The sequence below is a fragment of the Rana temporaria genome, chromosome 1, assembly GCF_905171775.1.
Source record: "Rana temporaria chromosome 1, aRanTem1.1, whole genome shotgun sequence".
Taxonomy (NCBI): Eukaryota; Metazoa; Chordata; class Amphibia; order Anura; family Ranidae; genus Rana; species Rana temporaria.
Window position 1 is genome coordinate 282,920,706 of NC_053489.1, and position 72,089 is coordinate 282,992,794.

Consider the following 72,089-nt stretch of genomic DNA (forward strand, 5'->3'; position numbering starts at 1 on the left):
GGCTATATTTAGGATTAAGATTGAAGGTAAGGTTAATTTAAGTGAGTAAATTCTCAAAGATAGACCTGCTTTAAGTGGTTGTAAAGGCAGAAGTTTTTTTATTTTCATTCTATGTGTAGCATTACCCCCGGAGGAGCTGCTGGATGAAATTAGAAATTTAGGTTCCAAGGAGCCTTTTCTAACTTTTTTTCCGGACAGAGCAGTGTTGATTCCCATGTTAGGGTCAAACCCTAAAGTGACCTCAGTTTTCCATGAAAATCAAGAGATTGTGCTTCCCACTTTTAGGTCAACAGAAGAACAGGTTGTCCATTGTCTTGATGTGGGCCACACTCTGAAACAGTACCTGGAGGTCACGGCTCCTTTCAGACGATCAGATTTTATTTTTATCCTTCTCCATGGAAAAAACAAAGGAATGAGGGCTTCAGTCAGATCCATTTCTGCTTGGATTGTGCAGACCATTCAAAGGGCTTGTAAAGCAAAGGGCAGCTAGTGACAGCTCATCCAACTCAGAGTATCTTGACCTCTTGAACAGCTTCTCCGCACGTTGCGCCTGAGATAATCTGTAGGGCGGCTTTCTTGGTCTTCTATTAACACTTTTGTTTTTCACTCCTGTGTTGAACCAGCTGCCTTGTCATCTATTAATTTTGGTTTACAAGTTCTTTCGGTTGACAGTGTTAAATACATTTTGGTTTCTTTGCTCAACATTTTGCCCTCCCGGGTGTGTTCGGTGAGTTATTTCCCACACGTTGCTGCCATAGAGTCTGTCAGGAAAATGGAAAATTTCCTATCAAATACTTACCGTAATTTTACTTTCCTGGGAGTTCCCTCCCAAATGTCTGGAGTAAGCTAGTTACGAAACATGGACAGCAGCTTAGAGCAAAGATTTATGGGCATGGTGTCCTATAGGCTAGTTATGGAGGCGGAGCTAACCCACACGTTGCTGCCAAGGAGTCTATCAGGAAAGAAAAATAATGGTAAGTATTTGATAGGAAATTTGGTATTTAGTAAGAGGCATTGTGGTTTTTTTGAAGTTGTAATGTTTTGTTCTAATTTTTTTAAGGGTTTAAGGGTTTACACATTGTCACCAGTGCAGTACAGCGTCATAATATAACTGTGGCAGTGATCAGGGACACTGACTGGTGAAAGTACGAAAAGAAAATGCTATAAGTTTTTTTTATATTTTTTTTTATTTTATTTTTTTTCCAACACACTATAGTAACATTTTACTAGCATCAATCACATACTCTTGCATGAGCATGATTTCTGGGTTATCTGATGTTCAAAGGATAATTCCTCAGGCCTTGCTGCCCTCCAGGATAGAGGTATCCTAGCAATCAAGAGAGGGAATAGAGAAAAGAGAGCGCACCAGCCTTGTGCATTACCCTTTAATAAATGTATTTGTAAAAACAGATTAAAAAACACTCACAAACATGTAAAGATAATTTGTTTTGTAAAAGCCTCCAAAAGGTGGCAGTCAATCTGGCTTACATGTTTCGAAGGAACACTTTCTTCCTCAGAGCCTCTGAGCCTGAGAGAAAGAAGGTATTCCTTCGAAACATGTAAGCCAGGAGTGGTGCTGAAGTCCTGTCGTACCTAGATTGACTGCCACCATTTGGAGGCTTTTACAAAACAAATTATCTTTACATGTTTGTGAGTAGTTTTTAATCTGCATTTACAAATAAATCTACTAAAGGATAATGCACAAGGTGGCTGCACCCTCTTTTCTCTATTCCCTTCCTTGGCAACATTTTACTACTCTGGGGAAGTGATCAGGATTTTTTATTTTTTTTTACACAATATGGATATGTACAATGTTGCACCACCGAACACGTGATAAGACCAATGGTGATCAAATCCAAATAAATAACTTAAATAAATAAACTACAATTAAATAAGTATAATTATGTATGGCTGCTCCCCTTAATGTTCAGTGACCTGAAATGATAAGTGATTAGTGAGGGTAGGGGGCGCTAATAAACTAAAATAGAAATATAACTGGATGTGAATATATCATACATAGATATTGATAATACGTTTATTAACCACTTAAGGACCGGACCAATATGCAGCTAAATGACCCAAGGGGTTTTTACAATTCGGCACTGCGTCGCTTTAACAGACAATTGCGCGGTCGTGCGACGTGGCTCCCAAACAAAATTGGCGTACCTTTTTCCCCACAAATAGAGCTTTCTTTTGGTGGTATTTGATCACCTCTGCTGTTTTTATTTTTTGCGCTATAAACAAAAATAGAGCGACAATTTTGAAAAAAATGCTATATTTTTTACTTTTTGCTATAATAAATATCCCCCAAAAACATATCTAAAAAAAATGTTTTCCTCAGTTTAGGCCGATACATATTCGTTTACCTATTTTTGGTAAAAAAAATCGCAATAAGCGTTTATCGATTGGTTTGCGCAAAATGTATAGCGTTTACAAAATAGGGGATAGTTTTATTGCATTTTTATAATTTTTTTTTTTTTACTACTAATGGCGGCGATCAGCGATTCTTTTCGTGACTGTGACATTATGGCGGACACTTCGGACAATTTTGACACATTTTTGGGACCACTGTCATTTTCACAGCAAAAATGCATTTAAATTGCATTGTTTATTGTGAAAATGACAGTTGCAGTTTGGGAGTTAACCACAGGGGGCGCTGTAGGAGTTAGTGTTCACTTTGTGTGTGTTTACAACTTTAGGGGGGTGTGGCTGTAGGACTGACGTCATCGATCGAGTCTCCCTTATATAAGGGATCACTCGATCGATACGCCGCCACAGTGAAGCACGGGGAAGCCGTGTTTACATACGGCTCTCCCCGTTCTTCAGCTCCGGGGAAGCGATCGCGACGAAGCGGCTATAAACGAATAGCTGCGCCGTCATCCCGGATCGCTCCCCGAGGAAACCCGACCTCCGCAAGTACCGGGGGGGGTCCCGATCGGACCCCCGACCCACGTCTAGGCAGGCACGTACAGGTACGTACATGTGCCTGTCCGTGCCATTCTGCCGACGTATATGTACATGAGGCGGTCGGGAAGTGGTTAAACAATAATGTGCTCAAATAGTGTCAATCCAGATAAAAAATAAGTCCATGCGTAGTTCAGTTGTGTGAAATAATACAAATAAATGTGCCATAGAGAAAGTTTCAATAAAGAATCTTGATAATTAAGTTGCGTGATGAAATAACTGTTCAAAGTGAAGCCTTCACCAAAAAACACAGGTAATCCACCTGACGTGACAAGTAATAAGATGGCTCCTTACCAAAACTATATGACCCTTTAATTAAAAAGAAGTCATTAGCGCTTTGTTTACACAAGGTAAACCAATGCAGACTCAGAGTAATCCAATCGACCACAATTAGCCAGATCCAAACCATATATCAGAAGTCACACCATATCAAGGAAATAAAAGCCGCAAATAGTGTAACACTGATTTGTTGAGCAAAGTAAAACAAAGATAGCCAAATGGCCCCTTACTTTGTCCGGTGCCCAAGAACCCGGCACTGAGGCTGCTGCTCGTTTGTCAGATAGAGGACTGGTCTCTTTCGCCGTGATCCGGCTTGCGTTCCACAGCTGACAACCAGCTCGACCGGAAGGTGCGTATGTCTGCGTGACCACTGTGCGCCTCATCGTACGTTTTGTATGGGAATGACGTCATTAGGAAGCATAAATGGTCTCGCTGGGGACACGTATTTATGGGCGGAAATCTAATTGAGTGGCGGGGAATAGACCAATCACAGCCTCAGTCCCGGTCTCAAGCAAAACAAATACAACTTTAACAAATAGTCAGCAAATAACTAAATAAATAAATTCAGCAGGTTATTTAAAAACAATAGATAATACAATAGATAATACAATTTAATCATATAATATTACACTAAATTCGACTAAAACAATTAAAATATACCATTTGAATGGCATAATATAAAAATATTAAAATATATAGACATCGCTGACATTTCAAACCATACAAGTGTGTGCCATATAATGAATGGGGTGCAAAGCCCACACAGAGGTACATACTAGGGATAAATATTATATATGTATTATCCCAATATTTATTGTATATAAGTGATAAAATATCCCAATAATTGGGCGATAACCAACAAAACATGTAAAATTGACAATCAGATCACAACTAGCAATATTAAAATTTTGGGATCTCCACCAACAGGATTATTCAGTGGTGAGAAAACAATTGAGATCCAGTTCAATATTGAGACCCAGCGGCTGCATCGTTTGTAAACGATACAGCCACTGGGTCTCATTCTGGGACACAGCCTTGGTGAGGTCGGTCCCTCTCCAATGGTTGGTAATTTTGTCTATGCCATAAAAGGTTAACAGGCGGGGATTCCTATCATGACATAGATCAAAGTGTCTAGAGACACTATGGTTTGGGAAACCCTTTAATATATTTGCCACATGCTCATTGATCCTAACTTTAAGTTCTCTCGTTGTACGTCCCACATATTGCAACAAGCAAGGACATTCAAGAACATACTGTAAGTTACATACCTAGAATCACACGTAATTAAAGGCTTAATTTTATATTCTTGTTGTGTAACATTGGACTTAAATTTTAGCTTTTTCTTCCCCTGTCTTTTGGTGGTTTTACAGGATCGACAGCGTGTACAATAGTGAAATCCTGATCCATCAAGGAAAGTTAGAGGCTTTTTTGGGGGATCAGGAACATTAGGGGTATAATGTTCCTAAAGCCAGGAGCCCGTCTATAAATAAACACTGGCCTGGCCGGTAAAATTTTGGCCAAATCAGTGTCTCTCTGAAGAATAGGCCAATTTTTTTTTTTTAAATGTTTTCAACACTTTTATAGTGTCTATGAAACCCTCATGAGAAAGCCAGTTCCCCTTGGCGGGGAGCCCTAGGTTTGGATACCAACAAAGATTGTCTTTCTATTTGGGAAACTGCACTTTTTGTAGATGTCAATTGGGTATTAGTATAGCCCTTTTCTAAAAATCTCTCACTAAGTTTATCCGCCTGAATTTCAAATTCTGAGGACTGGTCACAATTCCTGCGCAAACGCATGAATTGGCACTTAGGAATAGCTCCCAACCACTTGGGGTGGTGGCAGCTAGAGAGGGGTACAAAACCGTTCCTGTCAGTGGACTTAAAAAAAAGTCTTAGTGCTGATCTTATTACCTCTTTTGGTCAGTGTTAGGTCTAGATAGTTAATCGTGATGAGACTAAATTCAGCTGTAAACTTAAGACCATAACAATTTATGTTTAACCTGTTTAGAAAACACTCCAATGAAGCCAGAGGACCCTCCCACAACAATATCACACCGTCTATATACCTTTTGTAGTATAGAAGGGCTTTGTCCTTGTCTTTCCATATTGTTTCTCCTTCCCATTTGTTTAGGACCAGATTCGCTATGCTGGGGGCATAACGAGCCCCCATAGCTACCCCTTTAATCTGATTATAAAACCTGTCCAGGGCCCAAAAATAGTTATTCTCCTTAGCTATACTCAATCTCTCTACCAAAAATTGAATTTGAGTGGCTAGGAGTGTAGATCCCTCCTCCAATGCCATGGTTACTGCTGTTACAGCATCAGACTGTCTGATGTTTGTATATAGTGACTCCACGTCCACTGTGACCAGCCACATATCCTCAGTGACAGTCACTGTGGATAAAGAATTGATTAGCTCTTTACTATCTTTGAGATAGGATTGGCCCTGTACCACTAAAGGTTGGAGAAAGATGTTGATATACTCTCCAACTCTTGAGTAGAGGGATCCTATCCCACTAACGATGGGTCGACCTGGAGGGTTGGTCCTATTCTTGTGTATTTTAGGTAATATGTATAGCACTGGTGTGCGGGGTACTTTAGGTATGAGATACAAGGCTTCTTTTTTAGTGAGTATAGACTTCTCAGTCCCTTTACCTACCCAGATAGTCAATTCTCCCTTAAGTCTTAGAAGTGGATCTCCTAAAAGAAGTTGGTACGTGCTGCTATCTCCCAATAAGCGCTGTACTTCATTATAATAATTTTCTTTAGTGAGTACCACCACCCCTCCTCCCTTATCCGCAGGATGGACTACTATATTTTTATTCTTTTCTAGTTGTTTGATCCCTTCCTTCAATAATTTATTATACTTAGATTGTTTGGTCTCCAAGTTTTTTATCTCCCCCTGTACCATACTTTTGAAGACTTCCACATGGTGGTGTGTGCCTTTTTTGGGGTTAAAGGTAGAATTGTTTTTCAGACCACTGTGTTGGTAACCTGTGGTGTCTGGTACTGGGATATAAGAAGACTGTTGTGAGAAATGTTTTTTTATATTCAATTTCCTTATATATTTATCGACAAATAGATCAAATTTGTCAATGTTTTTGTCTGGGGCAAATTTCATACCCTTCGAGAGAACCTCCAATTCCGCCTCAGAGAAATTAACTCCCGCCAAGTTGAACATTCCCTCGGTTAGTCGTCTTGTGGTCTTTTTCTTTCTGGTTCCCCCTCTTTTGCCTCTTTTTCTGTATTTTTTGTAGAATAGTGGGGTATAGGAGCTGGGATCTTGTAGGGTTATTTTTTCCATCCCCTCCATTCCCCCCCTGGTTGTTGGTTATTCTGTTGTTGTGCTGGGCGTCCTCTAAAATTACCCCTGAAATGACCCTGTGGGGGTCTGTGGGCATATTGGTTATGGCCATGGTTATGATGATAATAGTTCCCATCCCCCTGTCTATCATCCAAGGGAGCAAACCTGTTGTAGGTGGATGCTCCATATGGAGCTGGATAGTACTCCTGAGATGGGGGATAGCCACCTCCATAATTATTATAGGGAGGTGGATTTCTCATTCCCTGTTGGTGTGATCCTTTTTTTTGGGGGTGTTAATTTTTGTAGTATGTTTATTCATTGCTTGGGTTACCACATTATGTGTTTCCACCTCTTTATCTCCTGATGTTGGTTTAGGTATAGTAGGATCCAAATCTGCTTGCCATTTATATACTTTTTGTTCTTCATAGTCTGTAATGTCCCTCTGATATTTTTAAATTTTTTTTTGTTTAATTTCCCCATCATATTTGGACAAATGGGCCTGCAGTATCTGAGACCTATCCAGAAATTCTTGGGTACCAATATGCGGTTTCATTTGTTCTTTTAAATCCGCTATATTGGCTTCTAAAAGCACATTTTTGGACGCCTTCTGATCATTAATTGCATCAGCTTTTGCTCACAGGCGTTAAAAAATTTAAACCATTCATCCAACAATGAGAGGTCTTCAATCCCATCATTAGGATGTACCGTATTTATCGTGGTATAACGCGCTCCCGAATCCTGTGGAAAAAAAGTTTTTTTTTGTATTTACAGTTTTGGTGTCTTGCGCGGCGTCCATCGGCGGCCTCGTCGGGTCCGGCGTCCGTCTGCGGCTTCGGGTGTCCTCTTCATCGGGTCCGGCGTCCTTCTGCGGCTTCGGGTGTCCTCTTCGTCGGGTCCGGCGTCCGTCTGCGGCTTCGGGTGTCCTCTTCGTCGGGTCCGGCATCCTTCTGCGGCGTCCTCGCGTCCTCCCCGCTCGTTTCCCGTGCCGAGTTTGAATACCGCGCCGACATATACAGAGCGCAGTACACTCGTGTATTGTCGGCAATGCTCGGCTACCTGCGCTGACGTCCTGTACGTCCAGGACGTCAGCGCGGGAGGAGTCGAGACTGCCCGACAATACATGAGTGTACTGCGCTCGGTACATGGTGGCGCAGTATTCAAATTCAGCGCGGGAAAGCGGGTATCGGCGTATACCGCGCACCCACGATTTTGCCCTGATTTTCAGGGCAAAAAAGTGCGCGGTATACGCCGATAAATACGGTACATCCCATCTTAATCTCCTGGGTGTGAGATTTTTCCCAATATACGTCTCAAATAACGCAATGTCCCACCAGGAACGGATTTGTTTTTCCATCATATTGGAGTTGTTTAAAACTCCTCTCTAGATCTAGATTGGGACTGGGTTTTTTTTTTTTTTTGGTTATCACCCAATTATTGGGATATTTTATCACTTATATACAATAAATACTGGGATAATACATATATAATATTTATCCCTAGTATGTACCTCTGTGTGGGCTTTGCACCCCATTCATTATATGGCACACACTTGTATGGTTTGAAATGTCAGCGATGTCTATATATTTTAATATTTTTATATTATGCCATTCAAATGGTATATTTTAATCGTTTTAGTCAAATTTAGTGTAATATTATATAATTAAATTGTATTATTTATTGTATTATCTATTGTTTTTAAATAAGCCGGTGAATTGTTGTTATTTGATGACTATTTGTTAAAGTTGTATTTGTTTTGCTTGAGACCGGGACTGAGGCTGTGATTGGTCTATTTCCCGCCACTCAATTAGATTTCCGCCTATAAATACGTGTCCCCAGCGTGACCATTTATGCTTCCTGATGACGTAATTCCCATACGAAACGTACGTCAAGGCGCACAGTGGTCACGCAGACATAAGCACCTTCCGGTCGAGCTGGTTGTCGGCTGTGGAACGCAAGCCGGCTCACACGGCGAAAGAGACCGGTCCTCTATCTGACAAACGCGCAGCAGCCTCAGTTCCGGGTTCTTGGGCACCGGACAAAGTAAGGGGCCATTTGGCTATCTTTGTTTTACTTTGCTCAATAAATCAGTGTTACACTATTTGCGGCTTTTATTTCCTTTATATACTGTGACTTCTGATATATGGTTTGGATCTGGCTGATTGTGGTCGATTGGATTCCTCTGAGTCTGCATTGGTTTACCTTGTGTAAACAAAGCGCTAATGACTTCTTTTTAATTAAAGGGTAATATAGTTTTGGTAAGGAGCCATCTTATTACTTGTCACGTCGGGTGGATTACCTGTGTTTTTTGGTGAAGGCTTCACTTTGAACAGTATTTTCATCACGCAACTTAATTATCAAGATTCTTTATTGAAACTTTCTCTATGGCACATTTATTTGTAGTATTTCACACAACTGAACTATGCATGGACTTATTTTTTATCTGGATTGACACTATTTGAGCACATTATTGTTTAATATACATATTATCAATATCTATGTATGATATATTCACATCCAGTTATATTTCTATTTTAGTTTATTAGTGCCCCCTACCCTCACTAATTACTTTTTACACATTATGTTTGCTTAAAGCAAGCAAGCATTTTACTAAATATAACCGATTCATTCAATTCGTTTTTTTTTGTGATTGGCTGTGATTGGTCAAAGCTAATCACATGGTACAGATGGGCTGTCATTGGCCCTGTCTGTTCCATGTAATCAAATTGACCAATCACAGCTAGCAACACAATTGTACACGATGGATGGCATGAAAGGAAGCCATCCATAATGTACTGTACAACTGACAAGTGACCCGCTGTTATTGGTCATGGTGGTGACATGGTACTGGGAGCGAGCTGGTACACTGATCAGTCATCCCGTTGACACAGCCAGTAACAGATCGCACCACTGCAGTGCATCATATGTTGTCCAGTCAGAATGGGCAAGCCACTGCCCGGCGATCATCCTGCGATCGGCCGGGCTGGAAGGTGTTACACATCTATTGCGATTAAAGGGTTAAATGTGTGCCTAACCAGTGTTATGGTGTACTGTGTGTGGTGGATTTACAAAGAGAAGTCATGGATTTTATTTCTTGCTTTGTGAGGAAAGAAAAAATGCCTTACTTCTCTACTGACAGGACAGAGCTCTGCCTTGTTTACAGAGCTCTGTCCTGTGTGTCTTCCTGACATTTGGAGGGTGCCGGTAGTCATCCATTGGACAGGATTATTCGGCATCTGCTGTATATAATCACAGCACAGTAGGGTCACTGGTGGCGTGTGTGCACCCCCTACCCAGAAGTACCAGATCACATACCCAGTATGTGACCTGGCGCAACAGAGCTGCCTTGCCACTGTACATGCAAGGGATACAGTCGGCAAGCGGCTAAAAGGTTTATGTACTGCATGTACTTTATGTACTTCATTTTAGAATGTCCACTTCAGTAATAGTGACACTTTCATATAAAGAGGAGGGAGAGGGTTCAGTTTAAATATTCATATAATAGCAAGATTTACAAAACAATCACAATTGTGACACAAATTTGGAATTTGAATTTTTTGTTGCTAGAATTTATTTTTCTAGGTTCACTTTAAAAGTGCACATATTCTGAATTTCTTGTTCACAAGACAGATTGGCTGAAAAAATAAGAAAAAGGCAATAAATATTTGACCATGTGACCTACATATTCCTTTTGAAAATGTTCCCAAAATTCTGTCTTTTCCTTGTGTTGCTTCTGAGTGACTCTTCTGTCTTTGTGCATGTGTGTAAAGTTAATTCAACCCTGCAGACATACTTATTGTTTGTTACAGTGTGAATTGCTGTCCAATGAGAGAAACTGAAATGTAGCACTTCACAATGACTACCACATGTGGAGCAGAACTGTGTAATATTTCTATAGGCTCTTCTATTAGTCGAGAAACAGAACAACTCCTGCTGGCAGTTTTATCAAGGATGTGGACAAACTAAAGGAAAGATCAAGATCACCTTTGGTAAAGGCAAGATGAACGTCTAAGGAGATATTCTGTACTTCTTTGTGTTTCCTGATAAAAATATATCTCACGTTAGAGGCTGAAAAGTCTGTTTTTCCTATTACAAAATGAATAATACACTGAATTTTCACCAGAATACAGTAGACGTATACATTATTTTTATTATATAAAAAAATTGTGTATCTTTAGCTGTTTGATAATGTTATTACTTTATACCCAGCTGAATATTTTTTTTTTGCTATTATTTGTATTAACATATATTTATTCCTCTATATTCTATTGTTAAAAGGAAATGTATGGCATGTAATTAGCAATAAAAAGTGTCCTAAATATCAGACTTAAATCTCAAAGGTTGCAAGAAGTGCACAGTTAGTGATATGTTATGTCAGATTTAACATTCATATAAATCTTTCGATTATTGCCTTCTGCTTGTCCTAGGTCTGACAATATTAAGCCTTATACCATTCCAAGCCTATATTTCTTGTATGGTGTGTTGTATATTATGAATATTAAACATATATATACAGTATCTCATAAAAGTGAGTACACCCCTCACATTTTTGTAAATATTTTATTATATCTTTTCATGTGACAACACTGAAGAAATGACACTTTGCTACAATGTAAAGTAGTGCATGTACAGCTTGTATAACAGTATAAATTTGTTGTCCCCTCAAAATAACTCAACACACAGCCATTAATATCGAAACTGCTGGCAACAAAAGTGAGTACACCCCTCTTTGAAAATGTCCAAATTTGGCCCAATTAGCCATTTCCCTCCCAGTGTCTTGTGACTTGTTAGTGTTACAAGGTTTCAGGTGTGAATGGGGAGCAGGTGTGTTAAATTTGGTGTTATCGTTCTCACTTCTCACTCTCTCATACTGGTCACTGGAAGTCCAACATGGCACCTCATGGCAAAGAACTCTCTGAGGATCTGAAAAAAAGTATTGTTGCTCTACATAAACATGCCCTAGGCCATGGGTGCTCAACCTGTGGCTCTCCAGCTGTTGCAAAACTACAATTCCCATAATGCCTCAGCCTTTGGGAGACATGCTTGTACCTGTCAGCGGCTTGCAATGCCTCATGGGAATTGTAGTTCCGCAACAGCTGGAGAGCCACAGGTTGAGCACCCATGCCCTAGGATATAAGGCCCCGTACACACGTCCGAGAAACTCGACGGGCAAAACACATCGAGAAACTCGGTCGTGTGTACGGGGCCTAAGACTATAGCCAAGACCCTGAAACAGAGCTGCAGCACAGTGGTCAAGACCATACAGTGGTTTAACAGGACAGGTCCCACTCAGAACAGGCCTCGACCAAAGAAGTTGAGTGCACATGTTCAGCATATATCCAGAGATTGTCTTTGGGAAATGTTCAGACCATACGCCGCAAACTGTATCAAATTGTTCCACATGGCTGTTGTCCCTGAAGGAAGCCTCTTCTAAAGATGATGCACAAAAAAGCCCAGAAAAAGTTTGCTGAAGACAAGCAGACTAGGGACATAGATTACTGGAACCATGTCCTGTGGTCTGACGAGACCAAGATAAACTTATTTGGTTCAGATGGTGTCAAAGTGTGTGGCAGCAACCAGGTGAGGAGTACAAAGACAAGTGTGTCTTGTCTACAGTCAAGCATGGTGGTGGGAGTGTCATGGTCTGGGCAGGGCTGGTGCAAGGTTTTTTGACACCCTAGGCAAAACCTCATTTTGCATCCCCACATTGGCCCCACCCCTGACTCCACCCCTTTCCCCCTGCCCATGTAAACTCCACCTTTTTAATGAAGAGCCCATCAAATGCAGCCTCACCAGTGCCCATCAATGCAGCCTGCCAGCGCCCATTACATTCAGGCTACCAGTGCCCATCAATGAATGTTTGCTTGCTTTCTTTAATTCGGGAGTCAGGACACAGACACAGTCCTCTGGTCACAGTTGCGCCTCTGACACTACACCATGTTCCAAATTATTATGCAAATTCTATTTCAGTGTCACAATGATTAAATATTTTGTTTTTCTGTGCCCATCAATGAATGTTTGCTTGCTTCCATTCATTCGGGAGTCAGGACACAGACACAGTCCTCTGGTCGCCGTTGCGCCTCTGACACCACACCCTGTTCCAAATTATTATGCAAATTCTATTTCAGTGTCACAACGATTAAATATTTTGTTTTTCAGTTTAATTCATGGATGGAATTGTGTCTCAGGGCTCTTTTAATCACTAAAAACCATCTCGGACACCTGTGATAATTAGATTGCCAGGTGAGCCCAATTAACGGAAAAACTACTAAAGGAGGGTGTTCCACATTATTAGGCAAAGCACCATTTTCAAGCAATATAGGGAAGAAAAAAGATCTCTCTGCTGCAGAAAAGAGTGAAATAGTTCAATGCCTTGGACGAGGTATTAAACCATAGATGTTTCGAAGGGGCGCACGTGAGCAGCGCATGGAGATGGTCGCACCTTAGCCTCGCTCCTCGCTGCCCGGACACATCGAGCAACGACAGAGGGTATCCCTGTTCCTTACCGTCCCCCGCTGACACCCGCAGCTGTCACGCATCCATGCTCACGCGAGCATCCTTCTCGAGAACCGCGGATCGTACACTTCCTGCTGGCCTCCCCGCCGGACGCCATGCTTGAAGCCCCGGCCTCGAGTCCAGACCCCTTCTCTCAGCTTGCGGCTGAGGATCTGGAGTTGTCTCCTGCTGTGATCGTGGGACCGGCGGTGGCTCTGCTCCTGCAGCCATCCCTGCGGGATGCAGATCTCCTCTCCCGCTTTAAGATCATGCTGCAGGCAGAGCTTTCAGCAGCAATCACCAAGCTGGCCACCCACCTCACTAAAGAAATCAGAGAGCTTGGCTCCCGCACCAATGACCTAGAGGATAAGATGGACACCGCAGCTACTGTCTTAGAGAACCATAAACAGGACATATCTGACATTAAAAAAGAACTGGATATGGCCCTATTGTGCCTGGAGGATTTTGAAAACAGAGCTTGCAGGGGTAATCTGCGCCTGCGGGGCATTCCTGAATCGGTCATCGATCTCACTTCCACTGCGACAGGTCTGTTCCAGGAACTTGCCCCAGCTATTCCCATTGACAGGCTGGAGTTTGATCGCATCCATAGGGCACTCGGCCCCAAAAAATCAGAAGGACCACCCCGCAACGTTATTATTAAGTTCACCTATTACCGCAGCAAGGAAGCCCTCCTACGTGCGGCTAGGGACAAACCTAATCTTACGTTCCAAGGGTACCGTTATCAAGTTTTTGCGGATCTTTCCCAGACCACGATTGTGAAGAGGAGACAGATGAAACCCTACACTTCAGCTCTTCAGTCGCATCAAATTCGGTACCGCTGGGGCTTCCCCTTTAAACTTTCTTTCTCTCACAATGGTCGTAGCCATGTTCTGACCTCGCCGGATGAAGCGCAGTCCGTCCTGGACTCACTCCAGTTGCTACCACCTAGCGCTCGAAGCCCAGCTAAATCAACTTCTTCACATCCCTCCAGTAATCTCCCGGGTCGGGCGTGGGAAAAGGTCAAGGGGCGGAAGCGCCCTTCTCCCTCCTCTTCATCTGCGGCTGACTCTCAATGCTCTGCTCCGGGTTGACCTCTGTATCCGTAAGTCCTGTCCATATTTTTTTTTCTTTTGGTCTTTTGGACCTTCCCATATTTTTTTCTTCATTATCTCCCATAATTGATGGCCGGATCGGACTTCTTTTTTTTGCTTCCCCTCCACCTGTACATGATCCTGGCATTTGTTCATCTTTCTTCCCATATGCCTGCTGATGGCTGCACTTTGGGCAATATGCCCCCCCCTCGTTACTACTTCTGCCTGGACTCAACCTGGTGTTGCTGACTTTGAGGCCAACTCCCTCCTCCCACCTGTGTTTTTGACTGTCCCCCACTCCTTAAATCCACACACCTTTTGAAGCATTGAACGTGTTGAAAGATTACCTTGGAGCTTTCCTATTCATCTTTATTACATATGGGATTTAACTGTGATGTTCTTGGATTTCCGAATTTTCCAGTCCATTCCCAGATGTGCGGCACCTGCTCCCTATTCACCCCTCCCCCCTTTTTTTTTTACCATTTACTGTCAAATTTGTTCACTCAGGGTCTCTGCATGGAACTTTTATGCTATATTATTGCCGCAGACTTCTTGGGCTAGATTCAGATAGGTGAGCGGATCTTTAGATCCGCGTAACCTATCTGATTTACGTTACGCCGCCGCAAGTTTTTCAGGCAAGTGCTTTATTCACAAAGCACTTGTCTGTAAAGTTGCGGCGGCGTATCGTAAATCCCCCGGCAGAATTCAAATTCGGCGGGTAGGGGGCGTGTATCATTTAAATGAAGTGCGCCCCCACGCCGACCGAACTGCGCATGCACCGTCCCAAAAAAATCCCAGAGTGCATTGCTCTGAATGACGTCGCAAGGACGTCATTGGTATCGACGGGAACGTAAATTACATCCATCCGTATTCGCGAACGACTTACGCAAACAACGTTAAATTTCAAAACTCGGCGCGGGAACGACGGCCATACTTAACATTAGCTACGCCTCATATAGCAGGGGTAACTATACGCTGGAAAAAGCCGAACGCAAACAACGTAAAAAAAAAGCGCCGGGCGGTATTTCTTTTCTGAATCGGCGTAACTCCTCATTTGCATATTCATTGCGTAATAATACGGAAGCGCCACCTAGCGGCCGGCCTGGAATTGCAGCCTAAGATCCGACGGCGTAAGTCACTTACACCTGTCGGATCTTAGGGATATCTATGCGTAACCTTATTCTATGAATCAGGCGCATAGATACGACGGCCAGACTCAGAGATATGATGGCGTATCAGGAGATACGCCGTCGTATCTTCTTTCTGAATCCGGGCCCTTGAGCGGAGACTCTGCACCTTGAGTTCTTACTGTGCCCCTTCCCTTTCCTTCCCCCCCTTTTTTTATGTATTTATTTATTTTTCCTCTCCTTTCCCCTCCCTTCTATTCCCCCCCCCCCCCGGGGTATAGCCTACTTGTAACTGTGCACTCCAAGGTGGCTGGCCAGATTTGTTAATGGATGTTTCCAGATAGTTTTGCACTTACTGGGCTAGATTCACGTAGATTTCGGCCAGCGTAGCGTATCTCAGATACACTACGCCACCGTAAGTTTGAGCCGCAGGTCCTGTATTCACAAAGAACTTGCACTGTAACTTACGGTGGCGCAGTGTAACTGGGCCGGCGTAAGCCCGCCTAATTCAAAATAGGCTGGTTCGGGGCGTGTTTTATGTAAAATACTAGTGACCCCACGTATTTGATGTTTTTAACGAATGGCGCATGCGCTGTCCGTGGACGTATCCCAGTGCGCATGCTCCAAATGACGTCGGCAAATCGTCATGCTTTCGACGTGAAACGTAAATTACGGCCAGCCCCATTCACGGACGATGTAAAATTAAAAAAATTTGACGCGGTTCCGACGTCCATACTTAACATTGGCTGCGCCGTGTTTTTTGTGGTTTATCTTTTCGCCTGAAAACTCCTAACGTAAACGGCGTATCTTTACTGCGACGGCCGGGCGTACGTTCGTGAATAGGCGTATCTAGCTGATTTACATATTCTAGGCGTAAATCAGCGTACACGCCCCTAGCGGCCAGCGTAAATATGCTGTTAAGATACGACGGCGAAGGAGACTTACGCCAGTCGTATCTTAGCAATATTTAAACGTATCTCAGTTTGAGAATATGCTTAAATATACGACGGCAGGGATTCGGACTTACGACGGCGTATCTACTGATACACCCGTCGTAAGTCTTTGTGAATTTACCCCAATGTCTATATTGTGTTTACTTACCGTATTTAATTTTCAGGTTGATAATCTATGTCTGACCTTCTTTTTTTCAGCCTGCTCGGGCTCCCCGGAGGCCCGCTTCCTGGTGGTGTTTGGGCCGGGTGGCTGGCTTCCGGGGATCTCCTGGCGGACTTTAAGTCTGGTCCCCTCGTATTTGTGCTTTTTTTTTGATGATATAATATAATTTTATGCTGAAATTTGGGTTGGCGATTTCTCACTGTACCCTATTTTCAGGTTGACCAATAGCGCCCGTTTGGAGGGCTCTCTCCCCTCTCCTCCCCTTCCCCCCTTTTTTATTTTTTATTTTCCCCCTCTTAGATACCCCCCTCTTCTTGCTATATTTTGAGTTTTTATGACCTATAATGGCCATGTGTCCGGCGGTTGAGCCCCCCCGCCTTTCACGTTTAACTGAAGATTGGTCCACGCTTTGCGTGGCACACTTGGTACGTTTTCATTGTTTTTGTTTTGTTTGTTTTTTATTTTGTTTTTTGTCCTTTCCTTGCTCTGTTTTCTGTCTCTCTTCTTGTATTGTTTCATTTCTTTATCTCCTCTTATTCCCTCAGGCTGGAAATTCACAAGAGTCATTGACCAGGGTCTCTTCTGAACTTGGTAGTCGCTGTTGGACTCCATCACGTGAGCTAATTGTCATCTCCTCGCTATGGCCCAATCTCCCTTGAAGTTTTATTCCCATAATGTTCATGGTTTTAATTCACCAGTAAAGCGATCCAAGGTATTTCACTATCTAAAATCCAGCAGTGTTGATGTAGTGTGCTTACAAGAGACCAGGTTTTCCTCTTCTTCTGCTCCGAAATTTGTTTCTTCTCATTTCCCTACCTTTTATCTGGCTTCTGCCCCAGAAAAGCATAGGGGGGTCCTAATTGCCTTTAGACGCAACCTCTTGTTCTCATGTTCCTAGGAAATAGCTGACCCAACCGGGAGGTATTTACTACTTCAAGACACTTTAAATGGTCAGAATGTAACTCTAGTTGGGTACTATGCCCCCAATCGTTTCCAGCATACGTTTTTTCTCACCTTCTTAAAGTTGTTTCTCAACATTGCTCCGGGACCCTTATTCTTATGGGTGACTCAAATGTGGCTTTGAATTCCTCGATGGATAGGAAATACGCAGCTGGATCCTCCCCCTCCCATGACCCAGTTGTGGAGGAGCAGATGAGATCCCTTGTACAATCCTACGGCCTGGTGGATGCATGGCGGGAGCTTCATCATCGCGATCGTGACTTCACGTATTACTCAAGCCCACATGATAGCTTCAGTAGGATTGACCATGTTTTCATCCCTTTACGTTTGATTTCCAATATCCAAAAGATTACGATCCCCCCTTCTGCATGGTCGTAGCATGACCCTATTGTTTTTCTGTTTGCTCTCTCAGGTCTAACCCGTCCTACCTTTCAGTGGCGATTGAATGACTCGCTCCTTTCATCTCAAGATGCCTTCCTTGAGATTCACACTCATCTTCAGACCTTTTTTAAGGAAAATGTAGGCTCCGTGTCCTCGCCTATTTCTCTCTGGGAGGCCCATACGGTTACCATGAGAGGCCATTGTATACAGCTAGCAACCTTTCGTAAGTGTAATAGAGAAAAGCGGATTCGAGAACTTACGGGCCTCCTGGCCTCCGCTGATGCAGTGTGGAAATCTCACCCCTCCCCGGCTAATAAGAAGGCTAGGGACACTTTGGCTACTGAATTAGATTTGTTGGCCTCCGACCAAGCCGAGAAGGCTCTGCGGTGGACTAAACATACATTTTCTTCCTGTGCGAATAAACCGGGTGCAATGCTCGGTAAAAAACTCAATGCAACTTCTCGTGGCCATAAACCTATTCGCCTTCGTTCCGCCAACGGGGACCTTACCTCGGATCCGAACAAAGTATCTGCGGCTTTGGCCGATTTTTTAGCCTCACTTTATAGCCGACCTCCCCCTTTCCTTGTGATCTTGCAGATGATTTCTTTTGCGATCTTCATCTTCTTCCTCTTTCTTCAGCGGCCTGTGCGTCTCTTAACGCTGACTTTACCGGACTATACTATCGCAAGTTTTCTTCACTCTTGCTTCCCCACCTGGCGGCCTATTTTAATTGTATGAAACAAGGTGCGCTGCCCTCCCCTGATTCATTGTGTGCCCACATTTCTATGATTCCTAAGACCACCGAGGAGGCCCATGAACCCCAGGCATTTCGCCCGATTTCGTTACTAAATGAAGATGTGAAACTGCTGGGGAAAATCCTGTGCTCTCGTATCAACAAATATTTGCGCTCCTTGGTTCATAGGGACCAGGTTGGCTTCATGCCTGGCCATCAGGCAGGGGACAATGTCAGAAAAGTTGTCCACCTGATTACCCTGTTACAGCAGCGCAAAATCCCAGGCTTACTCCTTTCACTTGATATTTATAAAGCTTTTGATTCCCTCTCGTGGGATTATCTGCGTTATGTACTGCAACGATGGGGTTTTGGAGACTCGATCTTGTCTTGGTTGACGGCCCTTAATTCGTCCCCTTCTGCCTTGGTTCGCTATGCTGGTTGCCTCCCGCCCTCCTTTCCCATTTTCAGGGGAACGAGGCAGGGATGCACTTTATCCCCAGTCCTTTTTGTTCTTGCTCTCGAGCCGCTAGCTATTGCCCTTAGAGCAGATCCTAACATCACGGGCATCCCCTATGCAGGTGATAACTATAAACTAATATGTTCGCGGACGATGCCCTCCTGACCCTCACCAATCCAATCGTCACTCTGCCGAAACTCCAGGCACTTCTAGCCCACTTTGCTACTACAGTATTCCAGGCCTTCAAATCAATCCACATAAAACGACTGCTTTGAATATTACCCTTCCGAGTCCCCAAGTCTTGCATCTCCAATCTTTTTTTCCCTACCGTTGGGCTGACTCCTTGCTAGACTACTTGGGTATCAAGTTGACTTCCTCCTATACTTCCCTATTTTCTGCTAACTACTACCCACTTATGCGCACTGTAACGGCTCTTATGGCATCTTTGCGGTTCCCCACTCTATCTTGGGTCGGTCGTATTCAGGCGGTCAAGATGACAATCGTCCCAAAGATTCTTTTTTTTTTTTCGGACTCTTCCTGTTCAAGTCCCTGCTTTTTATCTGCGGTTGCTCCAGAACAGACTGCTCTCTTTTATCTGGGCATATAAGCGCACTAGGGTTTCTCGCTCTACCCTCTATGCTCATAGATTGCGGGGCGGGCTGGGCGTTTCGGATGTTGCAAAGTATTATTGGGCGGCTCAAATTTCCCAGCTTACAATGCTCCATGCAACATCCAATGTTCCCTTTGGGTTCTGCTTGAGGTGCCTAATTGTGCACCGGTTCCTATCTCAGCTTTGTTATGGCTGCCCCCTAAGCTGTGACCTCCTTCTGTTAGCCCCCTTATGCTTCACAGTCTGAAATTATGGGACTCGATTCGGGACTCGGGCAAACTTATGTCTCCATTCCTGCCTCTACTCCCCCTCCTGAATAATCCCATGTTCCCGCCTGGCTCAGAACAACCCCACGTTTTTTCTTGGTGGCCTGCTCATGGGTTCTCATTAGTTTATCACTTTCTTCGCACTCGAGCCTTTCCCTTGTGGTCTTCGATCCATGAGACCCATGATGCTCCGTCTACCTAATTCTTTCTCTATATTCAGCTGCGACATTGGATAACCTCCCTGCGGCGCCTTGGCTCCTTCCCATATCAAATCACTGCCTTTGAACGCATTTGTCAGCATTGCCCAGGTACTTGCGGCACCATCTCTATGATCTATTCTTTACTTGCTTCCGGTAGCTCTTCTACTACCCTTACTTATGTGCTTAAATGGGAGCGTGATCTATCCCCTATAGATCTTGCAGACTGGAGTAAGGCCTGGTCCAGCATAACAAAATGTTCCTTCAACACTGGCACATTGGAGGCAGCTTATAAGGTCCTTCTACGCTGGTACTGGGTCCCAGCTCGCATTGCCAAGTCGAACCCTTCGTGTACTGACAGGTGCTTTCGAGGTTGTGGTCAACGAGGAGATGACCTGCACACATGGTGGTCCTGCCCCCGCTTAGTTCGATTCTGGTCAAGGGTCTTTGGCCTATTATCCTCCCTATTTCATGTCCCCTTCCGTAAGGATGCCAAATATGCATTACTCCATTGCCCAATCCCGGGCCTCTTCTGTCATCAGCAGAAATTAGCCACATACCTATTTATCGCGGCCAAGCGGACAATAGTGAGGGCCTGGAAAAAACCTTCCTTACTTCCAGCCTGGGGGTTCTTCTTTTCTCTTTCTTTGTTTCTGAGCTTTTGCTCACTGTTCTGCTCTATTCTTCCCTTCTTTCTTCCTTTGTTGTGTAGGTTTATTTATTTATTTTTTAAATATATTTTTTATTTATTTATTTATTTATTTATTTATTTTCTCCCCCGTTTTGCGGATAACTCCGCCCCTCCCCCTTTTACCTGCCTTCTGGCTCAGGCATAACGCACTGCCCCCCGGCCCCGGCTGGGGAGACGGTGGTAATTTGTAATTAGTTCCTTTAATAGTATATTTTCTACTATGTGCTTTTATGTATACTTATGTTTTATGTCCATATCCCCTGCGCGGGAATTTGTTGTTTGTTTTTCCTCTTTTTTATATATATATTTTAATAAAAAATATTGTACCAGAAAACAGTAGATGTTTCACGAAAACGTAAGCGTGATCATCACACTATTAAGAGATTTGTGGCTGATTCAGAGCACAGATAGGTTTCGTGCAGATAAAGGCACATTGAGGAAGATTTCTGCCAGATCCATGCATCGGATTAAGAGAGCAGCTGCTAAAACACCATTACATAGCAGCAAACAGATATTTGAAGCTGCTGGTGCCTCTGGAGTCCCACGGACATCAAGGTGTAGATTCCCAAGAGTCTTGCAACTGTGCATAAACCTTCCATTCAGCCACCACTAACCAATGCTCACAAGCAGAAATGGCTGCATTGGTCAGAAAAATACATGAAGACAAATTTTTAAACAGTCCTGTTCACTGATGAGTGCCGTGCAACCCTGGATGGTCCAGATGGATGGAGTAGTGGATGGTTGGTGGATGGCCATCCTGTTCCAACAAGGCTGCAACATCAGCAAAGCAGTGGTGGAGTCATGTTTTGGGCCAGAATCATGGGAAGAGAGCTGGTCGGCCCCTTTAGGGTCCCCAAAGGTGTAAAGATGACCTCTGCAAAGTATGTGGAGTTCCTGGCTGATCACTTTCTTCCCTGGTACAGAAGGAAGAACTATGCTTTACGTAATAAAATCATCTTCATGCATGACAATGCACCATCCCATGCTGCAAAGAATGCCTCTGCATCAATGGCTACTATGGGGATAAAAGGAGAGAAAATCATGGTGTGGCCTCCATCCTCCTCTGACCTCAATCCTATTGAGAACCTTTGGAGCATCCTCAAGCAAAAGATCTATGAGGGTGGGAGGCAGTTTACATCCAAACAGCAGCTCTGACATCTTGCAAACAAATTCAATCAGAAACTGTCCAAAAACTCACAAGTTCAATAGATGCAAGACTTGTGAAGCTGCTATCAAATAAGGGGTCCTATGTTAAAATACGTGACCTGTTAAAATGTTTAAAAAGTTTGATTGAAATAGCTTTTGATTTCAGTAAATATGCTGCAAGCATAACAAATGACAATGTTTAGTTCTTTACAATCTATAAAGTGTTTGAAACTTCGTACACACGACTGAGGAACTCGTCGTAAATGAAACATCGTTTTCCTCGATGAGTTCCTTGTCAGGCTTGTCAAGAATCTTGACAAGCTTTCTTTGCATACACACTGTCAAGACAAAATCTTGCCGTTCTTAAACACGGTGACGTACAACATGTACGACGGCACTATAAAGGGGAGGTTCGATTGCACTGGCACAACCCTTCGAACATTGCCTGTTTGAGGTTTCGGTGTGTTTGCGGCAAATTCGAAAAGCCGCGGAACACCATGTTAAAGTCTATGGGAAAAATCTAAAGTGCTATTTTTAAAGGCTAATATGCAAGTTATTGTCCTAAAAAGTGTTTGGGCACCTGGGCCCTGCCCCAGGCGACATGTATCAATGCAATAAAAAGTTTTAAAAACTGCAGTTTTTCTGGAGCAGTGATTTTAATAATGCTTAAAGTGAAACAATAAAAGTGAAATATTCCTTTAAATTTCGCACCTAGGGGGTGTATAGTATGCCTGTGAAGTAGCGCATGTTTCCCGTGCTTAGAACTGTTTCTGCAGAAAGTGTAATTTCTGAAGAAAAAAAAGTCATTTAAAATCACTCGCTGCTATAATGAATTGTCGGCTCCCGGCAATTCAGAGAAAAGTCATTCATAAAAAAAAAAGCGTGGGGTTCCCCCCAAATTCAATTACCAGGCCCTTCAGGTCTGGTATTGATATTAAGGGGAACCCGCCGTCAAATAAAAAAAAATGATGTGGGGGTTCCCCCCAAATATGTATTCCACACCCTTCAGGTCTGGTGTGGATTTTAAGGGGAACTCCACCCCAAATAAAAAAAAAATGGTGTAGAGTTCCCCAAAAAAATCCAAACCAGACCCCTTATCTGAGCATGCGACCTGGCCGGCCGCAGAAAAAGAGGGGTGGACGAGAGAGCGCCCCCCCTCCTGAACCGTACCATGCCACATGCCCTCAACATTGGAAGGATGTTTTGGGGGTCAGTGACCCCTCAAGGCACCATGTCCCCATGTTGATGGGGACAAGGGCCTCATCCCAACAACCCTTGAATGGTGGTTGTGGGGGTCTGCGGGCGGGGGGCTTATCAGAATCTGGAAGACCCCTTTAACAAAGGGGACCCCCAGATCCCGACCCCCCCATGTGAATTTTAAAAATAAAACACACACACCCTGGAGAAAGTCCTTTATTAAAAATAAAAATAAAATCCAGCGGTGGTAATCCACTCTCAGTCTCCGCTCCAACACTGTCGGTATCCTGCGACGGGTGATCTCCTCTCCGCCGGGGTCCAGCGATGAGAAGATCTCTTCATCCAGGTCCAGGATCCAGCGCACGCATCGCCGCCTGTCTCCAACGAAGACAGCCCGGCAAATGACACGGCTTGAGCCAGTGACAGCTCTTATATAGGTGAGGCGGGGCCACCCGTCACGTGACCCCGTCCCGCTCTGACGCACTGGGGAAGCCCCGCCCCAATACATAAGAGCTATCAACAGTTTGTGCAGCACTTTACAACATCAGGGCAGACCATACAATTCAATACAGGAGGGATCTGAGTTTTTGCCATGATTTTGTACAGGTCAAAAGGTCATCAATGTTAAAAGCAGAAAAACACCCAAATCTGCCTAAAAAAAAGTTCCAGATATTGTATGAGCTTCAAGCGTTTTGGACCGAAGATGTGAAACATCTCCATAGAGAATAATAGATTTTTTCCCCTCCAGCGTTTTGTAGCTTCAGGCTTCAAGCTACAAAATGTCCAGGTGTGAATGGGGCCTTAGAGCTTAAAATCTAGAAGGGAGGGTCAAGTGGAAAAAAAGGTGTAGGGGATGATCAGATGGAGAAAATTAAAATACAGGTGTGGGTAGGATAGGGTTCTCTGAAAATAATTTTTTTCAGGGATCGTCTAAAAGCTAATAGAGTAGCAGATAATCAGAGAGATTGGGGAGAGATTGGGGTAGATAGTGGCATAGGATTGGAAAGGTTCTGGAGAAGTCATGGAGGCGAGCATTGGAGGAGGGAGCTAGAGAGCAGGAGGTCTTGAGAAGAATGAAGAGAACGATTAGGTTGGTATTTTGGAGATGTTGCGGATGTTGCTATTAAACATGTTCAATCAAAAAAAAGAATGTGAGAATATAGCAACACCCCTACACTTGGAGGAGTGAAAGGTGTAAAAGGCCTGAGGGAAGGCTCTATTAAAAAACTGGGGTGAGAGGTGTGGGAGAAATGTGTTTCCTGTAGTAACAGGACCTTGGCATTCAATTGCTTATAGTAAGAAAAGGACTTCTTTCTCTTAGAAGACACAATTAATCATTGGAGATTAACATGAGGGGGGGACACTGCTGACAGTAGGGTCAAACAGGTGGTGGACCCCAAATATGTGTCTAGTTCTCTGCTGAAGGGCGCTGCCATACGTCTTTTAGAGGAGAGCAAGCTAACCCCTGAAGCATAAACATCACATCTGATAATGGAACAAAGATTTCAAAAACTCTATAGCAATCAAACATGACAAGTGTGATCAATAGTAACATTGCATTACAACCTGAGAAATAAAAAAATCCAAAAAAACAGCAAAAATGTGAGATATGAATGAAAAAACAATGAAAAACAAATAATAGGATCAGGAGCTCTTTGGCATCCCGAAAACCGCCAAAAAAGACTGAGACAGTCATGTCTCGAACCCAGCAACAGTACTGAATTTGAGCCCAAAATAAAAAAGGGGCACAGTGAGTGGAGTCCAACCAAAATAAGGTGGAGAAGAAGTGACATTGCATGCAACAGCACCAAGGGACAGGATCCCAGGTAGTGGGGTGCAGAGTGATAGTAAGTGCAGCGTCATCCAAGCCATGGAGCTAGTCCAGCCCAGAGATGCAGTGAAAATTAACAAGAAATTAATTCCGGGGAGAGGCGGCATCATTCTTCGGTTGCGTCAGGTTGGTCGTGTGTGCCATATCTGGGATGGTCGGGGTGTCAGAGGCGGGCGACGGACAGCTTCGCCTCCATAAGACCAAGTTTCACCAGGATCTCCTGGCCCTCCAAGATAGTGGTAGCCGAGTATGTTGTGCCATTGTGGGGAACCACCAATTTAAAGGGAAAGCCCCAGCGATACCAGATCTGGGTGGCCTGCAGAGGGGCAGTGATCTCTTTCATGCCCCTGCATCTGTCCAGAGTGGCAGGGGAGATATCAGGTAAATCTGGACTGTGTAGTCAACCAGGGAGATTCTAGGCGTATTTCTAGCTGCTCTGAGGTTATCCTCCTTGACCAGAAAGTCTTTCATGCACAGAACAATATCCCTCGGTGGTTTGTCTGCATGGGGTTTAGGTCTAAGTGCTCTGTGGATACGGTCGCAAGTAAAGGCAGCTGATTCACAGTCCGGAAGAAGTGATTTAAACAGCTTAATGGCAGTGGGGATTAAATCTGTGACTGATTCCGGAATCCCATACAGCCTAAGATTGTTGCGTCAGTTTCTGTTGTCGAGGTCCTCGACCTGTGCCTGGATTTGTGAAAAGGCTGTATGTAAAGATTCATGCTCCCTGATTAAGTCATTGTAAGCCAGAGCTAGTTCGTCATGTTTATTTTCTAGCCTGTCAGTTTTGGTGCCCAGGGCCGCTATCTCCTGTGATAAGGCATGGGAGGTTTTAAGGAGCTCTGACTGGAATTTGGAGGCTATGCGATTTTTATACATAGTCTCTAGGCTGGCATCTAGGTCTGCCTTAGAAAGGGAAGCCATGTACTCACTGCCTTGATCTGAGGGAGAGCCCGGCATTGCGGGATCTGGAGCAACCGGCGGAGCTGGAGAATGTGCCTGGGCTTCAGCGCCATTTTGAGCCATACTGTACTGCTCCGGGGGTTGGGGAAAATAATGTGTCAGAGATTTCTGAGAGAGGACACCGGATTTATTTTTCCTGGATGACGGCATGCACAGCGATCGTAGGATTTGAGGGGTGATACAGATAAGGAGATTAAAGCTGTTAATAGCCCTCTGTGAGCCATTAGTGTCCCGCAGTGTGAGGAGCTACCACTTCCGGCGTCCATCTCGCACGGCGTCGCGCATGCGCCCTTAAGGATATGATATTTTTAAAAGCTCTCTTTTTTGCTTTAGCAAAAACAGGTTCATTATTATAATTTTACTTAATTTCACCAGAATACAACATATGGCAAAAAAAAGCATTCCCAGCAGTCTTGTAGAGTTCCACTGTGTGGTATCATACAGCATGTCAATGAATACTTTAGAAAATGAGGTCAGGTTCAGGACTATACAGTGGCTTCTGGCATACAGGGCCTTCTCATTACATAGATTGGTGACTGCTATACAAGGGCCTCCAACACAAAAAGTCTTCTGATTTGCCTGATATTGGTCGATTAGGTTAGCAGAAGACATAAAATATATGTGACATGGAATTATTGGTGCCTGCACAACCGTAACACCTCCCGTTCAGTAGAAATTATTCTCTGAAATTGACAGAGAAATCGAGACTTGAGGGCATGTCAATCTATTGGGTTCCCTGCAGCCTTTACTGGTTCCTCCTGTTGACTTTCATGTCACTACTGTATCCTGAAATTGGTGGAGGTCAGCAAGAGGAACAAGTTAGGCCCCATGCACACTGGGCGCTTAACTCCAATGCACGTCACTCTGATGTTTAACTGTGGGCAAAAATCCCATGTGCACCACCCAGTCATGCTGCCTGCAAATTGTCAAACTCTATGAGAGTCTGACAACTGTCAGGGGAGGGGGTCCACCTATCAGTATGTACATTTAGGGCAGTATGTTCCTAGATAAGAATGTTATGCATGCAGACAGTCTATGTTCCAGACATGTGTACCTAGGTGCATATTGCCCTAAATAAAAGTACGACTGATTGCACCATACAACCCCACTCTTTTAGAGTTTGACAGGCTGTCTGCAGTGGGGCTGGACTGGCAAACCTGTTAACTACATCTACATCTAATCTTTGAAACCCCATGCATCAGGCTAAACACCCATTGTGCAATGGGGCCTTATAGCTGCAGGGTATCCAGGCGATGAATGCATCAGAGGTGTTGGTTTCCCTGAAGATTTCAAAGGAAAATTTCTAGAGAATGGTGAAACGCTCTGACGGAAAGATATGTTTTCCTCATCATATTGTACAAGTATACTTGTTTTTAAAAGTTGAATCTCATTACACGTCATTTAAGATAAAATCTGTGTTGAAATCTGATTTATACATATGTGCACCAGGACACCAGGACAAATGTCAGCATTGCACAAGGACATGGGAACTTACTAGCTAAAAGTTAAAAGTGTTAATGCCTGACATAATAAAAAATAATAATAGGTATAAAACAGTTAAAGGATCACTAAAGGATTATATTTTTTTTAGCTAAATAGCTTCCTTTACCTTACTGCAGTCCTGGTTTCATGTCCTCATTGTTCGTTTTTGCTTTGAAGTAGTTGTAATTCTGCTGTGATCTCCACACTTCCTGCTTGTCTGGCTCCTTATGAAAAAACTCATGGGAGCTTCTCACTGTGGTCTAAGCTGTGTGTCTAAAACTCCTCAGAACCAATCAGATTCATTTTAAAAACAAAACACTGCCCTGGATCTGTTTGTTTTTGTTCTGTGGGCCTCTCTACTTCACATAAACATGAAACCAGTTTAAAACCGAAAGTGAAACTAGAGGCACATTATATGATAGAATTTAATCTATTTTTAATCATTTTTAACCAGTTCCCGACCCCCGCATGTACATGTACGTCCACAATATGGCACGTACAGGCACATGGGCGTACACGTACGTCCTCGCCTATTAGCGGGTGGGGGGTCCGATCGGGACCCCCCCCCGCTACATGCGGAGGTCGGGTCCGCTCGGGGAGCGATCCGGGACCACGGCGTGGCTATTTGTTTATAGCCGCTCCGTCGCGATCGCTCCCCGGAGCTGAAGAACGGGGTGAGCCGTGTGTAAACACGGCTTCCCCGTCCTTCACTATGGCGGCGCATCGATCGCGTCATTCCCTTTATAGGGAAGACACGATCGATGACGTCATTCCTACAGCCACACCCCCAAACAGTTGTAAACACATACTAGGTGCACCCTAACTCCTACAGCTCCACCTGTGGTTAACTCCCAAACTGCAACTGTCATTTTCACAATAAAGAATGCAATTTAAATGCATTTTTTGCTGTGAAAATGACAATGGTCCCAAAAATGTGTCAAAATTGTCCGAAGTGTCCGCCATAATGTCGCAGTCACGAAAAAAATTGCTGATCGCCGCCATTAGTAGTAAAAAAAAAAAAATAATAAAAATGCAATAAAACTATCCCCTATTTTGTAAACACTATAAATTTTGCGCAAACCAATCGATAAACGCTTATTGCGATTTTTTTTACTAAAAATAGGTAGAAGAATACGTATCAGCCTAAACTGAGGAAAAAAAATGTTTTTATATATGTTTTTGGGGGATATTTATTACAGCAAAAAGTAAAAAATATTGCTTTTTTTTCAAAATTGTCGCTCTATTTTTGTTTATAGCGCAAAAACTAAAAACCGCAGATGTGATCAAATACCACCAAAAGAAAGCTCTATTTGTGGGGAAAAAAGGACGCCAATTTTGTTTGGGAGCCACGTCGCACGACCGCGCAATTGTCTGTTAAAGCGACGCAGTCCCGAACTGTAAAAACACCTTGGGTCTTTAGGCTGCATATTGGTCCGGGGCTTAAGTGGTTAAAAGGAATCAGTTAACTTGTATGTCTCTATACCCTGTAAACAGTAATTTCAGCTAAAAAAATAATAATCCTTAAGTGACCCTTTAAAGCTGAATTTTGCCATTGTTACAGCGTACTATAAAAACAAATTAAGTATTTGAGCCACTTTCTCAAAAAAAGGTTTGTTATGCTTCTTGTATGTCTCCCCCTACAGCAACTACTTAGCAACCAAACTCTCATGGAGAAAGTAAAACCATAGTAAAATTTATTTATAGCTCTGTAGTATTACTGCCGAAATATGTATCTTAGCCTTAGGGTATAAATGTGAACTCCTAGAAAATCTATAGTAAATAATTTGCTGAATTTTAAATGAATTCACCTGCAATATTTTGTGGTAGTCCATGTGGTTGTCTATAACCTCTTTACTTTATTAAAGAGTTTAATACATGTCTTTTTTAGTGTGACGTGAGAGTTTAAAGATAATGAATTTCCCTTTTAGCAAAGTAATATTCTTAATATGTTTGTTTCAGCATTATCTTATTTTCTAATTATCACATCATTCTTTATAACACCTCTCCTCATAGTAAGTAGTCAATTTTCTCTAGACTTCTAATAGTTGCAAAACTATCTCATTAATATTGAAATCTTTAGAAGGTGTTGTTTTACATTAAAAAGGCATTTTGTTATGCTTTAACAGCAACCATAATGCAGTCAGAATGTAATTTTTTTCTATGCACTAGCATAACTACTGAAATTCTCAGGGCTTGGGCAGGAACATTGGATTTTCTGAATGGAGTGTTTGATTGTGGAAATGTTATTATTTGCAACCTAACAATAAGTTTCCCTTTTATTGATACTAGGGCATTTTATAAAATGGAAGGTGACACTAATTGGTTGCTAGAACTTTTACAAGAACTGCCCTCCCATTGTACAATTATTTATGGTGCATATACCATATTTCTGCATGAGGTAAAACTTGTAAGATTAAAAATATATTTTTTTAGCTAATTTTTATCTACCATATGGTAAATCCATCACAATCAGTAGTGTAAAAATAGCCATAGCAGCTCACAATGCTGCTGTGGGGCCTAACATGGAAGGGGATGTTGTGGATGGGCTGTTAAGGCACTTTAAACATTAAAAACAATTTGGCATATGTACTGTATATAATAAAGAACTATCACTATAATTTTAGCTTAGGGATGAATTGTATTGTATAATTACATTGGTCTACCTTGGGCCAATAAACAAAAAGTAAGCATATTTCATACCTGACCAATCTCTGTGTAAGATAAAAATCCCTGCAGTAGTCACCACTACTGCAGTGATAACAGTAGTCTTTGTGGCACAGTGCCAGTCAATCGCTTGGGGTCATTTGTCTAGCAGTGCCTACATTCATAGAAAGCCTTGTTTTTTTCTTCTCAATGAATACAAGGCATCTTCTGATTGGATAAGGTGAAGATTGTGACATTGCGTTCCCATCTTTCCACCTTTCCCAATCAAAGAATGCCTTGTATTCATTAAAATAAATCAAGGGTTTTTCTGAATGGTGGCAGTTCTGAATGAGTTGCCTACAGTTGTATGTAAGCAATGTTTTATTGTCTAGTTACTCTTCCTCATAGCAGAGTAGGAACCAGAATAAAACTGTTTTTGTTTATTAATAAAAATAATTATATCAGTGATTTGTAAACTGCATAATTGTTGTTCTCCTATTGCAAGAAGTAAAATGTAAATGTATAAAATGTAATTCAGATTATTTTGCAGTTCTATTATTACATGGAATGGCTGTAACAATGAAATCTGTCCTGCTATTAAATGGAGGCCAAGCTACATTTTTGAGCATTTCACTCTACAGTGCAAAAACAACTTACCAGAAAGTCAATTTCCTTTCCTTTACATTTTGTATAATGAATCACCAAGTTACCCCCCTTCCTCACTGAATTTTAGCCCCCCCCCACACACACACTCTTCTCTAGCCAACTGTCCAATTAGACTAATGTGTAGCGCCCATGTACTTTATAGTACTGGTGCTAGTCAAATTTAAGTATAGATCAGAGTATAGTTAGACTCTGATCATGATTGTTAGGTGTGAGAATAGGGCCTCTGTCTCAGCTTGGCTGTGCTGTGGGTCATTCTGCTGTATCGGGGTGTTCTTCCAACCCCGGTACTGCAGGTGGCAGCAGTGGAGTCGAGGTTTGGTTGCTTTTCCCAGCAGCCAATCACAAGGGTTTATCCTCGCTGTGCATGCTGGGGAGAGGTATTTATGGGATAGACACCATTGGTTCTGGGTTCTTCTTCGTCCAGTGTGGCACCCACCTTTAGGGTGGCCACATCACAGCGCCCCGGCGCTATGGCCTACCTGGCCGGGGCGTGCGTGCCATGCAGTGTTCCTGGTTCTGGGACCATGTTGGCCCGGAGCATCTGAACCAGCGATAGGGACCCAGTGAGCAAATGGGTTCCCCCTTTTGAAGATCCCAGGCTGTGTGCTGTTCGGTGGGGAGTCGGTCTGAGGAGCGCCATTGAGAGGCTGGTGGTCCAATAGGGCTTGGACGAAACCACCGGGGATCACAGGTAGCCGGACACTGTGGGACTGATCACCTGTCAGTTGGTACCTGCGTGACAAGTTGAAGGAGATCCAGACGTAACTCAACCAAGGAGGCATATCTCCAAGAATTCTACCCAGAGGGGACCAGTGGCAGAGGTATCTTCTGAGGCTCTTGAGAGGGGGTCTGTGGCAGAGACGTTCTCCTAAGTTAAAGTTCACCAAGGAGGGTCTGTGGCAGAGACTTATTCCTATAATTGTCCGAGTGATACTCCAGCTGCCAGGTCAGTGAGAGAGGCCTGTCCGGGTACACTGAACCAACTCCGCAGAGAAGTGTTACGTTTGGGAGCAGGACTGTTTCCTATCATTGCGCTGAATCTGCTATCCTTCCTCCTTTCAACTTTATTTTCCTCACCACAAGTTTTATTGTTTTTACCCGGGTAATAAAGAGCACAGCAAAATAGCACCTGTCGTGGACATTCCTTCACTCGCCCCTAGAGAATTCGGAGGAGCCACGAGGTAACACGCCGCCCAAAAATCCAGCAGCTCCAATGGGGGCAATGCTACACTAAGAAACAAAATCTGAGGCCTAGTACACACGAGAGGATTTATCCACGGATACGGTCCACCGGACCGTATCCGCGGATAAATCCTCTCGAGGATTTCCACGGATTTGGATCCGATGGAGTGTACTCACCATCGGATCCAAATCCGCGCCGAAATCCCCTCGCGATGACGTGTCGCGCCGTCGCCGCGATGATGACGCGGCGACGTGCGCGACACTGTCATAAAAGGAATTCCATGCATGCGTCGAATCATTGCGATGCATGCGGGGGATCCCTTCGGACGGATCGATCCGGTGAGTCTGTACAGACCACCGGATCGATCCGCAGGAGCCAATTCAAGTGGATAGATTTGTAGACATGTCTACAAATTTTTATCTGCTGAAATTGGGAAATTTACGCGGATAAATATCCGCAGGAATGTACACACCATAGAATCTATGCGCTGAAACCGATCCGCTGAGATTTTTCAGCGGATGGATTCTATCGTGTGTACGGGGCCTGAGATTTCTTAACTGAATCTGTGCTCTCATGATGAGCCAAGACCTGACCTTGTCTGGCTTCCTTCTTTTGGACTGCAGTTTGTAAATGGTCCTTTTTCAAGTGCCCATGTTGTTCACTGTGGATTTGGACACTGGGTTGTCTATTGAAAGGGTCTTCACAGGGGCCAGAAAAGTTAAATGGCGGTGTCATAAAATCAGGACATGAGGTGCTGCTTCAAGGCCAATTAGCACATCAGTGGTCTGCACTACCAAAACAAACAGTCATTGTGAAGGTTAGCAGGGATGGATGGTTCAGTAAAAAAGTGTTAGCAGTATTTTTTTGTGAGCTGGTGGGTTGGAAGAGATTGGAGTTATTTTTTGTATTTGGCCTAAGATGGGCCTTAAAAGATTAGACAAAATTGTTACATTATGTCACCATATTTTAGGAAACACAGTGCATATAGCAATGTCTTTTGTCAGAAATAGTATTAAATGCCAAATGTAGCTTTGTGCTCTCTATTACAGCGAATAGTTCACCTAAGTTTCCCATGCTGTGCACTTTCCCCTCTGTGTGTCAGAAGACGCCCATATTTTCTGTACAGAAATCTCACAGATGTACATGCTGGGTACAAGCTGCAAGAGGGACAAGAGAAGAAAGCAACCATAGTGGAACTTTAAAATTAACGGATTGCTAAAAATGACAAATGTGAAATATACCACTGACTCCCTGCAATCTCTCTATCTAATCCTTTTGCTTGGAATTCTCCTTTAGGTTTAGTGATAAGGTATACTTCAAGGTAAAAAAAAAAAAAGAGAAAATCCTGTAGATTTGCTATGATTGTCTTTGATGTCATACTCTATCACATGTGTTACAAACAACATGTCTCAGCTGTTCATGATATTTCTGGAAATTTCATTTTTACACTTTTTTCCCTTGTAAGAAATGTCAAAAGTATTGTTATGAAGCTGGCTTACCTTTTTGTCCCCTACTTTTAACTTAACAATATAGAATTAACTATATAATCCATATATAGAAATTAATATATTTAAGGTTCTCCAAACCTTTCTAAAATGAACTCATTTTGCTGCAGTCACAAAAGGAGCTTGCCTTTCTGGTACAGTGCTGAATTATTAGCTTCCTTAAATGGATTTTTCAAGGCAAATTGTAGAAGGGTTTAAATATAATGGGAAGGTTATTTTCTTGAACAGTACAAACAGTGATTTCTGCCTTGAAAAAAAAAAATGTCGAAATATATATATATATATATATATATATATATATATATATATATATATATATATATATATATATATATATATATATATATATGTGTGTGTGTGTGTGTATATAGTATATATACTATTTGTGTGTGAATATATATATATATATATATATATATATATATTGTAATGTTTGGGGGACCAGCTTGATCGCAGGACACAGGCTTCTTAAATCAAAACTATGGTTTATTAAACTTAAATGGCTTAGCAGCAGCAAAAACAAAAGAAATAACAGTCTCACCGACTTGTACAGCTCAGAACTGCTATCGCAGTTAAACAGTCCTTCCAGGTAAGTCCTTCAGTAGCAGGTTTTTAGGCAGGACACTGCCAAGTCCTTTCACAGCTTTTCATAGCTTTTCATAGCTTCCACAGCTTTCCTTGTCCACCATTCACCATGCATTGGACTCTCCTACACTCCTTCACTCTCACCTGCACTTCCTGTCTGCTTTAAACTACTTCCTTACACAGGTGCGTTAACCCTTTCCATTCCCTTAAAGGCACCACAGTCCAAACAGAGGGGAAATATAATGTCCTTCCAGGACCCAGCCATGGCGTCCTGTACATATCCCCCCCCTGTGCCCCAACGCCAAGGAGGTGGAGGCAACAGTGGAGCTCAAACAATGGACTCGGGAGAGGGCATCTGCATTTTGATGCAGTCTCCCTGGCCTATGCTCCACTACAAACTTAAATTCTTGGAGCGCCAGGAACCAACGTGTAATCCTGGCATTAGTCCCTTTACCCTGCCTCATCCATGTTAAAGGGGCATGATCAGAAATGAGCCTAAACTTCCTCCCCAAGAGGTAATACCTGAGGGAATCCAGAGCCCACTTAATGGCCAGACACTCTCTTTCAATAATAGCGTAGTTTTTCTCCGCTGGTGTCAACTTTCTACTGAGGAAGACTACTGGGTGTTCCTCACCACAAACAACCTGTGACAACACAGCTCCCAATCCTACATCGGAAGCATCAGTTTAGACAACAAACTCTTCTGAAAAATTGGGTGCTATCAAGACAGGGTGTTGGCACAGTGCTGACTTGAGCACCAAAAAAGCCTTCTCAGCGTCTGCATTCCACTCCACCATGACCGATTTCCGACCCTTAGTCAGATCGGTCAATGGAGCCGCCAATGTGGCAAAGTTGGGTACGAACCTCCTGTAGTATCCCACCATGCCCAGGAATGCACGAACCTGCTTTTTTGTGAGGGGGCGGGGCCAACTCTTTATAGCCTCTACCTTGCTGACCTGAGGTTTCACCACCACTCTACCCACAATATAGCCCAGGTATTTCACCTCCTCCATTCCCAAAGCACATTTTTCAGGGTTTATTGTAAACCCCTCTTTCCAGAGAGAGTCCAGTACTGCCTGGACTTTGGGCAAGTGTGACTCCCAGTCTCTGCTAAAAATGACTATGTCGTCCAAGTACACTGAGGCATACTCCCGATGAGGTCGTAAAATCCTATCCATTGCTCGCTGGAACGTGGCTGGAGCAGTTTGCAGTCCAAAAGGCATTCTTTTGTACTGAAAACTCCCCTCTGGAGTAGAAAAAGCAGTTTTCTTTTTAGCAGCCTTAGTTAATGGGATTTGCCAATACCCCTTGGTAAGGTCTAATGTTGTGATATACCTAGCTGGACCTAGTCTCTCAATAAGTTCATCTACCCGGGGCATGGGGTAGGCATCAAACCGTGAAACTTCATTAAGCTTCCGGAAATCATTGCAGAATCGCAGAGTCCCGTTGGGCTTTGGTACCAACACAATCGGGCTCGACCACTCACTCTGCGATTCCTCAATGATCTCCAGGTCCAGCATCTTCTTTACTTCCTCTGAAACGGCCTTCCTTTGAGCCTCTGGGATGCGGTAGGGCCTGACAAAAACTTTGACTCCAGGTTCCGTGATAATATCATGCTCTATGATACTAGTTAACCCCGGCAAGTCTGAAAACGTCTCTTTATTTCTCTGCAAGAACTCCTTTGCCTGCTGACTTTGGTATTTAGATAGGGTATTTGCTACTTGGACACTCTCCACCCCAACCTGTGGCTCAAGCCTTGCACTAGCCAGGGAGGTCACCGGTTCCCTGTCTGTCCAGGGCTTTAACAAGTTGACATGATATATCTGATACGGTTTCCTCTTGCCTGGCTGGTGGACTCTATAATTGACCTCTCCCACTTTTTCCACAACTTCAAAGGGTCCTTGCCACCTGGCTAAGAACTTACTTTCCACAGTGGGAATTAGCACCGCTACTCGATCCCCCACTTGGAAGTGCCTTATTTTAGCAGCCCTGTTATAGACCCGTCGTTGAGCCTCCTGGGCTTTTTGCAAATGCTCTTTGACTAGCGGCATCACGGTTTGGATCCTTTCCTGCATTTGGGAGACATATTCCAGGACACTCTTATGCTGAACAGGTTCACTTTCCCACTCCTCTTTAACCACGTCAAGAAGTCCGCGAGGTCTCCGCCCATATACCAACTCAAAGGGCGAAAAACCCGTGGAGGCCTGGGGCACTTCCCGGATAGCAAACAGGAGAGCTGGTAACAGGCAGTCCCAATCTTTCCCATCCCTTTGTACCACTTTCTTGAGCATAGATTTAAGGGTCTTATTAAAGCGTTCCACCAACCCGTCCGTTTGGGGATGGTAGACCGATGTGCGTAGCTGTTTAATCCGGAACAGCTTACACACATCGGCCATAACCCTTGACATAAACGGGGTACCCTGGTCTGTGAGTATTTCCTTGGGGAAACCAGTCCGTGTAAACATCTGGAATAATTCCCGGGCAATGGCCTTTGAGGAGGTATTCCGCAGGGGTAGCGCCTCAGGATATCGGGTGGCATAGTCAAGAATCACCAATATGTAGGAGTGACCTCGAGCTGACTTTACCAAGGGACCCACTATATCCATGGCTATCCTCTCGAATGGGACCTCAATTATGGGCAGAGGGACCAAAGGGCTCCGAAAAAGAGTCACCGGAGCGGTCAACTGACAGGTCGGACAAGAGGCACAGTATCTCTTTACCTCTGCTTTCAGACCTGGCCAGTAAAACCGGTCGGTGATCCGTGCCTCCGTTTTTTCAACTCCCAGGTGTCCCCCTAACACATCGTTATGGGCCAGGTCCAGAACCTTTTGTCTATATTGTGGTGGTACCAACAATTGTTCTACCACATTTTCTCTCTACTTGGTAACCTGATACAGCAATTCATTATATATTGCAAAGTGTGGCCACCTCTCATTCGCACCTGGCTCTTGGGGAACCCCATTTACTACTACCACTTGTTCCCGTGCATGGGCCAAAGTGGGGTCCTGCATCTGAGCAGTCCCAAATGCCCCATGGGGAACACCCAAATCCGGCAGCGCAGGGGTAGAGGCCACTTCCTCATCCTCTTCCCCCAGCATTACCTGAAGTGGGAAAGGCTCCTCCCCCTTAGTGTTTTGGTAGGTCTGTGGACCACATATCTTGACATCCTCAATAGTATCAACACTACTTTCATCACCATTAACCCAATCATTAGCATTTTCCCCATCTGGGTCCACATTAACGTTTGGCAGTTCAGGGTTATCCCTCTCAGCAGCAGGAACAGGGGGGCTAGTTTCTCCCCAGTCTCTGAACTGTTCTCCTTGTTCCCACAGTTTTGTAAACAATGGACAGTCTCGTCCTATTATAACATGCACCAAGTTCTTTATCACCCCCACCTCTTGAGTAACAGTGCCACATGCTGAGGAGATAGACAACGTGATGAGCGGGTACTCTCTAGTGTCCCCGTGAATGCATACCACCCGTAAAATTTTTCTTACCGGACCGATCTTCCCAATCACTCTAGGATGAACCAGGGTTACCATGCTTCCAGAGTCCAACAAAGCCCGGGCAGGGAGGTGGTTCACTTGGACTTCACACTCAAACTTTTCCTCATCCAGGTCGAGGTGTGTGGTGCACACTTTGTGGGCACAAAAAGACCCCCTCCGAAGAACCCCGCATTCCATGGGCTCCTCTTGCAGTGGGCAGTGTGCCCGGGTATGACCCCAGGAATGACATCGCCAACATTGTACATCCCCTCCTCTCCGAACAGGAACAGAACGCTGCGAAGGTACCGGGAGTGTCTCTTGGCCTTCCGGGGTGTTTGTCCCAGGGCTCCTTGGAACATCCTTTCGAAGGGCAGCAGTTGGTCAAACAGGCCGTGGCAGACTAGGCCCTATGCGCTTGGTAGGTCCGAGCAGGTCCTCCACCACTGTATATCGTTCCACCATCTCAACAAGGAGGTTTGCTGTTTTGGGGTCTCCATGGCTGACCCACCGTTGGAGGTCATCTGGCAGGGACCTCAGGTATCGGTCCAGCACGACCCGCTCCACAATTTGGGGGCCAGACAACACCTCAGGCTGCAGCCATTTTTTTACTAGTTGCACCAGGTCATGCATTTGAGACCGGGGTGGCCGATCTGGACGATATTTCCATTGGTGTACACGTTGGGCCCGAACGGCCGTAGTCACCCCCAGACGAGCCAGAATTTCTGCCTTTAGCTTTTGATAGTCTTTAGCATCATCTGGTGGCAGGTCAAAGTAGGCTTTTTGAGGATCTCCAGTGAGAAAAGGAGCAATGAGGCCGGCCCATTGGTCCTGAGACCATCCTTCTCTCTCCGCTGTCCTCTCAAACGTAGCAAGAAATGCCTCTACATCATCGCTCAGGGACAACTTCTGTAGAAAATGGCTTGCCCTCACAGTCACCTGGTTGCCAGGGGCAACAGCCGCTGGCTCCTGAACCTGAGACAGCTGTTGCACCGCTTCCTTTAAGGCAGTCACCTGAGCCTGCATAACCCCTTGCTGGGCTGCTTGCTGGGCTGCTAACTGGGCCACCAACAGGCGAGTATTTTCTTGCTGCAGAGCCAGCGCCTCTTTATGGTAAGTTTGCGCTTGTATGTTAGCCAGGGTCAGCTGTTTAATTAGCTCCTCCATTGCTTCAACTTTCAATGTTTGTGCAGCTTTAACCCAGGACATAAATTCAATGTACTGTCCCTTTAAATGTTAGTTCAATATAAAGTCCAATGCAACAGAAAAAAAAAACGTTTTTTTTTTTTTTTTTTCCTCTTCTTATGCCTGTTATTCAGTCCTGCCCGCATTCGAGCACCAGTGTAATGTTTGGGGGACCAGCTTGATCGCAGGACACAGGCTTCTTAAATCAAAACTATGGTTTATTAAACTTAAATGGCTTAGCAGCAGCAAAAACAAAAGAAATAACAGTCTCACCGACTTGTACAGCTCAGAACTGCTATCGCAGTTAAACAGTCCTTCCAGGTAAGTCCTTCAGTAGCAGGTTTTTAGGCAGGACACTGCCAAGTCCTTTCACAGCTTTTCATAGCTTTTCATAGCTTCCACAGCTTTCCTTGTCCACCATTCACCATGCATTGGACTCTCCTACACTCCTTCACTCTCACCTGCACTTCCTGTCTGCTTTAAACTACTTCCTTACACAGGTGCGTTAACCCTTTCCATTCCCTTAAAGGCACCACAGTCCAAACAGAGGGGAAATATAACGTCCTTCCAGGACCCAGCCATGGCGTCCTGTACAATATATATATATATATATATATATATATTTAAACACTGTACAGAAGTTCAACCTCTGTCCTTTGCAAAGATGGTGACTTTTACAGTAGCTATAATAGAATGTTTACAGTTGCTTAGTAACTCTTTTGCTATCATACATTTTTGTTAAGTTATGTTAAGCAGGTAATGGAACTCACTATTGTAATCCTTCTGTTTACAATAGCACTTTTAATTTTATTTATGTATAAAATAACTGCTCCCCCCCCCCTCAAAAAAACAAAAACAAAAAAAAAACTGTTTTAGTACCAGTGGATTGAAGATCCAATACTCTTTGTAATCTAGATAGATCGCTGCCTGTGAAAGTGTACTTACTGTGTTTGTTTGCATAGAAATCATCCTGTAAGTTTGAGTGACGTCAGGCGTGATTGCGCACTAGGTATTTTCATTAACGACACACTATGTGTGCCGCTTCTCCCTCCCCTGCATGCTGTGTCAAAAGCTTCCTCTGAGAATGGCACAGAGGGAAGCCTTGCGATGCTGTACTCTACTTCCTGATTCTCCCTCCTGTGCCAGAATAAGACATCACACAGGGGAGTGAACCATAGCAGCACAGAGAGTTCCATACATCAAAATAGAGGCTTGGTTTAGACGCGATCGTGCGCGCGGGCAATATTTGGGCAGGGAAGGAAGGGCGGAAATGATGTCCTTACAAGAGCCAGCAATCACTAGTAAAGATGGCATGGCTGATACCCGGAAGAAGAGAATTTTTACAAAAGCAAATAAAGGTATTTCAAAACCTCGTTTTAGTCACCTTTCAATGTGTAAGGCTTACAAATTCATTATATATAAAGGTGCAAACGTGAGCGGCCTAAGAATGCACTTCCGGCGCCAAGGAAACCAGATGATTCAACCCGAGTGTGTTGGAGGTGGTAATAAACAGATGTGTATAGTAAAAGCAAAATATGCTGTGAAAACGGTTATGCCAGAAGTGGTCAAATGGCACAGCCTTTGTGAGCAGCTATTTTTAAAAAGGGGGGGTAAAGCCCTTTCAAGTATATGACAAGTGAAATCAATAAGCGTGAACCGGTGTTCAAATTGATAAAAACAGCGCTAATACGTGGATAATCATCCAAATAAATAAATAAGTGGTGAAACCTGAATGATACTGATGGTGTGGAAGGTGATCTATAGCTGGTATAAGTGCACCTGGCACCAGATAATGCACCAAAAACTGTGGATAACTCCCAAAGATAATGGGATGTGTGCTTACCACAAAGGAACAAACCTTCAGATCAGACTGGTACTGTATGGGTTAATACTCAAGCAGGGTCATATGTGGAGACAAAAACAATAACATATTCATGGTACAGTAACGCCTGCACAACAGCCCTTTAGCCAAGCTGGATGACAAGCCCCTAATGTATGCCCGTACAGTGGTTATGAATGAGTAAAACCAAATAAAAACGAGTTCACCGCCTCTCACTGGTGTCCTCCCGTCCACAGGGGCCGCACTAGTGCTGCGGATGCGATGGTGTGCTGTGTCCTGGGTACGATTGGATGATGGTGGAGCGCAGTGGAACGCACAAAGACTTCCTGTGTAGCGCTGTGTAGCCACGCCCTGACGCGTTTCGTCACTTCCGACTTCAACTGAGGGCGTGGCTACGTGGCGCCGTCAATATCCCTTTATACCCATGTAGCGAACGGCTATTGGATGAATCATCTCTGCCTGTTGGATCTGATTGGTGCTACTTAATCCGGATGTCAGGCAGGACATCAGCCGGGCTAATGTTGGGTTTAAAAAGAGTATATATCGGGGGAGTCTGAAATTATAAACTTTAATGTGATCAAACATATTTGACCTAATGGAATAAAAAGAGATCTGTGACCTCATTATTATAAAAACGTACTATTTGCTGTTTTGTCTTAATAGAGCAACGTGGCAGAGTAGTACTGAGTGGGTTTATTCTATATTTTTATAGAAAAACGAGCAGAAGTATAAAGTGTCTGCAAAGACTAAGAAGGAGCAGATATTTAATGATGTAATAAGCTTATTTTGTTGTTACGACATAGAAGTAAAACTTGCTGTTTTATTATTATGGAGTGTTAGAGAGACGCACATGAGATTGGAGATATCCAATTACTGTGGGTGGGCGTGTCTAACTACCCAAATTTACATCGCGGGAATAGCACTGACAAGCTGTGTAGGGCTAAATAGAGATTTTAAAAGTGTAGTTTTATGTGAGGAGTATCATATGTATCTCACATAGGTCGCATACACTATAAGTGTGTTTTATTGACCATAGAGTGTTATCTGTTGTTTCCGATAGATAATAGTTATAAGTACTCGCACACGGAGGACATAGGTCATCGGGTCAGTGTTATAATAACGCTGGATAACACCCATAACTGTGCATCAATGGTTAGAAACATGTTTTAGGTCTACATACTGAATCAGCGTTCAAAGATTAATCGTGTCTATAGAGAAAAAAAGGAATGTTTCTTTTTTTCCTTTTTTTCTTCTTTTTCCCATATCTTCAAACCCCAGAAATTGAGAAGTGGCGGCTTCAAGTGTATATCACAGAAGACATTTTCCATGACCCGGATTAGTCATATCTGGCGTGTATGGGTCATATACATGTGTTTAGGCATAAGGAGATATGCGCACATATATATTTCTATAAATGAGTATTTGAAGAGAGTTGATATAAATATAAAAATAAAAATAAAATTAGGATAAATAGATATATCTATAGGTATAGACGCATAAAAAATTCCTAAAAATACATATATAAAAAAATCAATTAATTAATTAAAAAATATATATGTATAATATTATGTAAATATGTATAAAAGACACATCTACATAAAATAGAGAACAATGGTTTAAAATATATAAGAGAGGGGAAGTTAGGCATATCAAATAAAATTCACTCGGATGGATGTAAAAATTACATATAAAATATGTAAAAAATACCCTTGCATAAAAAAGATTGATAAAAGGATTAAAAATCACTGTATCTTTTTTATATATAAATAACTAATAATCATATATAAATATGTGCAAGAGGGAGCGGATAAGTGAGGAGGGGGTCTTCGGTGGTCATTCATAGACCATGTAGCATATAGGAGAGACTGTCATACTGTGGAGATGGGAGGAGCCAATATTAATGATCACTAATAAAGCAGTTTATGTCCAGTTCTATGTTTAACCCTTTTGGAGCCAGACAAACCACCGCACAAACAAATTATAACACAACATTAACCACCCTTGGTAACATCCTAGAGAAACAAATCAGGACATGGTGGGATATTTGCACATTGGAGCAGTATTTGAAAGAAAAAATTATTATAAGAAGTCTGAGATGGGAAGTGACACCACAAGATGGATTAGATGATAGAGACTCTATGGTCGAATGGCTAGAGTTCTTTAATGGAGTGGGCCACAAACTACAGGACCTCATCCTAAAAAGGAAAAAGAGGAAAATGGTGAAATTAGAAACAAAGATAAATGAACTAAATACACTGTTAGATCCCATCAAGGACTCCCAACAAGTTATTGATTTTAATAACAGAATAAAGAAACGCTTAGAGAAGGTTGACAAAGAAACACAAAAAACAAAGACTAAGAAATTTCATAGAGATATGGGGGACTTCAGAACAAATACCATTTACTTATGGCAACAAACTAATACTATAGACACAGGTGAAAATGAAATAATGGAGACACAGCAGCAAGAACAGGCTACTGGTGAACCACAACCCTCCACTAGTACAGCTCCACAAGCTGCTAATGGAAGAATTTTGGGTTTTTCACAAGAACCCAACCGTTCCTCCACACCTGCTAGAAGAGGTTCTAACAACAATACAAGAGGGAAGAATAGGAATATGGCCCCCTCCAACCATAACTATAATCAAAGGCCAGCCCACACGGATACATATTATCCAGTCCCTGTCTATAACAGGTATGAACCCTTAAGGGACGAAGAATATGAGATGAGGTACCAAACACCCCGTCCTTTTTTAGGGAGAGGCCGGGGGTGGCAGAAAAGGGGGAGAGGGGCATCATCCAACAGGGGGAGAGGCACGATACAGCCACAACAATATCCACAATACAGAGAGGCCAACCAAGCACCTCCACACAGGGAACCACAATGGAGAGACCACCCTCAACCGGAACAAGAGAGGAGCACTTATCCGGGACCCTGGAGAGGAGAACCAGAGGTTGCAGAGCAGGGAGACGGACAAAAGAGCACCAAAAAAAGAAGAGTGAGGGAATACGATTAGGGGGCATTTTTAACTTAACGGAAACGATTTTAACGGATAAAGAGACGAACATTCTTAATTTAGGACTAAAATGTGGACTAAATCGTCCAATCAATAAATTTGATGTTTTTATCGATATACACAAATATACCAGAAGATTAAGCATGAAAAAATATTTTTTAAATAAATACCCCAACACTATAGCCAACATCCCTATTCCGCCCAAAGACAGTGGATTACGTAATAAATCCCTTTTCAATCCCCTTGTAGGCTCAAACCAGCCCCTGGACGTATTTAAGGGTCTTCTGTTACGTGACCTAGAACAGATTAAACCCAAAAAAAAACGTAAACCCAAGACATATAAGGGATGGGATTGAATTACTTGAAAAAAGAAAGGAAATAGTGATCAGACCGGCGGATAAAGGGGGTGGCATAGTGATTTTAAACAAAGAATTTTATCACACACAAATGTGTGACATGCTATCAGATACCAATACCTATATGAAACTTAAAAAGGACCCCACACCACAATATGAAAGCAATCTACAAAAACTTGTACAAATGGGATACCGGTCTTGTGCGATATCAAATAGGGAGAGGAAATACCTGGTACCAAGCAATTGTAGGATCCCAACCATCTACACACTTCCCAAAATCCATAAGGATGTGCAAAATCCACCAGCAAGACCTATTGTGAATGGAATCGGATCAGTCACATCCAGGTTGGGCCAATTTCTGGACCATTTTCTACAAAAAAGCGTTACTGTTACCAAAGCTTTTTTGAGGGACACCAAAGACCTGTTGATCCAGCTACAAGAAATTGACCTAACAGGCAGGGATGAAGTATACCTAGTGACGGCAGACGTGTCATCTTTATATACAATAATCCAGCATGACGATGCTCTGTTAGCTCTGAACTGGGCCCTGTCGAAAAGAGAAGACCTGTCCCATAACCTTAAAGTATTCCTGCGGAATTGCCTAGACTACTGTCTGGGACATAACTATTTTTGGTACAATGATTGCTTTTATACACAAAAGAATGGGGTTGCAATGGGCGCTAAATTTGCACCGAGTATTGCGAACCTTTTTATGTCCGAGTGGGAAGATAAAACCATTTTTAACAAACAGCGGGAGGAGCTTCTCTTTTACCGTCGCTATATTGATGATTTGTTTTTTATCTGGACAGGTTCCATTTTAACATTAGAAGAGTTTTTAAAGGATCTGAATTTAAATAACTACAACATAAACTTGACCAGTGAATATAACATACAAAGTATACATTTTTTGGACCTTAATATCTTTAGAGATGGGAATAAATTAGGTACCAAAGTATACTTTAAGCCGACAGACTCTAACAGCTACTTGCCCATCCAAAGTGGTCATCATCCAATGTGGTTGAGGAACATTCCAAAGGGACAACTAATGCGCACAAGGACGTAATTGTAGCAATGACACAGACTTTAACTCACAGGCTCTTATACTTAAAGGGAAGTTTTTGGAAAAAGGATACATGAACAGAGACCTTGATAAAGTCATTGAAGAAATAGCACTCCTACCCCGGGAATCCTACCTCACCACAAGACAACCACAAAACAAGAAGAATGTACATGAATGGAGTTTCATTTCGGGATTCCATAGTCAATATAAAGAGGTTGAACTTATCTTTAAAAATCACTGGCACATTCTGTTCCTTGATAAAACATTAAATCCAGTACTACCAATTAAACCTGGTTTCATATACAGGAAAGCTGTAAGTTTTGGAGATAAAATAGTAAAAAAGATCTTGGATCCTCCAAAAAAACCCCCAACTTTTTGGGATAAAGATGGCTTTTTTCCTTGCAAAAAATGCCTCCCTTGCAAAGAAGCTGACAGACTAAGGAACTATATTGACACGTTTACCTCTACGTCTAACAACATCCAGTTCCCAATAAAATCATTTATTACATGTAATACTACCTATGTGGTTTACATGCTCGAATGTCCCTGTCACTTGATGTACATTGGAAGGACCAAAAGAAAGCTAAAAATCCGATTAGCTGAACACATTGCCAATATCAAATTAGGATATAAAGATCACAATGTGTCACTCCACTTTATGTTACACCACAACCGGAACCCTGCCGGTTTGAAATTTTGGGGCATAGACCACCTTGAACCACCCTGGAGGGGCTGTAACCAAGTCAGGGAGCTATCCAAACGCGAGACGGAATGGATATATTCAGCAGGAACTCTGGCTCCAAAAGGGTTAAACATAGAACTGGACATAAACTGCTTTATTAGTGATCATTAATATTGGCTCCTCCCATCTCCACAGTATGACAGTCTCTCCTATATGCTACATGGTCTATGAATGACCACCGAAGACCCCCTCCTCACTTATCCGCTCCCTCTTGCACATATTTATATATGATTATTAGTTATTTATATATAAAAAAGATACAGTGATTTTTAATCCTTTTATCAATCTTTTTTATGCAAGGGTATTTTTTACATATTTTATATGTAATTTTTACATCCATCCGAGTGAATTTTATTTGATATGCCTAACTTCCCCTCTCTTATATATTTTAAACCATTGTTCTCTATTTTATGTAGATGTGTCTTTTATACATATTTACATAATATTATACATATATATTTTTTAATTAATTAATTGATTTTTTTATATATGTATTTTTAGGAATTTTTTATGCGTCTATACCTATAGATATATCTATTTATCCTAATTTTATTTTTATTTTTATATTTATATCAACTCTCTTCAAATACTCATTTATAGAAATATATATGTGCGCATATCTCCTTATGCCTAAACACATGTATATGACCCATACACGCCAGATATGACTAATCCGGGTCATGGAAAATGTCTTCTGTGATATACACTTGAAGCCGCCACTTCTCAATTTCTGGGGTTTGAAGATATGGGAAAAAGAAGAAAAAAAGGAAAAAAAGAAACATTCCTTTTTTTCTCTATAGACACGATTAATCTTTGAACGCTGATTCAGTATGTAGACCTAAAACATGTTTCTAACCATTGATGCACAGTTATGGGTGTTATCCAGCGTTATTATAACACTGACCCGATGACCTATGTCCTCCGTGTGCGAGTACTTATAACTATTATCTATCGGAAACAACAGATAACACTCTATGGTCAATAAAACACACTTATAGTGTATGCGACCTATGTGAGATACATATGATACTCCTCACATAAAACTACACTTTTAAAATCTCTATTTAGCCCTACACAGCTTGTCAGTGCTATTCCCGCGATGTAAATTTGGGTAGTTAGACACGCCCACCCACAGTAATTGGATATCTCCAATCTCATGTGCGTCTCTCTAACACTCCATAATAATAAAACAGCAAGTTTTACTTCTATGTCGTAACAACAAAATAAGCTTATTACATCATTAAATATCTGCTCCTTCTTAGTCTTTGCAGACACTTTATACTTCTGCTCGTTTTTCTATAAAAATATAGAATAAACCCACTCAGTACTACTCTGCCACGTTGCTCTATTAAGACAAAACAGCAAATAGTACGTTTTTATAATAATGAGGTCACAGATCTCTTTTTATTCCATTAGGTCAAATATGTTTGATCACATTAAAGTTTATAATTTCAGACTCCCCCGATATATACTCTTTTTAAACCCAACATTAGCCCGGCTGATGTCCTGCCTGACATCCGGATTAAGTAGCACCAATCAGATCCAACAGGCAGAGATGATTCATCCAATAGCCGTTCGCTACATGGGTATAAAGGGATATTGACGGCGCCACGTAGCCACGCCCTCAGTTGAAGTCGGAAGTGACGAAACGCGTCAGGGCGTGGCTACACAGCGCTACACAGGAAGTCTTTGTGCGTTCCACTGCGCTCCACCATCATCCAATCGTACCCAGGACACAGCACACCATCGCATCCGCAGCACTAGTGCGGCCCCTGTGGACGGGAGGACACCAGTGAGAGGCGGTGAACTCGTTTTTATTTGGTTTTACTCATTCATAACCACTGTACGGGCATACATTAGGGGCTTGTCATCCAGCTTGGCTAAAGGGCTGTTGTGCAGGCGTTACTGTACCATGAATATGTTATTGTTTTTGTCTCCACATATGACCCTGCTTGAGTATTAACCCATACAGTACCAGTCTGATCTGAAGGTTTGTTCCTTTGTGGTAAGCACACATCCCATTATCTTTGGGAGTTATCCACAGTTTTTGGTGCATTATCTGGTGCCAGGTGCACTTATACCAGCTATAGATCACCTTCCACACCATCAGTATCATTCAGGTTTCACCACTTATTTATTTATTTGGATGATTATCCACGTATTAGCGCTGTTTTTATCAATTTGAACACCGGTTCACGCTTATTGATTTCACTTGTCACTTACAAATTCATTGTTGGATCATAATATTTAAAAAAATATAAAAAAAAAAGTCTGTGGTTTACTTCGTCTTTAACCACTTGCCGACTGCCGCATGACGATATACGCAAACAGAATGGGACAAGCAGGCATATGGGCGTATATATATGTCCCTGCCTCCCAGCGGGTGGGGGGCCGATCGAGGACACTGTGCGGCGGTCGGAATCTTTCCAGGAGCGATCCATGATGAGGGGGAGACCACCGATTCATGGCCACCCCCTCACGATCGCTCCTGGCGAATGAGAAGCTTCCTCTGCCTGTGAAACTGTAAACACAGGCAGAGGAAGCGATGTCACTCTCCTCGTGTCGGTCTTTTGACTTGGCGCCCGAGGAGAGAAGACATCAATAGTAAGTGCACCAACAGTACACTGACTCCAGTACACGTAGGCGCACTTTTCACCCCCCAGTCACCCCCCAGATCACCCCCTGATCACCCCCTAGATCACCCCCTGCACCCCCAGTCACAGTGTCACCGATTGCAGTGTTCATTTATTTACTGATGACTGCATTTGGTGTCATTTGTGGCTGTAAAAAGTCTCAGGGCAGTTAGTGGTAGGCCCCTTTAGGTGTAGGCTACCCCCTAATCCCCCGTAATAAAGGTTTAACCCCTTGATCGCCCCCCAGGTAACCCTTTCACCCCCTGTCGCCAGTGTCACTAAGCAATCTTTTTTCTGATCGCCGTATTAGTGTTGCGGGTGTCGCTAGTTTACCTATTAGTTATTTAGTACAGAAATTTGGAATAAACTGTTACTACCGAACACTTAAAAAGCGGGCAATGTATATGTCTAGGAAACAGTCACAGTTTTATAGTCCATATAGTGGTACAAAATGACCAATCCTAAATCCTGTTAGGGGATAACAAGGAAACAAAAAAGGGAAGTGCCATCTAAGTGAAATATGTCAGATACTATGGGGCTGATTTACTATCCTCTGTGCGCTGCGCTGGTTCATGCCTTAATTAGTACTCCGGGTGAAGCCTTAATTAGGCGCATGAACCAGCGTAGCAGCAGGCGCATTGCAAGTAATATGTAAAGCCGCGCCGAACTCCCTATAGAAGTCTATGGGAGAAATCAAAAGTGTTCATTTTAAAGGATAATATGCAAGTTTTGTCCTAAAAAGTGTTTGGGGACCTCAGTCCTGTCCCAGGAAACATTTATTAATGCTTTTTTTATTTTTTAAAACGGACGTTTTTTCGGGAGCAGTGAAATTAATAATGCTTAAAGTGAAACAATAAAAGTGAATTATTCCTTTAAATTTTGTACCTAGGGGGGGTTTAAAGTCAGCATGTGAAATAGCGCATTTTTCCCGCACTTAGAACTGTCCCTGCACAAAGTGACATTCTGAAGGAAAAAAGTCATTTAAAATTCACACGCGGCAATAATGAATTGTCGGCTCTGACAATTCAGAGATGATTCATTCATAAAACAAAATCAAAAAATGTGTAGGGGTTCCCCCAAATTAAATTACCAGGCCCTTCAGGTCTGGAATGGATATTAAGGGGAACCCCGCCATAAAAAAAAAAAATGGCGTGGGTTCCCTGCAAATATCCATACCAGGCCCTTCAGGTCTGGTGTGGATTTTAAGGGGAACTCCACCCCAAATAAAAAAAAAATGGCGTGGAGTCCCCCTAAAAATCCACACCAGACCCTTATCCGAGCACGTTAACCTGGCCGGCCGCAGAAAAGAGGGGGGGACAGAGTGCGCCCCCCCTCTCCAGATCCGCACCAGGCCACATGCCCTCAACATGGGGAGGATGTCCCCATGTTGATGGGGACAAGGGCCTCATCCCCACAACCCTTGCTCGGTGGTTGAGGGGGTCTGCGGGCGGGGGGCTTATCAGAATCTGGAAGACCCCTTTAACAAAGGGGACCCCCAGATCCTGGCCCCCCCTAAATGAAATGGTAATGGGGTACACTGTACCTCTACCATTTCACCCCAAAAAAATTTCAAAAGTGTTAAAAATGACAGTAGCCGGTTTTTGACAAATCTTTTAATAAAATCTTCTTTTCTTCTTTCATTCGGGTTTCTTCCTCTGCTTCTTTATTGGGTCTTCTCGTCCACATCGTCCGTCCTTCAGCCTTCTCGTCCACATCTTGCCCTGTGTCTTCTCCTGTCTTCTCCGTCCGTCCTTCACCCATCTTTTTCTTCCCCGGACGCAGCGCTTGACATTTAATTAGCCGCTCCTGGGACCGCTCCTGGGACCCGCCCCCCTCTGACGCCACAAGTAAACTCCTTAGAAAGTCATGTGCGTCAGAGGGGGGTGGGGTCACAGAGCGTCACACGGCGGGGGAATTCAATTTCAAGCGCGCCATCCGGGGGAAGAAGAAGCCGCCGCACTATGCGGACGAGCTTCCAATTGAAGTTCCCGCCGTGTGACGCTCATGTGACCCCGCCCCCCTCTGACGCACATATACCACACGCAGACTTTCATATGAGTTCACCTGTGGCGTCAGAGGGGGGCGGGTCCCAGGAGCGGGAACACGACGGGGTCTTCAATTTCAGGCGCAGCGCCCAGAAGATCAAGAAGATGCGGGACGAGAAGGTCGACGGACAGAGAAGAAGATGGGAGAAGACGTTGGGCAAGATGTGGACGAGAAGACCCAAGAAAGAAGCAGAGGAAGAAACCCGAATGAAAGAAGAAGAAGGAACCGCGGGAAGACGATTTTTTTAAAAGATTTGTCAAAAACCGACTACTGTCATTTTTCACACTTTTGTCACTTTTTTTTGGGTGAAATGGTAGAGGTACAATGTACCCCATTACCATTTCACATATAACAAGGGTCCCCTTTGTTAAAGGGGTCTTCCAGATTCTGATAAGCCCCCCGCCCGCAGACCCCCACAACCACCGGGCAAGGGTTGTGGGGATGAGGCCCTTGTCCCCATCAACATGGGGACATCCTCCCCATGTTGAGGGCATGTGGCCTGGTGCGGTTCAGGAGAGGGTGGGGAGCCGCACTCTGTCCCCCCCTCTTTTCTGCGGCCGGCCAGGTTAACATGCTCGGATAAGGGTCTGGTGTGGATTTTTAGGGGGACTCCACGCCATTTTTTTATTATTTTGGGGTGGAGTTCCCCTTAAAATCCACACCAGACCTGAAGGGCCTGGTATGGATATTTGGGGGGACCCCACGCCATTTCTTTTGTTTTTACGGCGGGGTTCCCCTTAATATCCATTCCAGACCTGAAGGGCCTGGTAATTTAATTTGGGGGGACCCCCATACAGTTTTTTATTTTTTTAGTTTTAATGAGCAATGACTGTATTCTTTATAGCCATAAGTACTTTAAAATTACTTTTTTTTTCACTTCAGAAATGACATCTTGTACAGGGACAGTTCTAAGCACGGGAAACATGCGTGTACCCCCCTCCCCCCCTGTATGAAATTTAAAGGAATATTTCACTTTTATTATTTCACTTTAACCACTTCCATACCGCGCCTATTCTGGCACTTCTCTCCTCCATGTAAAAATTATATTTATTTCCTGGGAAATTACTGAGGACCCCCCAAACATTATATATAATTTTTTAGCAGACACCCTAGGGCAGTGTTTCCCAACTCCAGTCCTCAAGGCACACCAACAGGTCATGTTTTCAGGCTTTCCATTATTTTGCACAGGTGATTTGATCAGTTTCACTGCCTTAATAATTACCACAGCCGTTTCATCTGAGGGAAATCCTGAAAACATGACCTGTTGGTGTGCCTTGGGGACTGGAGTTGGGAAACACTGCCCTAGGGAATAAAGTGGCGGTAATTTTTTATTTGATTTCCAACGGTATTTGCGCAATAATTTTTCTAACGCCTTTTTTTTTTTGGCCCAAAAAATTAAAAATTAACAAAACAGTAAAGTTAGCCCAATTTTTATGGATAATGTGAAAGATGATGTTACACTGAGTAAATAGATACCAACTTGTCACGCTTTAATATTGCACACACTCATGGAATGGCGCCAAACTTCGGGACATAAAAATATCCATAGGCGATGCTTGATTTTTTTTTACAGGTGACCAGTTCAGAGTTACAGAGGAGGTCTTGGGCTAGAATTATTGCTCTCGCTCTAATGCACGCGTCAATACCTCACATGCGTGGTTTGAATGGTTTTTACATATGTGGGCGGGACTTACATGCATATTCGCTTCTGAGTGTGAGCTACTAGGGACAGGGACGTTTATTTTTATTTTTTTTACCTAATATTTTTCTTTTTGCAATTTTCTGTCCCTTTTTTATTTTGGATCACTTTTAGTCCTATTACAAGGAATGTAAACATCCCTTGTAATAGGACTAGTGTGTGACAGGTCCTCTTTATGGGGAGAGGCGGGGTCAATAAGGCTGGAAAGCATGGTATTGAAAAAAAAAAAAAAAAAGATCTCATGCTTTCAGCTGCAATCATGTTCGTTCAGCACAGTGGTGTAGTGTATAGCACTTTGACCTAGCAGCAAAAGGGTCGCTGGTTCGAATCCCGCCCGTGACACCATCTGCCTGGAGTTTGCTCTCCCTGTGCCTGCGTGGGTTTCCTCCCACAATATAAAAACATGCTGTAAATCGGATCCGGTATAAATAAGCCCTAATATGCAGTAGTATATTTAGGATTTGTGCTGCCCTAGGCCTGACTACATTTCTGAACCTCCTAATAGAAAAATGACCCACCCCTTCCTGTCAAGGCCACACCCTGTTTTTGTATGACCCGCCCAGGAATTTTCAGAGGACCCACACACTAGTTCTGGGGGGGAGGGGGTTACTGGATTCCCTTAATTTGCATAGTTTTTCTCTCACTTCCTGTTTGGCTATGGGGCAGGAAGTGAAGGCAAATCTCCCCAATTGGACACAGATAATACAAAATAAACTGACAGGGCCTATAACCCTCCCTCACTCTATCCAAATGTAAAGAAAATAAAAAGTGTTGATTATAGTTCTAGTTTAAGCACAAATTTCAGAGAGTTTTATTGAGAGGCCTAAGAAAATATAACCATGCCAATAGGCCAGGATACAGCGTTGCTAATATGTATGAATGTGTGTGTTAGGGCCCCCCCACAAACACCACCCAATGTTAACTAAAAAATTATTAATTTGCAAATAAGTATTATCTGCTCATTTTTTGGGGATGTCTGCACCCCCTGATAGTAACATTTGTGAGGTGTCTTCACCCTTTCTAATTCAAATTCATTCACTTCCTGTCACATAGCCAAACAGGAAGTGAGGGTAAATCCTTACTAATATCTTTTCTCGGGGACACAGAGATCAATCTAAATAGTTTCCCATTATCTAAATTGCACTCTAGCATTTTGCTGTGTACACCCCAAATTATTAGGGATCTTGGACTTTGGAGGTCCATTTACTAAAGGCAAATCCACTTTGCACTACAAGTGGACAAGCAAGGAAGAAAACAAAAAAACTTTGCTTCTACAGGATTGGATGTTAAAACCATCAGTGCTTCCTCTCTGATTTTCAGCGACTACGCTTGTACTGCAGAGTGGCTTTGCCTTTACTAAACCCCAAACTAAATAATCATTTGGGGCAGGGATCCTCAAACTACAGCCCTCCAGCTGTTGTATAACTACACATCTCATGAGGCCTTGTAATGCACTGACATTCAAAGACATGATGGGAATTGTAGTTCCTGAACAACTGGAGGGCCGTAGTTTGAAGACCCATGATTTGGGGTGTACACAGCAGTGCTGGAGTGCAATTTGCTTAATGGTTAATAGTTAGATTGACCTGTGTCCCCAAGAAAAGACACTGGTAGGGTTTTAACCTCACTTCCTGTTCAGCTGTGTGACAGGAAGTGAAGCCAGTTTTAAGAAAAGGGACACAAAGCTCAACCCCAAAAAAAACACAAGCAGGGGTTCTAACACTCACTTGGCTTCCCTCAAACACCCACAATTTGAATAGGATTGCCTTGCGCTAGATTTAAGCACAGTGCTGTAAATCAGCACTTCAAGCCTGTCCACCAATACCCCCCCCCCCAACAGGCCATGTTTGCAGGTTTTCCTTCATCTTGCACATGTGCTTTAAAAGACAGTCTGGACAGCAATTCTTGATAAGAGAAATCCACAAAACATGTCCTGTTGGGGGTACTTGAGGGCTGAGGACCACTGCAGTAAAAAGAAAATACTTACCACGTTGTCTTTAATTTCCTGGTGAATAAACATGGCAGACATTTCATGATTACACACCAGGAAAGAAGCTTAGACAAAAATCACACCTAATTTGTTAGGCCCAAACCTATTTCAGCTGCAGCTGTCAAAATCTGTAGCATGAAAAAGTAACAAAAAACAAACTTCAAAATTTGAAAGTAATTTTTATTGGTCAACAAAACAAGGAAAGCAAAAAAGACAAACAAACAAACACACACACAAACAAAAATACATTTCAAAAATCAAAATAAACATAGGTTAACCGTCCCAACATCTTCAGATTTTTTTTTCAAAATAAGGCAGCAGAGACAAATACATCAAAGTGAACATCATTTAAAAATAAACAAAAAACATTGGCAAAATAAAAATAAACATGCTCCAAACCACATTTCTGTTTAGCAACAACATTCCTGCCAGCTTGCCCCTCTGAGGGCAGCTGAGGACTGATCGATCCACGCTTTTTATAACTTGTGTGCTAATTAATTAATTTCAGTCTCTAGTTTGGGTGAGCTTGTAAGTGCTTACACCTGGTAAGGATGTCCTTAAATTACTAACCCACCCATATGAGCATCCAAGTGATTTTCATCCTTTAAAAAGAAAGGAAACATTTTCTAAGTATCTGAGCATGCTCAGTTCATCTCACATGCAGGAAAAAAGCTGCAATGGCTGCTGAAAGCATGAGAGCTTTTTTTTCCCCTGAACTCATGCTTTCCAGCCTGAAGGGGAGGTCTTAGTGAATTATTACGTAACAAAAATAAATAATAATAATAATTAAAATGCCCCTGTCCTCCCAGTCAGAAGCGAACATGCACATTTTTTTCTTCAGGTTACCAGTTTAGAGTTACAGAGGAGGTCTAGTGCTAAAAGTATTGCTCTCGCTCTAATGCACGCGTCAATACCTCACATGTGTGGTTTGAACGATGTTTACATATGTGGGCGGGACTTGCGTAAGTCCCGCCCACATATGTAAACACCGTTCAAACCACACATGTGAGGTATTGACGCGTGCGTTAGAGCGAGAGTAATACTTTTAGCACTAGACTTTCTCTGTAGCTATAAACTGGTAACCTGAAGAAAAAAAAAAGGTCGTCTATGGGGATTTTAAAGTACTGAAGTTTGGCGCCATTCCATGAGTGTTTGCAATAGTAAAGCGTGACATGTAAGGTATCTATTTACTCGGTGTAACATCATCTTTCACATTATCACCAAAAATTGGGCTAACTTTAGTGTTTTGTTATTTTTTAACCACTTAAGCCCCGGACCATATTGCTGGTCAATGACCGGGCCAGTTTTTGTGATTCGGCACGGCGTCGCTTTAACTGACAATTGCGCGGTCGTGCGACGTGGCTCCCAAACAAAATTGGCAACCTTTTTTTTCACACAAAGAGAGCTTTATCTTGGTGGTATTTGATCACCTCTGCGTTTTTTTATTTTTTAGAGCTATAACCAAAAATAGAGCGACAATTTTAAAAAATAAAGTATAATTTTGACTTTTTGCTATAATAAATATCCCCAAAAATATATATTATAAAAAAAAATCCCTCAGTTTAGGTCGATATGTATTCTACATGTTTTTAGTTCCAAACAATCGCAAATAGCGTTTATTGATTGGTTTGGGCAAAAGTTATAGCGTCTACAAAATAGGGGTTATTTTTATGGCATTTTTGTTAATTTTTTTTTTTACTAGTTATTGCGGCGATCAGCGATTTTTATCGGTACTGCGACATTATGGCGGACACATCGGACACTTTTTTGGAACCATTGGCATTTTTCTAGCGATCAGTGCTATAAAAAATGCATTGCTTACTATAAAAATGCCACTGGCAGGGAAGGGGTTAACACTAGGTGCGAGGGAGGGGTTAAATATGTTCCCTGGGTGTGTTCTAACTGAAGGAGGGTGGGACTGACATGGGTAAATGACAGATTGCTGTTCATGAAGGGGAACTCCAGACCAAAAATTTTAATAACGTGGGTTCCCCTCCAGGTGCATACCAGGCTCTTAGGCTTGGTCTGGAACATAAGGGGTTAAACCCGTGCTGAAAACCAGTGCGGGGTTCCCCCCCAGATCCAGACCAAGCCCTTATCCCAAGCACGCAGTCTGGCCGGACAGGAATGGGGGTGGGGACGAGCGAGCGCCCCCCCCTCCTGAGCCATACCAGACCGCATGCCCTCGACATGGGGGAGTGTTTGCTTTGGGGGAGGGGGCACTGCCCCCCCACCCCAAAGCACCCTGTCCCCATGTCGACAGGGACAAGAGCCTCTTCCCAAAAACCCTGGCCGTTGATTGTCGGGGTATGCGGGCGGGGGGCTTATCAGAATCTGAGAGCCCCCTTTAATAGGGTGGCCCCCAGATTCCGGCCCCCCACCCTATGTGAATGAGTATGGGGTACATTGTACCCCTACCCATTCACCTGGGGGAAAAAATTTAAAACAAATAAGACACCACACACATTTATAAATTAATTTATTAGTCAGCTGGGGGTCTTCTGCCGGGGCCCCCCACCACCACCCCATTGGGCCCCGGCCTTCTGCCGGGGGGAGCACCTACCCCCCCGGTCTTCTGCGCCATCTTCCGCCGGGACCCCCTTCACCCTGAAGCTCCTTGCTTATGGGGGAGGGTCCCGGGCTTCGTCGGTTTCTGCCCCCCCGGTCTTCTGCGCCGTCTTCCGCCGGGACCCCCTTCACCATGAAGCTCCTTGCTTATGGGGGAGGGTCCCAGGCTTCGTCGCTTTCTGCCCGAGGGGGGGTGCCTCTCGATGGCCTTTTCTGCCTGGTTCCTCCGCGGGGGCCAGGGGTTGTCTCCACTGTCTTCCGCCGGAAGGCGCCACCCTCCGGGCTTCTGCAGTGCCTTCCGCTTCTGCCTGGCTCCTCCGGGAGCTCAGGGCTTGTCTAGGCTGTCTTCCTCCTTCTCTTCCATTCGATGTTGACACGACGAGGTCTCGCGCTGGAATGCCGTCTGAGCAGTGGGCATTGACTTATATAGGGCAATGCCACCATGTGACCTCAACCCATGTGACATCACATTCCCATCATGCCCAGGGAATGTGATGTCACATGGGTTGAGGTCACATGGTGGCATTGCCCTATATAAGTCAATGCCCACCACTCACACGGCATGTCAGCGCGGGATCTCGTCGTGTCAACATCGAATGGAAGAGAAGGGAGAAGACAGCCTAGACAAGCCCTGGGCTCCCGGAGGAGCCAGGCAGAAGAGGGAATAGAGAAGAAAGAAGCGGAAAGAAAGCCCTGGGCTCCGCGGGGGAGCCAGGCAGAAGAGGGAACAGAGAAGACAGCGGAAAGAAAGCCCTGTCCCCCGGAGGAGACAGGCAGAAGAGGGAATGCCAAGACAGCAGAGAAAAGACCGGGGAGTTGGCGCACCCCCGGCAGAAGACGAACAAGACCGGAGCCCTGGCGGAAGGCACCGGAAAGACCAGGGGATAGGCGCCATCCCCCGGCAGAAGTCGCCGAAGTCCGGATGCCCCCCTAATGAAAAAGAGCTCAAATGGGTTGGGGGCCCCGGCGGAAGGCACCGGATAAGACCGGGGTGGGATGGCGCCCTCCCCGGCAGAAATCGCTGAAGCCCAGGGTCCCGGCGGAAAATCGGGAGAGAAGAAACCCCCCTTCTGAAAGAGCTAAAGAAGAAAGGGGGGGGCCCCGGAGCTGACTAATAAATTATTTTATTCTGTGTGGTGTGTTTTTTTACTTTACACTTTTCCCCCAGGTGAATGGGTAGAGGTACGATGTACCCCATACTCATTCACATAGGGTGGGGGGCCGGCATCTGGGGCCCCCCTTATTAAAGGGGGCTCGCAGATTCCAATTAGCTCCCGCCCGCATACCCCGACAACCAATGGCAAGGGTTGTCGGGAAGAGGCTCTTGTCCCTATTGACATGGGGACAAGAGTGCTTTGGGGTGGGGGGCAGTGCCCCCCTCCCCCACAGCACACACTCCCCCATGTTGAGGGCATGCGGTCTGGTACGGCTCAGGAGGGGGGGGCGCTCGCTCGTCCCCACCCCCATTCCTGTCTGGGCCAGACTGCGTGCTTGGGATGAGGGCTTGGTTTGGATCTGGGGGGGAACCCCGCGCCGATTTTTGGCGCGGGTTTAACCCCTCACGTTCCAGACCAAGCCTAAGAGCCTAATGTACCCCTGGAGGGGGACCCGCTCCGGTTTCTTGTTTGAAATTTGGAGCGGAGTTCCCCTTCATGGTCAGCGCAGGCTGAAAACCGTTCGGAGATTCCTGTGTGCCGCGTCACGCAGCGCAATTACGGGTACGCCGCTTGGTATTTACCAAGATTTTCTCGGCGTACTGACAAGGCGCACGGGAAGCTCCGAAATTTCTCTGTACGCATTCCCAGTATGCAAATGAACCTCTCGAGGTTCAGGCGCACTGTGCAAGCGTACGGGGATCGGTTTCCAAAAATCACTTTCACTTTCAATTCGGCCCGCCAAACACATTCAAACACATGTCACTTCACTTCCCCTGCATCACCCCACCTCCCCCCCTAATAAACTCCGGCCCGAATCCCCGATATTTACATTTCAATGTGCCGTGCGCCAGGTCTATAGTAGTGCACAATGCGCCCTCTCCTGGGCGCACTGAGCACTTTAGTAACTAAGGAAATACACTGCACTAGCAGCGTATTTCTTTAGTAAATGTCAAAACGGCTGCTACTCATGGAGTAAAGGCTTGGTAAATCAGCCCCATTATGTTTAATCTCAAAAGAAATGCACTTACAATACACAATTACAAAACAGGCTCATCAGGTCCTCATAATACACGGTGCGGTACGGTCCCAGGTCCATCTAGATCCATGGATCTGCAGACAGGGAGAGAAATCCATCCTGATTTTTTTTTTTTATTATTATTTATCTTTATTAGTTTTCCAAATAAACATATCATATTTTACTTAATACATAACTTATCAAAAAGATAATTGTTAATACAGTATATCATATAAAATATAAAATATCTCCCAACCCCTAAAATCCATCCTGATAAGTCTGTTTTGTAATTGTGTATTGTAAGTGCATTTCTTTTGAGATTAAACATAGTGGGGTAGATTCACATAGAAGATACGACGGCGTATCTCCAGATACGCCGTCGTATCTCTGAGTGTGCGGGGTCGTATCTATGCGCCTGATTCATAGAATCAGTTACGCATAGATTTCCCTAAGATCCGACCGGCGTAAGTGTCTTACACCTTCGTATCTTAGGCTGCATATTTACGCTGGCCGCTAGGTGGCGCTTCCATATATTTATGCGAGGAATATGCAAATGAGCTAGATACGCTGATTCAGAAACGTAAGTCCGGCCGGCGCATTTTTTTACGTCGTTTAGGCTTTTTTCGGCGTATAGTTACCCCTGCTCTATGAGGCGTATCCTATGTTAAGTATTGCCGTCGTTCCCGCGTCGAGTTTTGAAAATTTTACGTTGTTTGCGTAAGTCGTTCGCGAATAGGGCTGGACGTAATTTACGTTCACGTCGAAAGCAATGACGATTTGCGGTGGAATTTCGAGCATGCGCAATGGGATTTTTTCACGAACGGCGCATGCGCTGTTCGTAAAAAACGTCGGATACGCGGGGTCACAGTTAATACACATCAAACACGCCCACATCATCCACATTTGAATTAGGCAGGCTTACGCCGACACAGATATGTTACGCCGCCGTAACTAAGGGCGCAAGTTGTTTCTGAATACAGAACTTGCGCCCTAAATTACGGCGGCGTAACGTATATCTGAGATACGTTACGCCGGGCGGATAGATAGACCATTCTATCTGAATCTAGCCCAGTATCTGACATATTGCACTTAGGTGGCGCTTCCCTTTTTTGTTTGCTTATTAGTTATTTAGGTTCACTGGCGGGTTTTTATAGTGTTAGGTACCCCCATATATTACCTTATAAAGGTTTTAACCCCCCTGATTGCCCCCTAGTTAACCCTTTCACCAGTGAACCCCGTATAAGTGTTACAGGTGACGCTGGTTAGTTAGTTTGCTTTTTATAGCGTCAGGCCACCCGCTGTTTATTTCCCAATAAAGGTTTAACCCCTTGATCGCCGGCGGGTAATATCAGTTAGGTTTTAGTGTCAGATAGGGTCTACATCACCCCAGGCAGCGTCAGATTAGTGCCAATAGCGCTAACACCCACACACGCAGCATACACCTCCCTTAGCGTTTGGTGAACATTTTGCAGATCTTGCTTTTTGTCACAAAGTTTGGAAAATTAAAAAAAAAAAACATTTTTTTATTTTTTTAATTTTCAAAAACAAATGAGAGCTGCAAAATACTCGCCATCCTCTCAGCAAATAGCTTGGGGTGTCTACTTTCCAAAACGGGGTCATTTTGGCGGGTTTGTGCTATCTTGGCATTTTATGGCCTTCGAAACTGTGATAGGTAGTGAGGAGTGAAGTCAAAAATTTACGCCCTTAGAAATCCTAAAGACGATGATTGGTTTTCGGGGCCCCGTACGTGGCTAGGTTCCCAAAAAATCTCACACATGTGGTATCCCCCTACTCAGGAGAAGCAGCAGAATGTATTTTGGGGTGTAATTCTACATATGCCCATGGCATGTTTAAGCAATATATCATTTAGTGACAACTTTGTGCAAAAAAAGTTTGTAATTTTCCCGCAACTTGTGGCAAAATATAAAATATTCCATGGACTCAACATTCATCTCAGCAAATAGCTTGGGTGTCTACTTTCCAAAATGGGGTCATTTGGGGGGGTTTTGTGCCATCCTGGCAGTTTATGGCCTTCAAAACTGTGATAGGTAGTGACAGGTAGTGAGGAGTGAAATCAAAAATTTGCGTCCTTAGAAATCTTGAAGGCGGTGCTTGGTTTTCAGGGTCCCGTACGTGGCTAGGCTTCCAAAAAGTCCTACACATGTGGTATCCCTGTACTCAGGAGAAGCATCAGAATGTATTTTGGGGTGTGTAAAGAAAGCTCTATGTGTGGGAAAAAAAGGATGCAAACTTTGTTTGGGTACAACATTGCATGACCGCGCAATTACCAGTTAAAGCAGCGCAGTGCCAAATTGTAAAAAGTCCTCTGGTCTTTAGGCAGCCTAATGGTTCAGGGCTTAAGTGGTTAAATAGTCTTTTGGCATAGTGGAGGGAAAAAGCATGAAAATCCATTCTTCATTCAAAATTTGCATATTATTTTTTTTCACAATATACTGTATCTGTTGGTCTCTGCAAAAGATATATTACCGAGACAGCTGCCGGTAAAAACATTTTTAAAAGCAAATTAGCTATTTCAATAGCAATTAGCTATTTACAAGCATGTTTGACAGACTGGATATGCTCCTCACACTAGATAATAGCAAGTCTCTCACTTCACTTCACTTGACCAACAGTAATCCCAGACAAGGGTCTTCGCTCTGGACAGCTCTCAACTGCTTGCTCTTACTTTACCAAATCAAATGTCAATGCTGGGTTTAAAGGGGAACACACAATTTTGGGGAAAATGTATAAACAAATTGTTTTAAGAACGTCTCAACATTTGCTTAAGCATAAGGAATAATATTCATAATGTTTCAAAATACCCTAACACTTTAGGCTAAGAACACCTGACAATCAATAATATAAGGGAGACCTCAGCACTGTTTAATATGTTCTAATATGAATAGCTGAATACGTTTTTTTCAACCAAGCGAATTTCCAGCAGTAGTGTGAAATGAAACAAGTAAACATGTGCAATTCGTTTCAGTCCAAATCTAAATTCAGACACATATTTGGTTATTCAGATATGCTTAATCTGTTAAAGTGCCTCTGTTACCTAAATGCTGTACCTGCTTTGGTTTAAACAGTACTCAACTGTAAACTGAATATTGCATATTATTATTATTATTCAAAGATTAATAAAAACCTAATGAATGAAAAAAAAAAATTGCATTTTTATTCATGCAGTGAAAATGCAGGTATATTCATTCTGTGTGAATGGGGGAAAACATTTATGTTATTAGGCAATTTCGTAGCCTGGTTGATTTTTTTTTTCATTAACTTTAAAATAGGAAATACCACATTTGACCACTAGATGATTTTTTATTTTTTTTATAAAGACACCATCGTTTTGTCCAGTTCAAAAGATGATGCACCAAAAAGTAATGCAAACATTTAATGGTAAACAAAGTGTTTACCCACCCAGGATTTCCCCATGGATTTAGTTTTAACTCCAGGAAACAACAGTGAAAAAATTAGGCTTTGGGTGAGAAAACACTGTCACCCAACACAAATATTCATGCAGAGCACAGGACGGTTCCTGTGAAAAAAATTAAGTGTGCCAAATTAAAAGTGCTACTGCATTGGACTGCAGCAATGGTACCAGTATGAAAAGAAGATCGGAATGGTGGCAGGAAGTGGGATTTATTGATGACCTGCATTGGCAAAAGGAGAGGCTTAGACTGTATACTAAAACAGTATTTTGGGCGAAAAACAGTCAGTTTGCAAAATCAGAGCATGGTACTCTGGGTAGCCCCTTGTTATTCACCACTAGAATTGATGTAAGGTAAACCTCTGACACCCATTAAAATACTTTTATCCTTATAACTTAAAATTGATAATAGGGAAACTTTTATAGTGAGGAGAAAGGTGGACAGGGAGGCACTGTAAGAAAGAGGAGGATTGTGGCCCTTTTTCCTTTTTCCTAGAATTCCTTTTTCCTAGAATTCAGGTGTTGCTCCCACCAAGCTGTGTGATGGCAATCCATGTGTCTCTTCATACATGCAAGCACCCAATTGACCGAAGCTATTACCACACTTGAAACACTGCTGACAGAAACTGCAAATGGCTATTGTGCAGTATGCACCATCTGGTGGAATAGGGTGGCTGCTTCTTCCACTCCCATGTGAGCTGCCCCTGGATGACATCCTGCCTCACTATCGTGGTGAAAAGTGGAGGGTTTAACATTTTCCTATGCTACTAAATGTAATTTTTTAAATTAGTCCAATACAATGTGTATCTCTTTTTATACTGCATACCATTTGGGATCACTTTATACCTACTGACTATTGGTCCTCTTTCCCATCCCTTATTGTTATTGCTAATTGGTTCTCCCTGCCAGTAAGTATCCCACCCCTCTATACTTCCCTTGCACTCCTCTTTAAACTCAGATGCAATGATATGCTGCTCATTATTTTCGTAGCAATTGGCTGATGCTGTGCTCAAATTCTTTTCCTGACTTCTCTATGCCAGTCTATGGGGCAGCTACTGTTGATGGTGAAGAAGAACAGGGCACTTTTTAGCTGATGATGACTTCACACTACTCTGCAGCTGTGAGACAGAGGAGGAAGATGATGACAGCTTGGTTAGTCACTCTCTCACCTTTTCCATATGCTCTAGCTGTATAGCATGCAAACTGCCTGAAAAGAAAGGCACGTGTGCCTCATGATGCTGCACCCTGACCACCACTATGGTCATAAGCTGCTCACCTTCAATAGCTTCCCAGGAACAACCTGTCTCATTTTAGCTCTTTCAGACATGATGTTAATGTGGGATTTTTTCCAAGTTTTATTATAAGCTATGGCAAGAGCTGTATAGGGGAAGTAGTGTTTTAATGCAATTGGCACTGTGGTTTAAAGGATTAATCTGCATAACAAAAGTATTTGGTGATCCGCTGCAAAGGGCAGATTTTGTGGTGTCACCGACAACTTTGCCCTGCTGTTGGCCCTGAAAACAGAAAAAATATTGAATCTAACAGAGTTTTACAAAAATAAAACAACTTAAAAAAAGTATGGTATGGTAAAAAATAAATAGCATTTTCTACCCTGGCCATGGAACAGCTTTTCTTTCTTTCATCTGTCGCTTCATTTTTGCTTTGTCCCCATTTCAAGTCCCTGTTAGGACTAAGTAATGATCCACTTCAGATTTGAACGTTTAGAGGGGGCAATTACATCCTCCTTTATCTCTCTGCTGTGGTCACGCTTTTCAGAGCCAAAAGCTGGAATGTGCATGCCTGTCGTGTGCCTCTGTTTCCATGACATCACACTATCAACAAGAAATGGAGGATCATAACAGTATGCTAAGCTGTGATAGTTGTAACTCCAGGAGACTTTACTGTACAAGGAAACAATAACTAAATGTTTTTCAGTCATTTCCCTGCCCCACTCTGCAGAGGGAGAGCCCTTCTGAGAAAGTTTGGCAGGGCTGAAGTTCTTCTGCTTTTCTGCATCACTGACACAGTGGGAGATCAGCCTGAATAGTGGGGGGATGAGGAACAAAGCAGCTGCATGTGTGTGAAGAAAACTCAGATCCAGAATGGTCTGTAGGAAATAGGGGAGGAGGGAAAGAGCAGCTGCATCTCTGTGTAGAAAGTCAGATTGAGAGCATCCTGCAGGGGATGGGGGAGGAGAAGAAGATGAGCTGAAGCAATGCTGAACTCTCAGAAGCATGCAGACTGTCAGGAGTTGATGTAAGTCATACAGAAAAGAAAGAAGGGGTGGATCCTGACATTTTTGTACGATGAAGCAGGATGAGAGAACAGAGAACTAAGCCCCTCCCACAGGTATTTTCTTTGGTTTTACAAGAAAGGGTGTACATAAGGGCACTGAATCATTTTTCTTAGTAGCAATTCACTAGGATTCAGATAATGCAAAAATAAATAAATAGCCATACTTCTCTTTAAAGGGCCAAAATATTTTAAATAACTAAAATAAGCTCAAACACCAATCCTAAAACCCTAAAAGAAAAATAAGCCCCAAACACACAATTTAAAATAATGGCTGTGAATTCAATCTAAGATTTAAAAAAGCAACTAAATGCCAACCAAAAAAAAAACTGATTCACACAAAAAAAGAAAAAACATCCTAAAAGGGACTGTTGGGTCTGTTCAAATTCCCAAATCAAAACAAATGAACTCTTCTCTCCCTAGCTCCACAAAATGCAATTTACTGCAACAGATCAGTGGCAATATACAGGACTTTATATATTACTGTATAGCCACTTCAAATCAATAGAAACAATGTTGCAAATGAAAACTATTTTATAAAGGCTAGAAACGTATTGGAAGTTTATAATTGTAGCTACCCAATTAATACATTGTATAATTTGTACTCATTAAATATGCCTTAAAAAAACGAATGAAATTGATTTAGGTTGCCATCTTACTAAACACAGTGGGCCAGATTCACAGAAGAAGTACCGGCGTACTTTCAAATTTGCCGCGTCGTATCTTTAGTTTGAATCCTCAAACCAAGATACGACGGCTTCTGGCTTCGATCCGACAGGCGTACGGCTTCGTACGCCTTCGGATCGTAGGTGCAATACTTCGGCGCCCGTTGGGTGGAGTTCACGTTGTTTTCCGCGTTGGGTATGCTAATTAGCATTTCCCGTCGATCCACGAAGGTACGCGCGGCCGTCGCATTCTCTTATGTCCTCGCTAGTCGGCTTTTCCCGGCCTATAGTTAAAGCTGCTATTTTGTGGTCTATAGTTAGACTTGCCATGTTAAAGTATGGCCGTCGTTTCAAAATTTCTTTTTTGCGTAAGTCGTCCGTGAATAGGAAAGGACGTAACTCACGTCGAAGTTCAAAAAATTACGTTGGTGCGACGTCATTTCGCGCAAAGCACGGCAGGAAATTTCAAAACGGAGCATGCGCAGTACGTTTGGCGCAGGAACATGCCTAATTTAAATGATCGACGCCCCCAACCCGGATCATTTGAATTAGACGGGCTTGCGCCGAAGGGATTTACGCTAACACGCCGCAACTTTACAGGCAAGTGCTTTGTGAATCAAGCACTTGCCCGTAAAACTTGCGGTGGCATAACGTAAATGCGATACGTTGCGCCGCCGCAGATGTAGCTGAATCTGGCCCAGTGTACCTTGAAACTTTTAAATTTAAATGCAGTTAAAAAATGCTTTCCAAAGCATAGTTACTGAGAAAATCACATATCTTAAACATTTTGTTAAAGGCCATGGTCTTTTGTCTGTAATTTGCATAACTCATTTCTTCAGTTGCATTTAATTCAATATCTAACTTTAACTTTGATCTGCTAAATGCTCAAGAAGTTTTTCAGTCTCATGATGTTAATTGGATGAAAGTCAGATACACAACACATGACAAGCAAAAAACACCAAAATCTTCAAATCTAAACAAATGCTCTACAGTAAATAGTTGACAAGTTAAATTATGGAAATTATTTCAACATGAATCCTATTAGTTCAAAATAAAATAATACATTAGCATATACTGTATTAAAATTATTTTATGAGTATACAAAGGAGAAAAGAATATTGGGCCAAATTCTCAAAAGAGATACGCAGACTTAACTGCTGTTCAGTCTGTGCCTAACTTTGGAAACGATTCTCAAAAGGCTTTTTCCAAAGTTAGGCAGAAAATCTGACATGTGTAAGACACTTACACGGTCAGATCTTAGGATGCAGTACCGCATCCGCCGCTGGGGGCATTTCTCATGGAAATGCAGCTTTGAGTATGCAAATGAGGACTTAAGCAGATTCTCAAAGCATTTCAGCATTGTGATTTCTGCGTAAGTTCCGATTTTGCTTGCGCAAAACTAGGGCTGGTTTTACAATGTGTAAAGTTAGTCACACCTTGTAAAGGCCCATTCAAGCGACGGCATTTGGTATGCATTCCTGAGGGAGAACTCCACGGCAATTTTTTAATTCAAAACCGGCATGGGTTCCCCCCCCAGGAGCATACCAGGCCCTTAGGTCTGGTATGGGTTGTAAGGAGACCCCCCCTACGCCGAAAATTCGACGTAGGGGGTCCCCCAACAATCCATACCAGACCCGTATCCAAAGCACGCTACCCGGCCGGTCAGGAAGGGAGTGGGGATGAGCGAGCGCCCCCCCCCTCCTGAGCCGTGCCAGGCCGCATGCCCTCAACATGGGGGGGTTGGGTGCTCTGGGGCAGGGGGGCGCACTGCGGGCCCCCCCACCCCAGAGCACCCTGTCCCCATGTTGATGAGGACAGGACCTCTTCACGACAACCCTTGCCGTTGGTTGTCGGGGTCTGCGGGCGGGGTGCTTATCGGAATCTGGGAGTCCCCTCAAATAAGGGGGCCCCCAGATACCGGCCCCCCACCCTAAGTGAATGGATATGGGGTACATCGTACCCCTACCCATTCACCTGGAGGCAAAAAGTAAAAGTTAGTAAACACACAACACAAGGGTTTTTAAAATAATTTATTATTCTGCTCCGGAGGCCCCCCCTGTCTTCTTTATTAGCTCTATTACCAGGGGGGGCTTCTTCTTCCACTCTCCGGGGGTCTTCTTCCACTCTCCGGGGGTCTTCTTCCACTCTCCGGGGGGGTTTCTTCTTCCGCTCTCCGGGGGGGGGGCTTCTCCGCTCTCCGGGGGTCTTCTTCTCTCTTCGCCGCTCTCTGCTGTTGACTCGGCGAACCCCGGTTCTTCTGCAGCTGTCCGGTGCCTTCTTCTTCAGCGCTGGCTGCCTGCTATCTTTGTGTGTTAGCTCAATTAGTAACAGGCAGCCAGCGCGGTCTTCTGTGACGTCACCTTCTTCTCTTCTGTTCTTCTCCCCTCTTCCAATGTTGCCTCGTCGCCTCTTGTCGCTGTAATGATGGAAGCGCGCCTTGCATCCCATTTATATAGGCATCACCGTCCCATCATGCTCCGGTAGGTACCCACGTGGTGGGTGCACGTGGGTAGGCACCCACCACGTGGGTACCTGCCGGAGCATGATGGGACGGTGATGCCTATATAAATGGGATGCAAGGCGTGCTTCCATCATTACAGCGACAAGAGGCGACGAGGCAACATCGGAAGAGGGGAGAAGAACAGAAGAGAAGAAGGTGACGTCACAGAAGACCGCGCTGGCTGCCTGTTACTAATTGAGCTAACACACAAAGATAGCAGGCAGCCAGCGCTGAAGAAGAAGGCACCGGATAGCTGCAGAAGAACCGGGGTTCGCCGAGTCAACATCGGAGAGCGGCGATGAGAGAAGAAGACCCCCGGAGAGCGGAGAAGCCCCCCCCGGAGAGCGGAAGAAGAAACCCCCCCCGGAGAGTGGAAGAAGACCCCCGGAGAGTGGAAGAAGACCCCCGGAGAGTGGAAGAAGAAGCCCCCCCTGGTAATAGAGCTAATAAAGAAGACAGGGGGGGCCTCCGGAGCAGAATAATAAATTATTTTAAAAACCCTTGTGTTGTGTGTTTACTAACTTTTACTTTTTGCCTCCAGGTGAATGGGTAGGGGTACGATGTACCCCATACCCATTCACTTAGGGTGGGGGGCCGGTATCTGGGGGCCCCCTTATTTGAGGGGACTCCCAGATTCCGATAAGCACCCCGCCCGCAGACCCCGACAACCAACGGCAAGGGTTGTCGGGAAGAGGTCCTGTTCTCATCAACATGGGGACAGGGTGCTCTGGGGTGGGGGGGCCCGCAGTGCGCCCCCCTGCCCCAGAGCACCCAACCCCCCCATGTTGAGGGCATGCGGCCTGGCACGGCTCAGGAGGGGGGGGGGGCGCTCGCTCGTCCCCACTCCCTTCCTGACCGGCCGGGTAGCGTGCTTTGGATACGGGTCTGGTATGGATTGTAGGGGGACCCCCTACGTCGATTTTTCGGCGTAGGGGGGTCTCCTTACAACCCATACCAGACCTAAGGGCCTGGTATGCTCCTGGGGGGGGAACCCATGCCGGTTTTTTCTTTGAAAATTGGCATGGAGTTCTCCCTCTCAGGAATGCATGCCGAGCGACGCTGTCATTTTTTTTATAATTATTTGTTTTCCCGGCGCGTATATTTTTTTTCACCCGTCGCAACTTTAGTGTCCCGTCGCAATCTTCAAAGCCGCCCGGCGTCAATTACGTTCGCGCGCTGCACGTCGGGAAAATTACGTCACACGCATGCGCAGTACGGCCGGCGCGGGAGCGCGCCTCATTTAAATTTTAAACGCCCCCCGGAGAGGAGGACCGCCTTGCGACGGCGGCACTTAAGTTACACGGCCTGAAATTTCTAGGTAAGTGCTTTGAAGATCGGGCACTTAGGTAGAGATTTTAAGTCAGTGTAACTTAACTGCTGAAAGTTAAGTTAGGCAGCTTTTTTGAGAATTTGGCCCATTGTGTTCAAAAAGGCTTTACGTACAGTGTTGGACTGGGTGTAAAAAAAAAAAGCCTGGCATATGATTAGCACTCACTAAAAAAGTGGAAATCCACCCAAAACTTTGTTTTCTAGTTCTATATAGAGTGTAGGAATGTTTGAACCTCTGTAAGGTTTTATTGATGTCTGTGTACCCACTGGGGACTCCTGAACCAGGCAGTATCTGCCACAAAAACTTAAACCAAGGAGAATTGTATCCACAAGCTCACAAGTAAACCAAAGTGCCAAAATTAAAATGTGAACATGCTATAACTTTAGAGTGTACATGCCACCATCCAAATGTATTGTAGTGGCATAGCTAAAATAACAAGTGCATACTTAAATCACTAAAGGCAACTGTAAAAAAAAACAATCAAAGTAAAAAAGCTCTCACACAAAGCATATGAATCTTTTTAATGAAAACTATTTTATAAAGGCTAGAAACGTATTGGAAGTTTATAATTAAGAAAGCTCAAATCAAAAATGAAAACCAGAAGGGTTTTTTACCTGCCTCTAAACGCTGAGCTTAAAATATGCCTCTAATCATCCTAATGTGAATGTACACATAGGATAACATTGAGCTGCTTCTACTGGAAAAACACAAAACACCTATTGAAACAACGATGTGTAAACCAGTGTGCATGGAACTTTAGACTTATGCCGCGTACACACGATCGGTTCGTCTGATGAAAACGGTCCGATGGACCGTTTTCATCAGACAAACCGATCGTGTGTGGGCCCCATCGTTTTTTTTCCCATCGTTGAAAAAAAATAGAAACTGTTTTAAAATTATCTGATGGTTAAAAAACCGATAGAAAAAAACGATCGTCTGTGGGCAAGTCCATCGGTTAAAAATCCATGCATGCTCAGAACCAAGTCGACGCATGCTCGGAAGCATTGAACTTGATTTTTCTCAGCACGTCGTAGTGTTTTACGTCACTGCGTTCTGACACAAACAAATTTTTAATTTGATGGTGTGTAGGCAAGACTGATGAAAGTCAGCTTCATTGGATATTTGATGAAAAAATCCATCGGCCCGTTTTCATCGGATGAACCGATCGTGTGTACGTGGCATAAGACAGGCTGTTTCCTGCATTACAAATTGTCATAAGGCTCCATACACACTGGCTTAACAATCTCTGCTACTACAGGAGTTGTGTGTTCTGCCTGTAAAAGCAGCTCAATGTTATCATATGTGTCCATGCACATAATGACGATTACAGGAATATTTTAAGCTTAACTTTTAGAGGCAGGAAAAAAAAAAACCTTCTGACTGACAGCTTTTCTGATTGGAGCTTTCTGGCATAAAAAATTCAAAAACTCTATATGAGCGATTTTTTCTGTGCACTTGTAGTGCAAAGTGGATTTGCCTTTAGTAAATCAACCCCATTGTGTACTTTGAGAGCAGTCCTTATCAGCCCAGTGACCTGAAAAGGGTATGTGTGCCACTCAGGCTTGGTAGAGAGAGGGTATGTGAAGCTCTGGGGCGGAGTGACTTGTGTTAAGGGGCGTGGCCTGGTTGGCCTGGTTGTAATTCTGGCCGAGGTTGGCACCTTCACCTTTCTAGAACATCTTAGATGTGTGACTTTTAGAGCTTGGTCAGAAAGAAGAGTATAATCTACTTTACTATCCCATTTTCATCGCTTAGGTACTGAATATTACTATTTAAAACATTTGCAGAGTGATAAATACCATTACATATTCATCATTTATATTGTAAATGTAATCTTAATACAATCTTCTGTATAGTGGGATCCAGAATACCTCTAAGAACTAGAACAAAACATTTAACATATCAAGAAAATTATTTAAAAAAATAATCCAAAGTTGTGAATTTTTTGAGGTTATTGTGCAGTGTATGGATTTCCTTAGCATGATGTAGCAGTTATGCGCAATGAAATTGCAATCAGTACTGCATATAATGAATTAATAAAGAAACACTTCATTCATGAGATTGAGGAAACATTAAAGGTTCTTTTCAACTGTTAGGTGTTTTAAGAGCAAGAGCTAACAGGGTTCCTCCACTAAGTCATACCAGGCTCTTCAAGTCTGGTATAAATTGTAAGGAGAACCCCAGCAAAAAAAAAAAGATACTGGTGCCGCAAATCCACACCAGACCTGTATCTGAGCATGCAGTCTGGAGGCCAGAAAAGGAGGAGCTGAGTGAGTGGCCTCCCTGAACCATATCATGACACATGCCCTCAACATAGGGGGTAGCGTCCCTGGGAAAAAAAAAACCTTGTTCTCATGCTGAAGAGGACAAGGGCATCTTCCCCACAACCCTGGCTCAGTGGCTGTGGAGGTCTGCAGGTGGAGGGCTTATTGGAATCTGGAAGCCCCCTTTTAAAAAAAAAAATGTACATACATAGTATCCTACTCATTCACAACAAAAAATGCAATGCTGTACATCCATCTTCAATCACATCATTTAATGATGTAGATCCAGGTCAATCACGATGCCCGATACCCACCAACCAGCCATAGTAAAAAGCCACCATTTGCTGACATGCATCTTTTCTAGATATGTGCATTCCCGTTCGTACGAATGTTATTTTCGTACGAAAATGTTCATTTTCGTACCCGCAGAATAATGTGTACATACGAAAAAATTAAAGCACCAAAATACGAAAACGACGGGATTACGAATGAGCCGCATAACGAACAACCGCAAATACGAACGAACGATCCGACGAAAATACGACAAAACGAAAACAGCAAAAGAACGAAAAAGACTTGCATTCTGTATTTTGTTTGAATCCTTGTTCTGTTCGTATTTTGATTTTCTGTCGTATGTTCATATGACATCTAACAAAAGATTTTCATTCTGTATTTTGTTTGAATCCTTTTTCTGTTCGTATGTTCATATGACATCTATAACAAAAGATTTGTATTCTGTATTCTGAATTCCTTTTTTCTGTTAGTAATTTGGTTTCAAAATACAGAATACAAATCTTTTGTTATAGATGTAATTTTGGTTTTTTTGAATGGGCAGTGAGTGTAGTTAGTTAGTGAAGCAGCTTCTCTTTTGTGCTGAGTAGTACAGTAAAGCCAAATAAACGTTTCTGTGGATTTTCGTCTGAAGGGAGATCAGTTGGCCAGACTTTTGA